We start from the raw sequence: 72,089 nt of genomic DNA on the forward strand, positions 1-72,089 counted from the left end.
GGTTTAGATGAATTTTAAAAGTTCATAAATATTATTATTATTTCCATTTGACTGCTGTCAGAATCCCAGCAATTAAGTACTGTTCTTTTTCCAGCTGTATTCCCTAGATAGAGAAATTCAACCAGGAACAAACCTTCCCTCGTGAAGTTCCTTGTAGCCAGATAACGTTGTACAGTAGGCTATTAAAAATACGAAAGGGGGCTGTGATACTTTTCAAAGTCTTCTACGCTTGCACTTTTTAATCTGAAAATTCTAGTCCCTTTCTATTTGCTTTATCGATGGCTTTCCCCAGCAGCCAACACTGCACCAGACCCTACACTGGAGAAATTGTCAAGCAGCCCTTTGTTTTTCTTTGAATGGCTCAGCAGAAGCATCACAAAACAATTTTACAAACTTCTCTTTTAAGTGGTCTTTTACAGAAAACTTCTATATACATATGCTTAAACACACAAAGCCATGAGAAAATTCCTCTTCATACAGTAATCAACAACTGATATCCCATTTTATACAGCTTGAAAATTTTAAATAATAAAATTTCATTTTCCACTGCAAACAGAGACACAGAAACACCTAAACCTTCCTGCTACGTATCAGTCTGCTGTTGACCCAACCACAGCAGTAGGAAGACATCTGGATCTCTATGTGTGTTCTCAGTCTCCTCCAGCTCTCCTCTTTAAACCTGCCTAAATGCATTTGCTCGCTTGTGTAAGCTTTTACTTTTAAGCTAATGTTTGTTCTGCAGTATAAGTAATTTTCTCCCACAATACTTTAAGTAAAGATGGAAGTAATTCTCTTCCAGACACCGTAACTAATTTTTAATAAACTTTAGTACAAAATTTGGAATTCTTAAGAATTAGTATATGAAGTCAGTTACCCTCATTTTCCTGTGCACAGGATACATTTCATTACTCAACAGATTCTATTTTGTAAGCAATTAAGTTATTAAGTTATTGAGCTCACTCAAGACAGTATGTATGTATAGAGGTAGAGTAGGCTTCAGGGAAGTAATTCTTACCACTGAAGAATTCGCTCAGATAACCATAAAGCATCTCTGTAGTGTGAGGCTCTCAACTTCACCGAAATCCACTGAAACACTCATTGAGAAAATGAGTATTTGAAGTGTATTTCCCTTCTGCAAGTACTGATTCCACAAATCAACTACAAAAACAGAACTTGACCTACCATTCCCCTGTAGGATTTCTGAAAGTGGTATTTACTAACCATTTGATGAAAATGTAATGTCATAAAAAAGGGAAACTTGCATTCCTACATACAGCCTTACCACTAGAAATAGTCTCTCCCATGATCATCAAGCTGATTTTATGTCACCTCGTACTGAAGAACGGAAAAGAAAAAAAAATTAAGATAGCTGAACATTTTTACAAGATTAAGTCCTTCCATTTGATATGTCCACAGCAAAGACACCTCGTGACATGCCAAGAGTCTGCTTTTATAATGCATCTGTGAAAAATATAAGTTTTAAGCCACTAATAAGATATTACATTCAAAAGCAATTGTTACAATGCTACTTATCATGCATTTACTTCTCTTGCATAAGGAAGACACAAGCTTGCAACACTGAATTTCATCAATATTTCACCACATTTTTCAAATTAATAAAGTGCAATTAAAAAATGGGTGCCACAGCTATCTAATTTGCTGTATTATGAGCTTTTAATAGTAGGCAAAAAGTGCCCGGTACTACTGTATTCAGTACATCACAACTTTGGAGCCTGTTTACTAAAGTCCTTGCCAAAATCACAGGTCTTAATAGTTTTTTTCAAAGAAAATTGTCTTCTGATGCACAGTGGACACATCAGGACATAACTGTAATATTGTTTAAAAAAATTAGAAAATTCAAACCTAATGCATTGTAAAATAGAGTTGTAATTACACTAAATTTGTACAGCAATGCAAAGTACTAGCTGTTTTTAAAAAGAATTATTCCACTGCCCTTCAATTCTGAATTGTTGCCCAAAGTGTATTATGCCAAGTTTGGGATTTTTTTTTCTTTTAAATCAAGTTTTAGCATTAATTTTATTTTAGCTTGACTTACTTCACACCGCCCCCGCCCCCCATCAGACACAAGTCTATCTATAAATGGAAGAAACAGACCATTTTAATGAATGGTCTCCACAAAGAACAAAATATTTTAAATACTGAAATATTAAAGATTAATGCTGAATTACAAATTTCAGAATGTTTTCATGAGTTATCACCTTGAAAGTTGCTCCAAATCATCTTATTGATTTTTTCATCCTACTTCCCAAATAACAAAATAACAAAAGCAGACTTCTACTTTCAAACATATTCTCCAAAATGCTTCAATTTACTCAACTTATTTTAGAAAGGAACAAGCTATTACAAAACGATTCCCTGATCTAAGGATGTTAAAAGCACAAGAAAAAAGTACTTCATATATACCTTTAAATCATAAAGGTGATAGAAACACAGAGCCTTTTTCGCAGCCTAGGTTTTGCATTAGATTGACTGAAATCACATTTTAAAAGATACCAGGTTCTGCAAATCAGCATAAAAGGGAGTCGGTTTCTTTCTGCAAAGGATCAGCTCTCAAAGACTATGGATTTAGCGGTGCCCAAATGAGGTACTGCGCTCACACAAATCATACAGCTCAGCAGATTAATTGCCAACTCTCCCAAGGCATAAACAGATCTTTTGTCTGCGGGCTTGTGAAGTATTAATAACCATAGAATCCAAAAACCAGAAGTACTAACAATTCTTGCTTTCTCTGTTAACAAGGCAGGATTGGGAAGCAATTTTAGAAAAAAGCCTGCCCAGCTAAACAGTGAAATTAGGCTTTTAAAAGTGTGTCTTACACTTGTCCAAACAATACTCCCTGACAGCATTTTAACTAGGGTACTAAAGTCACTGCAGCTGCTTTGATTATAAGGCATTTCAGCCTGCGCAGTCCTCCTGGGGTCTTACAGACCTCTGACTCCTGGAAGACAGGAATGCCGAGACCCTCAGCAGAGCACACAGCACAGGGCACTCACACCTCCGATGGCAGAGGGGAGAGCTCACGTCATCCAGCTTTGTCAGAGGGAACAGGACTTATCATCCTACACAGGGTAAATGCTTTATCTTTTTCTTTAAAAATAAACAGACTGCCACAATAATTGGGAGTGCGCTAAAGTCTCTGGGAAAATGGATACTTTTAGACCTTACCAGAAGTTACAAGAAATAACAAGTAATGTGAAAAAAAACCAACCAAACAAACAAAACCACAAAACAAAGCAAAACTACACCAAGGAAAAAAATTAGAGGTTAATCAGTCCCGATTCCAATATGGTTAAAAGTAAGCAAAACAAAACCAATTTACAGACAAGTATAGCTCTCAAAATCATTTTAAAATAAAACAAAACTCAGAATTTCCTCAAATTGTATTGTAAGTTATATTTAAGACTATTCCTAGATGATAAGGTTCCTCTCCAATGATCTCCAAACCTTCAAGTTCAGAGAAGGAGGAACTGAGTACCTATTGACAAATGTGTGGTTAAAAAAAAAAATAAGATTTTGTGTCTACAGAGGTGAACTGTTCCTTCTACAGAATGACCGTACAGCTTTACAGAAGTTTGGCACAGTTAATTCAAGAATGTTTTTAGTCAACACCTCGGACTTCTGACTGAATTTACATGGAAAATGTGACAAAAAACCTCAAGACTTCATATCAAATATGCCATTTCTGTGAGAAAAAAAACCAAACATTACTGGAAGTTATACATCATGTATACAGAAGAATTCTATCCCTTTGCAATTAAACTTTGAATCCAAATAGCCAATGGTTAAAAATACTCCAAGGAGAGTTGCAGCACTTCTCAAAGGTAGTAGCAGCAAAGGAAAAAGCACTCCAGTAAAAATTACGTTGTTTCCACACATTATTTATCATATTAATTTACAAAAAAAATTCCATGGGCAACCTAGAAGATGTACTATTGCATCTAATCTAGCACAGCAAGTGTGAATCCTTCCCATCAGAATGTGAATTTTGCACAGCAAGTGTGACTCCTTCCCATCCAAATGTGAATTTTAACAATTTTTAAGATATTATGTAGTCTTATAATACAGCATTTTAGATAAAATTATTTCATAAATTTCCAAAAATCATTTGCATTCGTATAAGGCAGAACAAAAAGCAGTAAAAGACCTCACAGAATCAGAGCCAAACTTTTAGCTTTTCTTGCAAAAATTAAAAAGTTGTCAAGAATCTTGATTGTTATTCCTAGAAGAAAACATAGAAACGTGACTGGAAAATTGCACCATATCGGGAGTTTGGGGAATTTTTCATTTTCTAAAAAAAAGAGATATGTCAGTATTCACTAGATTTATAAAACACATTAATCTGAGAAACCTGAGTGAAACATTTCGAATGCACTGGTGGACGACAAGCAAGTAACCAGTCTACTCCTTTCTAATTTCTGTAGCTTGTAACTGCTTAGAACAGACACGTGGAACTCATCTGTGTGAGCTTTTGCTTTTATTCCTCACGGGACAGGATCCATAAAGCGTGGCCCTGGGTGTGCAGGCAGTGTGGCTAGGGAAGGAGTAAGGTCAGTACAGAGGTAATACCTTGTTTCCTCAATAGGAGCATTCCATGGCAGAAATGTGCACTGTTTCAGTGAACCCAAATTATTTTCATAGCAGAAATTTCATTTTATGTATGATTTCTAGGCAGATTTTCCATTTCTGTGAGTTTTGGCTTCCTCCCGTCCAATAAGACAAATGACTTTGTAGCATCCTTTTGCTATTTTGACCATCCACATCACGTTCATAATATCCAAGACAACACTTGAGATAATCCAGGCGCTCTGGGCTGCAAATCCTAATCTGTGGAAAGCTTCTGTTCCAAAGGAAGCAATTACGTGGCTGTAATATATAGGCATGACGGCAATCCTCACCACGAAGAACACAACTGTCATCAGCACACCATTCATGATGTTGGCCTTTGAAGATTTGGGATATCCCAGTACTTCAAAAAACCACCTGCAAAAGAAGTGTTCACAGATACCAGGCAGACTTGAAGCCATCTATTTAAAAAATATTTAACTTTATGGTTATTTTTAATTAATAATTTATTAATTGCTTCTACCCTTCTAATTTCTCAATTATTGCACTGTGTCTTGGCTCAGCTGCAAATTCTTCTGCTTGGCTGCACTTTCTCCCTGCCACTTAAGCAGTGTGTCATAGCCTGTACATTGCAGAATAACACGTAGAAAATCCTAATGTAAACTGTAACCAACTGACAACCAGTGTGCATTTCAGTGACTACTGTGTAATAAACAATAATAAAATTATCTTTTAAAATGATGAAGATAAATTTATTACTTACTATTACAATTTGTACCAATGGGCAACTAAAATCCTCTTTGTTTCTCTGAAAGCAATTCTAGAATTGTCTTTGGGTATGGTAATCTAGACAGAGCTATAATTTATCATAATTGCGATTTTCTGACTGCTGCTCTTCAGCCTAAAACTGGAACTTCAAAAACAGACATTGTAAATGGCTCTCAACCAAGTCTCAGCTTGGAATGTGATGCAATGAACAAGATAACTCTAAATAAACTGCCTCTCCATCTACTACTGGGTCACAAGTGGTCTTTAAACAAGAATTCTTGCATATTAATTCCTTAGTAGACAGGGCATAACTTATCTATTGCCTGGCATACAGAGCCTGAAGATTGAATGCCTAGAAAAAGGAATAATGAACTCCTAATTCTTTGCCACTCATACTTAAACCAGAATAAACATATGTAAAATTTGTGCAGCAATGGCAGACGGGACCAGAGGAAAATAATTTAAATCACTGTATTCATGATGGGGAAAGGAATGAAATAATCAGTTTATTTAATTTCCAATTAATTAATTAATTAACTAATTTCCAATAAAATACAAGACTAAAAGTATTTAACAAAAAAAACCCCACAGTTCTAAAACTGATTTTAAAAGTAATTTTTAATTTAATTACCTACAGATTGCAACTTAAGTAATTATAGATATACTAAAAAGATTTGCCAGACATCCAGCTCTAACAGAAATACTCCAGAAATTCATTAAGCATGCAACTAGGGCAATTAAAATCCAGGCACTTGAGGTGCCAGTCCAGCCTGGAAGCAGGACGCTTCACCACAGAACACCTACTGGGATGATGAAGAGAAAGATCTGATATGTTTGGTCAGACTAACAGTCAAAGCCTGTACTTTCAATGGTACATACAATGCAGAATCAAAAAGTAATATAAAAAATGGTTTTCAAATATATTGCAATGTGCCAATAGCCAACTGGACATTGGCTTAGCAACTTCCCTCTCCCAGCAAATTTAAAAAAAAAAAAAAAACAGAAGTCTGTAAATCACAGTTACCATTACAATTTTACCCATTACAGTTCAGAATTAATTATATAAATACTGATACTAACACTAAAATATCTAAATGCTTGGCAGAGAGACAAAATCTCCAATTAGAGATCCCTAACAACACAGACAGGAAATACACAGACAGTTCTGAGATTAGAATATCTTTTTATATTTTAATAATAGCTCTCTTGGTAATACTACAAATGCAAACAAGAAACATACTGTCATTATCATTATCTGCTACTTACTGTCTTAAGGGTCTGATTCTCTTCAAATTTAATGGGGGAAAAAAATCATGCACTAATGAGATGACATCCCTTAGTGCAAGACACTTTATCTCCTGCAGTGATTTCTGCTATTCTGAGAAAGGCCTGAATGTCAGTATTCAAAGACTCATGATCTCACCATAGGCATTTTTAAAGTGTAACATAAATTACTTTTAATAGCCAGATGTATCATGATGCTTCCTAATGCCACAGTCTGAAAGGTAAGCATCAGTACAGGTACCCACTGAAACCCAGGATGAATTCCTGTCCTGGTAGAAGTCAGCTGAGAGAACAGCCATTCACTAGAACATGAATATCATTGTAAAACCTAGAATATAGTATCACCCTTTTAAGTTTTAAGAAGGGTTTATTTACTCTTTAGTTTCTCTGCACACACAGAGCACAAGCTACATTAAACTATAACCTCCTACTCAACTGCACTGGCGTAAATAAAAGCACCCTCTGGAGAGCTCCATTATCCCACCCATTTGTGAACTTTTTTGTTTGGTATTTTCATAAATTTTGGCATTTCATATGAAGTCTGGTCTAATCTAAAAAGGAACTATGGCTTAAATACATCAGTTATAGTGTTGCAGCTATAGCAGCAAAACATCTTCACAGCAAAAAAGACTTCCATATAGTACTCCTTAGTTCAATATATATATAAATTCCCTTTCAGTAGACATTCAAAAACTACAAAAAAACTTCCTGACAGAAATATAAATGCAGATTAGATTTTAAAAGAACTGTGGAAACATTCCCTAACCACTTACCGTTGATTGACAAAAGGAGTGGAGAACTCTGCAAGTAGACGGAAGTTTCCAAAATAAGCCAGCAGACCTTTGCTCTGGTTAGCAAAACAAAACAGACATACAAAAATCAACAATGTAGACGTGAAATTGTCATTAAAGTCTTCAAGTATACACAGAACTATACAACATCTCAATTTCTTTGAGAAATTCAGACTGATAGTGAGTTTGCCAGCTGTGGCCACCTTCCTTGCAATTTCAAAATGAGTTTTACCATAAAAGCTGCAATTTCCCTTCAGATATCTCCTATCAGTAGCTTCTTACTTCAAATAAATCTTTAAAAGACTTACAGCTAAGTGGCCACAGAAAGGTACCTAGAGAAGACTTGTACAAGTAGTCATAGGTTATAATTATCATGATACTATTACCGTCTAAAAGAATTATAAATATTTTTGATTTCTCAATGTTTAAACAAGCCCAAACAGGCACAGTGTATACTAAAGAAAAATCTCACTGCATTGCTTTAGGAACATAATTTGCCAAAGCAAAGATGAATTCTCAGCTCTGATTTGACAGCAGAAAGAGCCCTTTCATCCAAGGGCAGAGCTATATCCACATAATAATAACTATTGCTTTAAAAGTTCACGCTAACACTACATTTTCTGTTTACTCTAGCAACAACTAATGAATTTTCTGCATCACGGATTAGCTTTGGTAATGGTATTTTCATTTATCTAATATTCAGCTCTAATTCACTTTCATCCATGATAATATTAGTAGATGTAATTATCTTCAACCTGAAACAGAGTATTTACTTGTCAGCATACTTCAGCCCCTTTAAACTGTTACATGGGAAATCTGACACTAATCTGACATCTGGACACTTTTAATATTTTAAGCCTGGGATTCACACAGTGGGCAGGGAAAGAAGTGGGGTAAATGAAGTAAATTGTATTTTGTACGACTGCTTTACAGAATGAGCTTTTCAGAAGAAATTCAAGAGCATTATTCTATTCTGGACACCAAAGGGATTTCTACCAAGTGACCTGGACATCTTTGAGAAATTCCAGTAGCAGCAGCAGCAGCAGCAATGAGTGTCTTAGTCTTTATCCTATAATACAACCTTCCCCCTTTTCCCCTCACTGTATGTGCACCACAGATCTTTATAGATATAAAACAGTTAATGGTCTTTTGTTTCCCCACCAAAGCAACCTTAAACAAGAAGTCTCAGAGGATCACTTTGTCATAACTGATTAAAAAAGAAAAAAGTCATGAAACAGAAGAGAAAAAAAACCTACCCCAGAAAAAACACATCCACCTGACTATAGTACATTCACCACAGTTAGGGATCACTGACCTATGGCCTTGCAAATAGAATCACAGAAACGTTAAGGTAATAAAAGACCTTTAAGATCAAGTCCAATTTTTAACTCTGGACTGCCGTGTTCACCACTAAACCATATCCCCAACTGCCACACCCACACACCTTCTGAACACTTCCACAGACGGCGATTTCATCACTTCCCTGGGCAGCCTACTCTGATGCCTGACCACCCTTTCAGTGTAAAAATTCTTCCTAATACCCAGTCTAAACCTCCCCTGGCACAACTTGAGGCTATTTCCTCTCATCCTGTCACTTGTTACCTGGGAGACAGAAACAGAACATAACGACTTGAAACCATTTCCTTCTAATTTTCCGACTAAATATTCAAGTTTGTGCTTTTATTTGAAACCCTTTTCTATAACCATATGAAAAGCCCCTCTGTCAATGCCTCTTTACAGCAAAAACTGAGAAGAGTTTTAACTTCAGTCATTACACATTTTTGTTGAAGGAGCATAACTCTGAAAAGGCATGTGCTTACCACAAATAACAGATAAAAACATTTAGAAAGAATGATCATTGAAAGTATAAATATGTTTTTCATTAGCAAGTGAAAACTTTTTCAACATTAAGCAAATGAGATATATAAAAGCATTGTCTTCAATCTCATCTGCTTGTTATGTTACTAGAAAATACAGCACTTACCAGTACAAAATAGTAAGCATACAGAGCTGCCAAGTGATGTATTACAAAAAATTTGTCACCAATTGCCTTCCAGTAGTAAATAATAAGCAACAGATCTACAAAAGAACAGAAATAACTATAAAGAACATTTTATTATACAACCATTGACCTCAGAATAGTTTCTCTAAGTTTTAGAGATATGCCAAGATAGGGCATCAGTAGAAACCTTCTGAATTAATTATCTCTGAAGACAGCATCTTTATCCTAAACACTTCACTTCAGTCAAAACATTAAACAACAGTATTCTCCCAACAACTGCGATAAATTATTACTTTCCCCATCAATGGAAGGACAAAAGCAGTAACTTTAGCTGAAATATTTTGGAAGAAAAAGTGGATCCTGAATCTCATAGTGACTTCACACTTCTGACCCCAAAAATCTGGAACAACTGACAAAAAAAAAAAAAAAAGGCAGGGGGTCTACAGGGGGCATAGTAAATACACAAATACATGCAATAAATGCAGGGATCTATTATGGGGAACTTCTGAATCAAAAATAGGGAACAACTTACCAAAATATTTTGCAAAAGGACTTGGAATGAGAAGCATATTTATTTAATCCAAATTTTCCAATTACTGCAAAAATGACATAGTGGACCTGAGTTAACGCTACAGGGAAAGCTTTAACAGAAAAGTTCTTTCTTCTCTCATGATGGCCTGAGATTTCAGATTTTCTCTTCTGTACCGGAACAAGCAATTTCTGACCCTGCTTTCTCCAAGTGAGTACTTTGGACTGGAATATTAGTGACCAAGGTTCCAAATCAAAAACTTTACCCCTGTGTCTTTTTTATGTCAAGTGTCTGCCTTGACCTCTTTTATATTAGCTATCCTCAGGCAGGGCTCTATATCATCTGACATAGCCATTCCACTTCCTATTAATAATTAAACATTAACTATATAAGGAAGTGAGAGAGAATGAGTGGCCAGGTTGAGATCCCTGTTCAAAGGCATTCATTAATTCATAATTAAAATCTAATGCATAATTATTCAAAAATAGATACTGATTAATTTAAACATGGGAGAAGAAGTTATGGAAAAAACAGACTTAAACTAATCCACAGTTTAATTGAATGTGCTGATCACTAGATTATCAATTCCACTGGGGTAAGTAATCTAATCTGAGAGATAAACAAGTCCATGGCCCAGTCTCTGGCCAGAGACTTCATCCTAACACAAGAAGTTTTCCCTGAAAGTAGTTCAAGTCATAAGTTTTTATTTAGATAAGTCATTATTTTCCCCACATAACATAAAAGAAAGCTCCAAAGCATTTTGTAGCAAAATTTCCATGACAATTTTAGTAGACAGCAAAATTAAGAACATAAAACATACGTAGGAGTAAAGACCATAGCAAGAAAATAATTTAAAACTTCCCTGTTTTATACATGACTAACTTTTGGCTTAAAGTGAGACTAAAAGACGGGCAGGCAAGATCCAATGGCATCATTTGCCTCGGCTTGTATTGAGGGTTACTAAGATTCTTCTGCCAGCATTCTGAGGTCACAGGAAGAAATACACGATAAAAAAGCTACAAGTTGTAGACACTGTGAAGGGAGTGAAGGGCATTGCTCTAACACCTCCTCAATTGGCCAAAGGACAAAACTGAGCTGGAGTTTGTGGTTACATATCAAACCATCACAAAGCCACACTGTGGCATTTCCTCAGTGCTTGGGGAGATATTCCATCTTTCACATCTGCTAGCAAGATCCCGTGATTTCACCACAACCCACAACTCCATTAGCAATTATAAAGCCACAGCAGAAATTGTATTGTATGCACATATCACATCTTCAGCATAGCAGCTTAGTACGAATATATAGGTGTAGTCACTCAATATAAATATACAGGTTGCGTGTGTTATATACACATTTCATAATTACCAGAAATGAGGTAGCCTGTGGTAATAGCAATATTCAGCTTCACAATTGAAGGGTCACCCCTGTAAACATACCAAAAATACATAGTTACAGCCTTTATAACAAGGTAATTTGCAAAGGACATACACATATCAAACAGAATGTCCATCAGGTCACCTTATTGTTGGTAGTATCAGTAAGATACTACACAATCTGGTTAAGAAAGGTTCTAGTCATGAAAATTGATTCCTTTTCTACCCAGATAAAAGACGTCCACTAACTACCCTAATGAGGATCAAGCCCTGCCTTGCTAGAGGTTAGAACTCAAACACAACAAGTACTCCAAGCTGGCTTCTCTGGAAACTAAGGATGAAAGAGAACAGCCCAGTCAGTGTCTTTTAGCTTTAACTGTCACTCTGTGTCTCCATTTTTGTCTTCTGCCTGTGTCAAAACCTTCCTAAGGATGACAACAATGTCTTGCTCAGCTGGTGCTTTTCATATTCATAATCAGATGGATGCTTATAGGGATAAACAGAATAGAAGCAGACATAAAAGGAATTATTTGCCAGTTCTTTGAAGCCAAGGAACCTTCGAGGAGAAATGCTTTTCAGAGAAGTTTCACACCTTTTTGGTGCCAAACATGCAGCAGGCAAATCTCTCCGTAGCACACACACAACTTCGGTTCCTCCACAATGTTCAACAAACCCAAACTTGTGATTACAAATGAAAAAAGGGAAGCATCCACATTACAGCAAGCAACATTTGTACTTTCCTCTACTGTCCTCTGTGCATTCCTACTTTGAGGAGTTTGGTAAGCAAATCTCTTTTCCCTTGACATAAAGATCATAACTTATTTTTTTTTAAGTAAGTTGTGCAACTAATCTAGCTATGTTTTGTGTAAGTATGAATCGAATTTCAAGTGACAGATCAACCCATTCATAAAGTGTGGACTGCCCAAGACAAGCTGTGAAAGCAACCTTTGTTGTAAACTTTCCAAGAAAAAAAGGAACCTAACTGTGCTTACAGCCACCTCCAGTACAAAGTCTACCTCAGCCACAACACAGTAAAATGCTATTGTTTAGCTTTAATTTCCTAATCCTATTAAAATGGAGCAGTGAAAGAGATTTCCTGTATTATTAAAATCTGTTCACTAAATTTTAAGGCTTTCTTAGTGTCTGAAACTAACTGCTTCCCTCGGTGAGAGGGTAGCTAACAGGAAAGTAGGACTCCCAAAATCAGAACTGTGCTGTTAGGCAAAGAAAAAACACTATCAGGAGAGTCTGGAGCTCACTCCATCTCTTAAGGTTGGCCATAGGGTGCTCTTGAAAACAATTTGAGATAGGAACATTTTTCCATGGCTTCAAAACCTGCTTTCATGCACTACCTAGGTTGTGGGTTGAGTGCATCTTTAGGTTTAGACATAGAGCATAGACAGATGTGTTCTCACAACTTTAGCAGAAACTCTTTAGTTACAGTCCTCCTGTTAGAGCTCCCAGATGCAGCAGCAGCTTCACAACCCAACTTCTGTGTGATCCCAACACACTTCAACGCATCAGCACAAAGATTGAGCCTTCATATTCTTCTCCAGAGAAGACTGAGTATATGAAACTTATTCCTTGATATTGGTAAACATGACTTAACTGGATGAGACAGGGAATGGTTCACTTCCCTTCTTTTTTCCCCAGAGAATGGTCACTTTGCAACAAACTTCTCTAGACTTTCTAAACCAACACTTCAACAACATATATGGCTGCACTGTCCGTCTGTCTCTTCCCTTCAAGTAAAGTCCATGTTAGAATCCCAAATTAATCTCAATTAATGGAAAACTTAGAGTTTAGTCTAAAATATTCTAGATTTCCTCATCTACCTCCTTGAATGGAAAGTGCAATGGAGTTAATGAGCCCTGATATTTGCAGCCTAGTTTTGATGCAAGCAAGAACCAGGAATGACAAACAGGGAGTGACTTGAATAAGCAAATGGGAAGAGCTATCTCTTTGGTGATTGCTAAGGAGGAATGTGTGGCAAATGAATTACACGTGAACATGCACAGGCAGACAGAACAAACAAAAGTATGCAACTGACTTTCTTCAAAGTTCTTTGCAGATACAGTCATATAAAAGGCTAATCAAACATCAGACTTTGAAAACTGTAATGACTTTAAAGTGAACAGTCATAGGAAAGAGTCTACAACTTAATTCATTTATTTCACTTATTTACATCTTCTCCCTCTCCTTATCTGATCTCTACCACCTCCACATTTCCTACTGTGTGATTCTCACCACCTCAAAAACAATTTCTACATAGTTTATGTTAACTAGTCTGTAGTACATATAGAAAAGAAGGAAAAGTGCGAGGAGAAGTTCCAGACCATAAAAAAATGTATATATACACAACACTGATGCTTCCCTGTAACTTACCAATGCTCCAGTCTTTGTTATGAGCTATCCTGTCTAGTTTCAGTAATACCACAATTCTCTCTCCATTGAACCCAAACCCTTGGCAGGGGTTCTGATCCCTCCCAAGACATTGGGGTATCACTATCACCATGTATTTAAGCTTTGCATGAACCCAGAAGTTAGGCTGGCATATGTAGAGGTTCAGAACTGGTGATTTTTCATTATAGATAATAGATTTTTCATTATAGATTTCTTTAAATTCTACAGAAAAAAAATGATTGGATACTGTCATACAGTCAATGACTACAAGAAGATGGTGAAAATAACTAAAGGAAAAGATTGTCTGTATTGAAACCTCCCCAGTAGTCAAAAATCTGAGCATTTTCAGACTACCTGGGCTAGAGCTGTGCAACCAACCTGCATGAAGGATTCCTAGATATTACTCACAAACTATTGAAACTAGATTCACAAATATTTCTTGTATTATTAATAAGAGATTCCTACAGGAAGGCTTATGCATCCTTCATGTCTGTAAATGACCAAGTCCCACATCTTATAAGGGCATTACATTCCCAGACTGAGCAGCCCTATAACAGTCCCATATAATTTGTTTTTTTCCTCTTCAGTCTTACTAAGGCTTCATAAGCAACATTAAGTTTTCAATATATTATACAAAAATATCTATTTATGTATATTGCAACAAAAAATTTCTCAAACTTACTAAGAGCAAAAATAGTTTGATTCCTATTTAATTTGAATTTTTCTTGGAATTGCTTCTGAAAATTTAGGAAATGTAAAGATCCAATTTATTTGTCATAACCAAGAGGCTTTTATTTCTTCCATTCATGACTTCTTTTGTACTGTTTAGAACATCTCCTCAGACAAACTAGGATAAAAGCTTCTATCTGATAGAGCCTACAACACTCACCAAGAGAGCCATAATAACATGCTGCTTTTCAACATGGTTAACAGATCTCATAAGATATTCAGACTGTATTTGATCTCTCTAAAGATATCAGGACGCAACAAAAAAAAACCAGCCAACTTAATCATATATCACTACATACAGAAGAGGCCAATGTTGCCTAAATATGTGTTAGGCATTAGTGTTACATTTATTAAAGTCAAATAACAGGTCCATGGCAGAATGCTTCAAGAACCCAATCCTGTCTAGTCCATGCTACATTGTCATTAACTTACAATAATGTAAGAGGAGAACAAGCATCAGATACTGTATTTATGTGAGTTTAAACTGACTCTCAGTGTGGTCCTTTGACAAGGTGACACGCAACAGTCTATGACAGAAGCATGAAATGAAACTTAAAATAATTAGTTATTCCTCAGGAAAAATATGGTCTCCTCCTCCTATAGGGAAAGAGTTCCAGAGAGTAATGAGTGAAGTATCAAAACACTGGTACCAATCTATAATTAACTCAAACAAAATGAAGCCATATTGTTCCTCCTCCCTCAAAAAAGTGAAACAAAACAATATCATTAAAAAAATCAAGAAAATATAAGCTTACTATATTTTGTTAACTAGATAAAATATTAGAAGCTGATTTATTAAATATTCCTATTGCTTGTGAAGTGTTTAGCTCTTGAAACTTTCATACTTTTGCTAAAATGAAAATTGAAGGAGCTTTATGGGAGGCAGAAATATAAACATCTTCATTTATCAATTTAGACATATATATTTTAGACATATAATAGGCCACTCCAACTTTCACAGAGACATACACTCTGCAGATCTGTAACAGCTTTTCAATTTCACTTTAAAATTATTAAAGAGCATAGTATGAGTCATGCTGACTTAGTTACAGTTTACTCTTTAGTAATTTAATATGCTATTGCAAATCAATTGCTTGTATTTTATCTATTCTGCTTCACAGAAACACACTGAACTAAGACACTAATACTGACAAAATAATTATCAGATTTTCAAATAGCACAGACATAAAAACAGACACATCACAACTGCATATTTTAAAAGGAAATGAAATAATTATTTCAGTAATTAATACAGTGCAGGATTTTTTTTCTCCTCAATTATGTTATTTTATTATGTAAACACAATATATATGTAATGTGCCTTACCAGAGACGGTCAGTATTAACAGCATCATCGTACAACAAAATATATAGGCAAAACCCTCCAACCACCAAGGCGTGGAATGTGGACACTGTCCTGAAAAAGAGACCACAGTCACAATGGCATACTGCCATTCACAACTTCTTATACTGTGCTTAAGGTAGGATGTTTCAAAAGACATTCTCAACTGTATCCAGATATTTCTGTGGAAGACAGTCATCTGCTCTTTACGCTATATCCAGCCACTTACCCAATGACAGGCGGGAAAAAAAGTCAAAAAGAAAGAATCTATTAGATTGGAGCGGGACTGGCGATACTAGATAGAAAGTAGAGCCTCAAAAGTAACACAGATCTAAATTTTCCTCCAATTATTCCATATATTAATGAATCCTTAAAGACAATATGATATTTAGTTCTCTAAGAAATGCTTTCTGGATTGTCCCATTTGCTGGAAAATTTGTGTGCATTTCATATTCGGATTGGCTCGTGAGTCCTGCAGCAGCAGGTTTCTCTTTTCAGGCACCAAATTAATAGAAGACCCATAACAAGTCTGCTAAGTTCAGGTTTGGAAAGTGGCATTAAATGAAAAATCTTAAGTTTCAGACAGAACTTCTAGTGCATTTGAAGTAGTCTGGTTTTCAAAGATAAAACTACTATAACAAAGTGTTGTAGCTGAGTACCCAAGGTATAATAGCTAGAGGTTCATATGAACTAGCAGCTTGTAGCTTTATTTTATACTTCTCTCGTTCAATATGCCACAGTAATCAGAGTTGCCTTGTCCCTGCTTCAGTACTCAACACTTTTTTTTTCCAAAGACAATAGTCTCCAGTATACAGGCTGCATGCACACTGCAGATAAACTCTGCATGTTAACAAGCACTTAATGAGAAATACCTATTTACAGAGGCCCCAGCAGGGTTTCTGCCAGCACACAGGCCAGCACCACTCTTGCCCTTTTGAGTCCACATGTATTCTTGGAAGGTAGAACAATGCAATGGGCATGGGTCCAAACTGTGTAACCTTCTTCCTCTAGCCATGGGTTTAACACTACTATAAACTGCATCTAATATTGTGTAGCTACTGTCCACTTTCCCACTTCTCAAGTGTGACTAGGAATACAGAAAAATTATGTGACAAAACAGCTGTACTGAATCATGGATACTGTTTGAAAGATGAGAACTAGGTTCAATGATGTGTGATTGGAAACATCTTCACACCATATTCACAGCATTAACAATATGCACACAAATGTACAAATGCTGTTAGTTACTAGACTAGTCTCTGTACACATTGAATACATGTATTTGGAGGTCAGTAATATTTTAAATGTCCTTAAGGCACTCTCAGGAGTCTAAACTCTTACCATTCAAGATTTGAAGAAAACATCTTCCTTCCTGTGGAAGACTTTGCAAAGAAAGAGCAGGTTATAATCCCTATTCTGTTTCCAGAAGTTATATTATTATCTATTGGCAATAGAAAATTCTGTAACTTTTCATAAAAGAATTCTCTATTTACAATTTGTTTAAAGAGTGTCATCATGCTATTTTCAGCACCTTTTCAATAGTGTTCCAGCAAATTAAAGGAGATTAATATAATATGAATAGTCAAATGGAAGAGAAGCTAGATGAGAACAATTAATAGCCATTATAGCACAGGTTACATTTCCCCCCCACCCCTTTTTTTTAACAAAGAAAGAAAATTTAATTATTGAAATTTTAATGAAATTATTTAATTAAAAGGTCTACTCTTACAACACAGAATTAACAAAGATAGGAACTTTGCTTCCTTTTTTAAAACAAAGTAAGGCACGCAGTATTAGTGTTCAAGAAATAACCTGGAATTTTTGAACTTGAGGAGAGGATAATGCTGCAAGAAGGAAAATTTGTCCTAGAACATACTCATGAGTTTACAGTTGCATTTGTCTCTGGAGTGGTTGTTTCTCCAAACCTAAGTGTTTAGAACACAAGCTAGACACAAGCATAGCACTTGAAGGGGGAGAAATAAAAGAAAAAAAAAAGGCAGCAGAAGCAGATTTCCTCCTTAACTCTGAAGTTTCTCCATAGAAGACGGGACAGAAGAAGGGAAATAGTACAACACTGCATTTTAATATGGAATCTAGGTCAAGCTACCAAGCTCTGTACATTTCCTTGAAATTCCTGTCAAAGCTTGCATCCTTTAACTCCTCGTTGAACTGCAAACAAAAATGTTGCAACTCAGCAGTGCATACTTGTTCCTTCATTAATATATATATTTTTTTCACAACTACTTAATAGCAGTACAAATGCATTATAGGAGAGGTGACAGGAATTTATGCACAACAACTTGAGGAGTTATACTAAATCTGTGTCAAAATATAGTTTTTAACTCATTTTGAGCGTCTGCATACTTAAGATGCCAGAACCACTTACTTTATTGGTTCTTACTTCTTGGAAGGTCAGAATGAACAGATTGACAGTATGGAAAGAGCTGCAGCTCAAATTCTTAATTACAAAGCCCTCCAAACTGTAACAATATATTTTCAATGCTACAGCCCATTTCAGGCAGATGCACTCTTCCAGACCCAGCTAAGCTGATAAAAATGCATAACCATCCTCTGTGCCAGTTTCCTTCAGGACTGCCAACAGAATCATTTGTGTGTGCACTCCCTACACCAGTTCAATACAGGACAAAATAACAACCATCTACTTTTAAATCATTGAAGTTAACCCAACTCATTTAATTGGGAGACAGTAACTTTACCTGCAGAGCTGTCTGCAGAATAAATATATATCCATCTACCCTCTCTGAACTTACAAGATTGAGGTGTCTCTTTGGTGAAATACTGGAGTGATGAGGCAGTTTGACCAAACACTGTGTTTGGTTAGCAGAGCTGAAGCAGCACAAGCACAGTTAACCTTTCTTTCACTTCATGCCCTCCTCAGGTATAACATCAATAAACTGTTGATGAACCATGTTTTGTGTTTCATGCCTTCTAACTCCAGAAACGGATGAAGTCCTGGATCACAGCTCATCTCTGTGCCAAAATCTACATCCTGCTATCAAGCCCAAGAAAAAATGTAGAAAGAGGTAAAAAAGGACATAGCCTGGGATGCTGTATCAACTTGAGCAGTTAAACATCTTACTACAAAGTAGCCCAGAGATTATGGAGCAGCTTATTTCCAGCACACTTGTTATGTTCAAAACAATTCATATGTTATTATGCAAAGCACTACACCAGTACATGGGGTAAGTTCTCACAAAGCTTATTATGCAATTCAAGGGCCACTTGATATGGCTTAGAGACAGAAGTTCAGCTCAAACGCTAACAGTTTAGTTTCCCTGTCTGCCTCTATTATCAATTGTAACAGAGAGATAAACCTAAGATGCACTGATATTACAAACTGCCATCCTAAAATGTTGTTCTGGCAATAGGTAATTATTCAAAGATGGAACTGAAATTAAGATGATGCCTTTAAGAACAATGCAAGCGGACATTTGCCAAATGGAAGGGCAAGACTATTTGAGTTGCTAATGCTGCCTAGAACAATAGAAACAACTTTAAAAGTATCCACCTGATACTACCTCTGAACATCACTGAGGAGGAACAGTGATGCAACTAATGCATTTTGAGTGCAGTGACAGCCATACAGTACCTATTTTTGAGCTTCAAATTTGATAAAGGTCTGAAAAAATATTTTAAAGTTGTAACAGGCTACTCAAACTAAGTTGTACTGTACCAACTGGAGAACCCTGTGTACTACAAATACCCTCTCAGAGTAGTATATTGCAAATAAAACCTCACTGATCATCCCATTTGCAATTAGTACCCTGTACTTCCTTTATGGCTTAAGAGAGAGGGAAGTGCCCAGGAAACAATCACAGGGTTGAAGAAGTTTCTAACAGTGCTCTATCTGAGGAAACAAGTGTAATGCAGGTGGGTCCATCTCTGTGATGGAATGCAGAAACACAAAAGGAGTGAGGAAGGTTTTTAGATTGAGTTTCCACAACTCTTTCCTGAATGTATATCCTGTGTCTACCATAGCTTCCTCTTATTGTAGTCTCCTTTCCAATCAACACATAGATGTACCTGTCAAACCTGACTCTCTTAAACACTATACCAAATATTAAATTTCCTGGAAAACCATAACTTACATAAAACAGTTTGTAGTGTAGTAGCACCAGAAAACAGAGAGCAAACTGCTCTGCACCCAAAAGCATACCCATAGATACACTAGCATTTAGATCATGCAATAAATTGCAATAGTTTTGATTTTCATATCAGTTTGAAATGGAATTTTGTATCTCTTCTCTTTACTAGAAGTGTCACAGAGCGTCACTTCAGCATGTTACCTCTCACCAGGTACTGTTTTCTTTTTTTACTGACTTTCACTTCAGCACCACTGTTTAACAAAGTGTTTAATGTTCAAGTGTTTGTAATGCTGTGTGTTCATGAAGCGGTCTCAACGTTTCATATGCATAATTTGTCGAGTGCTTGAAGCCAGCCCTCAGATCTTTACATACATTTAACTAGTAATTAACTGCTAAGGTTTTCTGCAGTCTTATATATACACACACAAGTGGTTCAGGTGTTGATGATTTCAGGTAGGTCATTAGCTGTAGTTGTTTTGAACACTCTACCTTGAATTCCATTCAATCTTCCTTTTTTGGCTGAGATTTTTAAAACCAGGTGTTATTCGTGTTGACACCCAGGAACTTAAAACGTGGAACAGGAGCTGAAATACAGTAAAACTGGCAACAACAATGCCGATAGTCAGGTTGCTGAAGGAAGCCATTGTTCTTCAGCCTGTGAAGAGAAGCAGAAGGTAATTTCACTCCATTCTCTATTTAACTATTTTAAACAGACACAGAAAGTGGTTTTGACAGGTAACTTAACAGAAATATTATTCACTAAGAGTTTCAACCTGTTCAATGTTTCTACTTAAGCCTTAGTAGTATAAAATTATGCCCAGAGTTTTATATCTAGAAGTTGCATTTGGTTTTGTTTTTAACATTTGCACACTATATACAATTTTGTGACCCAAAGTTGCATGTATTTTATCTTTACAGAAAGGTCAGGGAGGACCAATGACCAGTGCAACTGCCAGCTCTAAAGTCTCCACTCCTGTCCCAAGAAGCTCCAGAGTTAAAACTTGTCTCTTTCTTACCAGATTGACTGCTGCCAATGGGATTCTAAAACACAACAATGAAATCAGATGAGCATAGTAGCGAGGTTTTCGGGTCAGCCTCGGGGAGCAAAAGCCTCACTGCAGCTTTCTTGTTGTGTACTTTACAGAGATAATAGTTCTCAATTTGCACTGTGTTCACACTTGAGGGCTCATCTGTATTTTAGATCTTTTCTTCATCACTGAAGTCTAAACTTCGCACAATTTCACAGCATACTGAAAAGCTTCCTATCATCAGAGTTAGTGGACTTTTCAGTTGCTGCATGTTTAGCTGTTTCATGAGGTCTAAATAAATAGTTCAACAATTCTAAACATAAGTGACGGTCTCTCAATGATTCAGTCATTTCGCCCGAGTCACCAGTATTTGCAAAACAGAATGATATTCTTCCAGAAGCCACAAACTTCTGACATACATCTCCAATTTGACGGTGATGTGTTTTTTACTCCAAGACTGGCAGAGGTTACAAACTCATAAAACGTCAAGTTACATTAAGTCAAACAGAAAAGGGGAAAAGAAAGGCAAAAAGCCTCCTTTAAAATATTTAAATAATGATTTTAGTATCTATTCAAATAACTGCTGTCACTTTGGTTTTACTTATGAAAATATATAAAAATAAAATTAAGACTTATACAATAGCATAACTTAATGTTACTAAAGCAATTGAATGGTCAGCAAAAACTGATACAATTATATAATACACCCATGTCTACCTTTATTTCACATGCATTACAGAATGAGTGAACATGCTTTAGATTTTTGAAACTGTGTCTGCATTGCAGGTGGTAAGAAACTTGAATTTCAGCAGGAAAAAGAAATAGAGAAGTCCACCAATGAAAATAATAACTTTTTTAAAATTAAGTACAATATTCTTACTTTGCAGGGTAAATGGTGAGTATATTGAAACAGGTAAATCAGGAAAAAAATACTTTTGTCTTCAAAGATGTAGAAGCAAATTTTTTCCCCTCCATCTCCTTTTCTATTTATTCTCCCCAGAACTGAAGAGCAATAAACATCCTCTGACTGGTACCCACAGAGCTACAGCTATATAAACAGAATGCAGGACAAATAAGAGTAGATTTGCTGAGTTAAACCTGCACCTATATCATATGGATTTCATGTGTTTACTTCAGACCACCTTTAATCCTGTCCTAGGGACTCCACGGTTCTTAGAACATATTTGATGTGCTCCTAGGGCCTATCTAGGCCTTGCATGCTCCCGGATAGCTACTCAACACAAATCAAAGGGCAGCAAGTGGGGGTGATCAGAAGATTTAGTTCCTAAACACATTTTTAATCCAAACTATAATTTTAATGTACACATGCTGCAGTGCATTGCATCAATCTAGTTGATTCCAGTTGTTTTCTGGTTACCTGTTCTAGTTCAGCAGCATACTAATCCTGCATAGTTTTTAATGTTACTCTATTAAAACTTCCAATTTCAATTACTACCCTGAATATTCAGTATCCTCAATTCTCCACATACTTCTCCATCTGCCTCCACTGACCAAGAAGATACAAAACACAAATCAAACTTTACACAGTTTTTACACAGTTTAAAGTACCTGAGCCAATGGGTGTTAAACTTAATTTTCTAAAACTTTACCATTTGAAGAAACAATCAGTTTAGTATCTTCCATTTTAAACCCATTGAGAAGCACTGTATGTTACAGATTCTAGTCCCAGGGCCAAAAACTTTGTTATTACATCACCTCATTTATAGTAACCAAATCTCCTCTTGGACAATGTAAGGAAAAAAAAAAACCAGTTGATTTAATTCCTAAAGTGAAGGAAGCCAAAATCCAGGTGAAGGACAATTCTCTTCAGAAAAACAGCAAAATCACTGAATATCAATCACACCTATCTCATCCTTTTGACTAAAATATAGCAATTCTCATGATGCTACAGATTTTATTCATCTGCAATGACTACACTAGTACCTCTGAGTTTCAAAGACACTGACATAATCTCTTGGACAAGAGAAAGTCATGTTTTGTTTTGCTTCCTTAGTACCAGAAGATTTTATTACATAAATAATGTTTCAGTGTTTAACAGGTGTTCATTTTAGTACAAATTATGGAATTAAACAAAAAAACCTTCCAACCAACCCTTGCAAGAAACGCATTAGAAGACTAATCTTTCTCCTAAGAAACTTGTACTGCTTCTTATTTTAAGAAAAGCGACTTTCACTGAAAGTGCCTGATCTGACTTTCTGAAGTTTTAGAAGCAAATACTGAACAATGATGCCCACAAAGGAGAAAGGTATGATGGTTTAGAGAAGAAAAGAGAGGCAGAGAAGACACTATAGTCAGTTAGCCTCTGTGGTTGGTCTCATAGATACCCAAGTTTTGCAAGCCTGATTTCATACAAGCTCATCACAATAGATGCTGTTTAAGTAAATGAACTACCAAGTCCAGGAACAATTTCATGTTTTAATTCAGCAAATTAATACTGTTGTATTTTAATTCAATTCAAGGATCAGGTGTAAACACAGTGTTTCATGTGAGATCGAAAAAAACAGTTCAGCCATAAACATTTTTTCATATCTCTTAGTCATTTTCAACTATATCTTGTTTAACATGAAAATTAACTGTTGTTTAGCAGACTCCCTTTTAATTTACAAGAAAAACACTCATGTTGTCAAACAAAAGCTTATGACTTAAAAGAAACAGAACAAGCTTCTGATTACATACAATTTCTTTGCCCTGAGGACAGTGACCAAAATTAGTAGGTCAAAGGCAGCTTCAACTACACTGTGCTTTTTTTCCCCCCAAGTATAGCTGTCCAGCAAAGTCTGATCAAGTTACAGAATTTAGTGGATTATACATGAGCAGACACTTTATCACTCAAACTGCATAGTCATTGATTACCATTCAATCAGCTGATGCGGGTTTTGAGCTAGTGGAAGGTTGGGTGGGGAGGGAGGTTTAGTGTAACTACTTTGTAATTCAGGAGAAAAAAGTATTATATCCAGGTTGGTTCTTCACCACTAATTTTTTAGCAGTAGTATTTTCCTGGCTTAGCCAAAATTACTGTCTTAACCATTCAGTTAGACAATAATTACACATGGTTAGAACTTCACTCTTTCAGCTTTTCAATGAAGTCTTCAGGTAAATAAACGCTACCAAACACTTGAAAGTAACAATTTTCAGCAAGATACTGCTTACATACGTCTAGTGTGATTTCAAATTACTCTATTGAACCAGTAACTTCAAAAAACTTAATAACACAGCTTTTCCATCATACTCAGTAAGAGTTAAAAATATGTTGTTTTTCATCTGCTATTAACATGTAGTGGTTTTCCTGCAATTCTGTTTCTACTTGAAATTTAGAAGAAAAAGCACAACATTAAGACTCCACATTCATTCACCGCAAATACGAAAACATTAGGAACTTCTGACAGAAACAAGTCTGCACTCACTAGAAGAAGATAAAGGAGCAGAAGAGTTACCAAGCATTGTACCATCAAAGGCATTTAACGTTTATGTTCCCCTCATCTTACTGTTTCCACATCAATTCTTCACATCATAAAAATAAGAAATGCAATAGTATAGCCACAAGACATGGTAAGAAGGTGCAGATGAAGGTTTAAGGCCCACAGCCCTTACTTTCTTCAAGACTGGATTTCAAGATGAATTGGATCAATTTCCAAACAAGATTACAATCTAAAGCTGCTAGTGATACCAGGACATCCCATTCAGTCCTATGCTCTCCTGATCCGCTTGAAACTGAAAGCCAAATCCCATAGCTGTAAAACTTGTCACACCAATCTGCAGTGAGCAACTTTGGACTGTTTGCACATTTTCTAATAAGCCCAGTAATAAAACATCTGCAGTGCTGGAGCTTTGCTGTGCTGTTGGCTCTGAAGGGTAGTTTCTATTGCTCCAGCTAGATTAGATGTACTGCGTTTGATATCTTACTTAGCAGCATTAAGGAGAAACATGACAAAATTCAAGCTACTCGCAGCTTAAGCCATCCCCTTTTCTATTTAAGGCTATTCACCCCCCAAACTCCACTCTGCTTTCCGCTCTTAGAACACCAGAGCCACCGGCAGATTAGGCTCACTTTTTATAAAGGGTGAGGTGTCCGCTGCGATACCATTTACCGAATTTCCTCAAACCCTCCAAGGAACCGGGAGCCGCGAAGCCACAGCGAGGGAAACACCCCCACACAGCCAGGGACACACACACACACACACACACACACACACACACCCCGCTCCAGGCCGACCCCGCGGGGTCGGGGCGCTGCCCCCGTGCCGGGCGTTACCTCGCCTTCCCCGAGCGCCGTTCCCCCGGCAGCCCCGCACGGCTCGGGCGGGCAGCGCTCACCCGCCGCGCTCGCTCCGCCCGCGCCACCCGCTGCCGCTGCCGGGCGGCGGGAGGAGAGCGACAGCCGCGGTGCCGAGCGCTGTCAGGGTGCCCAGCGCCGCCGGCTGCGGCTTGCGGCCCTCGGCCCCCGGGGGCGGACCGACGCGGACGAAGGGAGGGAAGGAGCCGCTCCGCGCGGCCCCGCGGGGCGGAGGAAAAGGGCCGCACCGCCCCCGCCCCGCCCGGCCGGCCCCGGCCGCTCAGCGCCCCCCGCCCGCTCTTCCCCGCCCGTCGCACCTGGGAGCGGGGCTACGGGGGCTGCGGCGCTTCCTCCATCGGGGTCGGGACAGCCCTTCCCGGGCGCAGGATGCTCCGGCTGGGATCGAGTTACGGCAGCCGGAGCCTTAAAGGGGCCGAGCCGCCGCCGCCACCTGCCGCCGGGTCCGCTCGCCGCCTCCGGGGGGACGCGGCTTCCCCGGCGCCTCCCGCCCGCCCTCTCTGCGCTGCAGCCGCGCGGAGCGGGGCTCCACAACCCAGGATGTTTTACAGCCCGGGACCCTCCTGCCGCTCCTCAGCGCGGCCCAGTCGCAGCCGCGGTAACAGCGCCCGGCGGAGCTAAATGGACATGGCTGAGAACGGCGTATGCGTTGGGAGGGCAAAAACCCCAGTGAAGCATAGCATCTCACCTTCCAACAACATTTTAGTCACTATGCCTTTTACGTCTATATGGCCCCGTTGTCTCAAACATATCACGGGAAAATGCTGATGTGACCGTTCGTGCACTAGGAATCTATTTGTGCACAGGGTCACACGGAACACATCCATCATACAGAGAACAGGTATTGCCAATATTTGCTATTTTCTAAATTAAATGTGATTTATGACAAATTATTTTTTTATTTTACATTTTTTAACTGTTGTATTGAAAAATCAAACAGAAGCAAAATTATGTTGACAAATATGATGGATAGACTTAGTCTTTTACCAACTAATGGCCATGACTCTCTTCCTCTTGATATAATCCACATCCTAAACCCCCTCAATTTTACATTTCCGTTAAGCATTGCTGATCTTTCAGATCAATAATTTAAAAATTCTCCTCTCTCAGACAAAATAATGTTAAAGGCATTCATGTATGTCTCACCCTATAGATTAAGCTTCAGCTGAGAAAGAAATCATCTACCCCTCTGTGTACAGTGAGCGCTCATGCAAGACATCTCCCACACCAGGAATGCTATGGCTTAAGCCCGAACAGAAACTGATGTTGGCTTGCCTTAATAGGCTGATCTGGGAAATGCAGAAACCCAGGTGCTGATTAACAAGGCATTGAGCCATTCCTGCTGCAGAAGTGGTAACCTGTAGGAGGTGGGCAGGGCACACTGCCAGTATCCGTAACTGTTTCCAGCCAGTTTGGCTTAATCCACTGCTGAACATGAATCAACCACCAGGTAAGTGTGTGTGTAAACATCAGAACTACTGAGGTTTGACTTCCTGTGGACTTGAGTCTTACAATTGACCAGCTTTTAAAATTATTTTTGTTAACAAAATTCCACAAGATGTCCTCAGACAAGTGCAGGAGGAGACCCTGGTCCTGCTTCCAGTCTTCTTCCATTCCAGAAACAGATGGATAAATAAAGACAGCAATATCATATCAACACCATTTCTTAGTGAAATTAAGATTAAAACCTCATCTTTTACTCTGATGTGATATAATTTTATTCCTCATATAAATGAAGATTTCAACCTATTTTTCTACTATGTCTGCAGTTTTTAATGAATCAGAACAGCCACTAAAACCTAAGAACTCCATGGTGGGATCATCAACCACTTTAAAGATGACATAAACTATAAAAATTCCAAGAGAATTTTTTCTTCAATAATTCACCTTCCAAAGAACAACCCTCACTTTTTCTTAATACAGTATCATTGACTTTCAAGTGCCTTTATACATACTCCGTGCCCTTTTAAGTTGTAATGACACCAGTACTCCATACAACCAAGCAGGGGACCTCTGGGTGACAGAGGATCTCAGTGGCAGTAAAAGCAAGAATGGTTGTCCTGAGGCCTGCAGGCATTAGCAAGGACTCCTTCCATTCATGGTTTAGAACCAAAGACTCTGAACAACAAGTTCTGGCAGATTTAGCTCCTATGTTTTAAAATATTATTTCTCTCTACTGCCTGAGGTCATGACCATTCTAGGAGAGCAATGAAAGTGGGTAGCTTTTTAACATGCCAGCCTATGACCTGGAATCTCCCATCATAAAAGTGTGGTAATACCTAGCTAGCAGTTGGGTAAAACAGACAGCTGAGAATGGTAATGTCTTAAACTGAACAGATAACTCTGCCAGAGACCACCTATCAGAGCTCTAAGCCTCAAAACTACCCACACTTAACAGGTTAGGAAGCATCTGGGAGAAGACAAACCTGACTCTCCCCAAACCTTCGTAATCAGGCCTGTGTAGCTCACAGCCTACCAAACAATTCCTTCGGCCCAGTGCTGTGTGGGTGAAAGAAACAAGTTTGACCTGCCTCACTGCTCTCTCCTTGGCCTGCCATCAGCACGTTGTTGAGCATGCAGCAGATCATGACCAGAGGCAATGCCCTCTTTCAACAGCCCAACAACATGTGCTGGGTTGAAAGCTGCCAACTGTAAAGCTGAGAACGGTGGTGCACTGAGGATTCCAGAGCTGACTGCTCTTCCACATAAGCGTACAGCAGAGTATCTCTCAGACTTTTGATAAACAAAATTTGCAGATCAAAGAGAACTGGCTAGGGGGGCATGAAGGCATTGTAGTAGCAGGAAGGCCTGTAGACATGGTTAGATATAACTACCATAAATCCAGGTTGCCTTAGATTGGTTGTCTGCCCTCTTTTTCAATGAGAAGTGCTCTTCAGGAAGATTTTGAGAGTTGTCTGTATATCTGGGATTCTTGGTATCTACTAATCTCATATCATGTTATTGCATACATGCAGCAGCCTCACCTTGGAGGTCCCAAGCAGTCTCAGAGCAAACACACTAGGCCCGTATTGCACATGCAATGTAATTCCAGCAAAACCAAAAGAGTACTCTACCACTCCTACAAAGTGTTGCATGAACATACCACACAATTACTTTGAGCATTTCCAGCAAGTTCTAAAAGTATCAGGCTTACTGTACTTGCATGATGCAACTGGTGCACCTTTTTCTGCATCAGAAAGAGAGTAGCCAAAGAGTGGGACAAAAAGTCACCAGAGCAGTACCACAGCCACGTGGCTGCTATACAGTGACCACAGTTTGGCTTTCACAACTAATACACGTCTTCCTCCCTCCCTTGTGATGTGCAGCCACCACTTTCCAGCTGCTGCAAACCAAAGTCACCACTGCCAAATGACTACTGTCAAGAACTTCCTCAGTAACAACTGCAACTTCTGAAGACAAGCTTCAGCCTCAGCATGAAAGGAAAGTATGAGCAATGGGCTTGCTAAGGTGAGTTGCAAAACAGAGATTTAGCAACATAGGGCAAAAAACAACATTATATTCCATGTCAACAGGGGGCATATAAGCTGAAAGACCATAGAAAAAGTAGGAAGGACAGGGAGGCATCACAGTAGCACTTGTGGGTAGCAGCATAATTCTATTGGCTTCAGCTGAATCATCTTATTTACACTATGTAAGAGAAAAACTGGGCTCTGCTTTTCATCTACACTTTTATTACAATTAAACATCTTGGTTAGATTGATGATTTTCAGCTTCATGTCAATTAGACCAGTAAATCCATAAACGAGGAACAAATTTGGATAAAATGGATGGGGTTTGCTATCACAGGGTGGTAAAGAGAAGGCAGCCCAACATAAGTAAGTCAAAGTCTGCGGTAATCCATCCTCAGCCAAGTTGTACACACCTGTTCCATACCCTTTTCCTTCTGGAATTACTTCCAGAGTGGCACTTCAGGTATGGTAAAAACTTATTGTCAGATGACTGCTCCCACTAAAGTCTGCAAGGGGGATGTGACCATGAATAGAAAAATACACAGTAACCTTTCCAAAGCATGCCTGCAAGTTCAGAGCCGTGCTTTCTCAGAGCTGAGCCTCCTTTTGCCAAGAATGAAGCCTTTATCGTGGTTGCTGTACTGAAAAGTGAGACATATGTGAGAAAGGAAAATACTTTTAGAGCATTTGAAAATTATTTCAGTTGTGGTTTTAAACTTACACAGGACATAACTAACCTTTATGTCTGAACTTACCCATTGTAGGAAGAACAGAGTCTTAATGAATGTTTAAAACCTGAGCAGTTTATGAAAGAAATTATATAACACAGTGTTGTAGAAGCAGTGGATTAAGAAATGCTTTCATTTATTTCTGTCTTAGGAAGTTCCTAGGTCTACCTGTCAGCAGCAGGAGATATTCCCAGAAAATCAATTATACATGTAAGCAAAAATATCGTGGAGATTAAAGAACATATGAAAGAACAAGCACAATTCTTCTTTCACAACATTGTGAATCAAGAGCAACTTCACTGAAACCAATGAGTTACACTGATGTGAGTAAGAAAAGAACCAGCTCCATTGTCTGAAAATTACTCAGGCCACCCATGGAGTCCAATCACAGGAACTGCAGGCAGCTAATATTGCAGCATTTAATTCCGAAAGCCCAAAACTGAAAAGAGGAGACTGAAAAGAAAGGATCTGCATTTGGTTTTAATCAAAAAAAGCTGAAAAATAGAAGGAAAATGGTGAATGGAAAGAAAAAAAAATTAACTCCATTTCTAATACAAAAAACTTCTCAAAAAAAAAAAAATTGCATAGAAAAAAAAAAACCTAAATCTGTGTGCCTTGTCCTTTTTTTTTTTTTTTTTTAAACACCCTGCAGGTACCCAGTTAACAGTTGCTGACCTGTATGCTTCCTCGGAGGAAAAACATTATCTTCATTTTCCGAACAGCAGACACGTTTTGTGAGTTTTGTGTGTTACACCTACTCGGATCTAGTGCTACAGAATGTGTGTCTTACCTTTCCGGCACAGGTCACTGTAACACATGCTATCACATTTTTAGGTAGTAATGTACCTTCACTTTTCCCTGCTTTATATACTTCCTCTAAGTATGATTTATACTTCGACCCTCAGTTTTTCACCTGAGGTCAGTGAGTTTAGCTTTCCTAGCTCCTGTCACCTCCCCACTGGAGATAGCATTTCTGCAGGTAGTACTTACTGTCCGTAATAGAACAAAGGCTTGTTTCCGGAAAGCTGTCTGTTCACGAACCTCCTCCTGTCCCTTCTTCAGTTTTCTTTCAGTTTTTCTGTCTTCTCCATTTATCTCTCTCATCACATGCTGTCTCTTTCATCTATTTACACCTCACCTGCAGCATTACCCTCTCTATTGGTATTATTATCCTGATTATAACCCTCCAGAAGCTATTGAGGACCTGTAAAACAGCACATTGTGAGTTTAATCTGCTGCATTACAAACCACTACACTGATGCACCATGTCAGCATTATGACAAAACATCAAACCACATTAAGACAGATGTGCCAAGTATGATCCACAGAACTCACAGGAACACCATCTCTTCTTTTCTTTTCCAGGTCATTCTGTCTCCTCTTTTTCCTGTCTTCCACTTTATAGCTTCTTTCTTCTTTCTTATCACCTTTTCCTTTTCTGTCACTTTATTTTCTTCCTTCCCTAGCTTCCTTTACTGTCCACCTCACATTCCTCCACGCATTTTCTTTCCTCTGATGTTCCTGCACACAGGAGTATAAAGGAGGCAGTACTGCAGCTTTGTTAAATGTGTCCTTGGCTCTTTAGTAAACAAAGTTGCACCTGGCTGCATCTTTGGGATCTACAAACTGAGGGTCTAGAAAGCATTTCATTCCCAAAAGCTTAAACCAGAGAGCAACTTCTTGGTTCCCTAACCTCTAACATGGAGCACACCAGGACCAGCAGGAAGAAGCCTGAAATAATACCAGATTCTTTTCTTCACATGCACATATTTCCTTTTGCCTTGTGAGCTGAAGCTCTTAGCAACAAGAGCACTGTAGAACTGGGTAGTGACTTGATGATGTCAGAACAGCAGAAAATGGAAGAAGATGTACTTTGTAATGGCATACAATTGAAAAGCATGAAATTGGTGCCAAGCAGTGCAAAAACCAAACAAATTATTTCCCAACAATTCAACATGCAAAGGGTCAAAAAGCAATCTGGTTTTTAATGTTCTGACTGATAATTAAAATCAGCATAATTCCAGTAGAGAACAAAACAGTGCTTGCTGATACTTGCTATTTTATGTGATAGCATCAGATTTTCAGGTAAAAAGACAGAGTGCATGGTTGGGATAGTATCACTCATCTGTATGCTAAAGAAGCTTCTAAGCATCACTTAGCTCAGTCTAAACTTTGGCACATGCCATAGCAGCTGCACACCATTTAACTGTGCCTCTTTCAGCACACACCACAGTGTGGAAAGAATGGTTTATAAGGATATTTTAATGGCAGATATACTAGCCTGAAAAGGTAAAGTACCTTCTTCAGACAACATAATTTCCTCTGAGTGTTTTGTCAATTTTTAAGATTTTGGAAAAAAAACTTCTATCATTTTTAGTGATTTTTGATTCTTCTGTTGATCCGTGAAAGCCTTGAGGAAAAAAGGAAGGAAAATTACTTGGCAGCACAAGGAAACAATAAAACCTGGTGCACACTCACTTTATATATGTCTAAGTGCTGTTGAAATCCATAAAAAAAACCTGACTAAAGAAACAAGAAATTGTCTTCCATATAGTTCTCAAATACAGTACTCAATAATAAGAAGATCATGCTCTATAGAGTCAACTTTCAAACCTAAGATTTAAGACAACAATCCTGGTAAGAAACATACAAAAAGAGAAGAATCTACATTAAATACATCGGTGCTAAAATGCAGAAATAAAGCTTGCCTTTCAAGTGGGGAATTTTGTTTAGGTTTCTACTTCCAATTACACTATTCAACACCATACATTTTTGCTGATGAGTAACACTCGCTCTGATTGACTTACTCAGCTATCTACAAATACTAGAAAAATACTGAATATAAAACCAAGAATAACTAAAAATAAGGAAAATACAAAAATAATCCTACTTGTATTTATGATATATATGATATCCTAATTGTATATATATGAAAAAAATGCTAAGGTGAAAGAATTCCACCATAAAAATGCAAATGTTGTAAGTGGGTTTGAAAAGTCACCTTGTAAATTGCATCAAACATACTGTCTAACTAAACAAATTGGAGAAAAATTGCTTTGTGATATACACGAATTAGAATATCTTGGTTGTGGTTAGGGGGTTTTTTTCAGTGTTTCCCACTTACTTTTATTTTGTTGTAAACATACACATTTTTCTGTAATAACTCTACTGGGATTGCATGAAGAGCCAACATTTCAGCACCTGTTCATTTGATTTGCTGAATAAGGGACATTACACATCTGGAGTGCCTCTGGCAATGTCCTCTTTTTCTATGTGGAAATTTCACCCCAGTGGAAACAGGAATCTCACTGCTGGAAGTGGAAAGTTTATGATTCAAGGTATCTTGGGCAGCAGTACCTGCACATATGCAGACCAAGATGTTCTAGTCTAATGCCATGTTCTGCAGTGCATAAGTCAGGTGTGTTCTGGACACACTGTACCCCACACATATGCACTAAGTGTTGGACTGGACTTCTCTGACTCACTGGGTGTGCCAGACACATCATGCAGCAAGTCCATGATGTTCAGAATTCAACAAATTTGATGCTCATGTATACAGGCCAAATGGGCACCAAACAAACTCTTCTATGTCAAGTTATCCTAGGGAAAAATACTGGAAGCCAGGTGCTGGAGCAGGTAATGCTCTAAACCTTGTGTAATTATTCTTTCTTTTAAAAAAAAGCATATTCCAATAGATCTTCTTAAAACAGGGACAGTCATTTCATCTGACTTTTGCATACCATCTGTCCTAAAGAACTCCTTTATGTGGTAACAAAAAATAAATAATCTGGATGAGAACACTGTACTTCTTCCCCCCATCACCACTGTGGAAGTTAGAGGAATCGAGGCTTCTCATTATCTGATTCCTAACTACAAAAATATATCACAAAAGGAGAAGATAACGAATACAAGGCAGTAACTCTTCAGTTTCACTTTGAACAAACTTTTTTTTCTCTTTGCATGTACAGTACTCTTTAAAGGTGATCGCAGTATACCTTACAAACAGTTCACCAATTGAATTAAAAAAAAATATAAAAAAATCAAGACTTATAAAAGCTCTTGGCTTGACTATTAGCTACTTAAGAATTGCTTGTGTTTACAATTGTACCAGTCCTCAAATACAAAGGTACAATCAAGAAAACAACATATTTTTTCTTCAAAGTGTTCTAAAAAGAGTACAAAATCACTTTTAAGATACCTCTTTGGAAGTCATTTCTATTATTTATTTGACTTGGTCAGTGTTAGTAAATTGGAAGCTGTCATAAAAACTCGTGTTTCCACATATGTAATATTTTTTTTCTTTTCAGTAATATATTAATCACAACTCAGCAAAATAATTAATATCATAACTAATTGTCTCATTATCACTGTTTAATTCACAGCCATGGGGAATCAACCAGCTAACTCTCTTGACACCTTAACAATGCATTAAATTCACAGTAACTAATGCAAATGATTTATAATTTCCTGACATTCATTAAAACTGTAATATAGGCAGGGACATTCTTTTCTTGTACTGTCAAACACAGAGAGAACAGTGTTACACATCACCTGTGGTTGATGAAAAAAATGTAAGTGAGGGATATCTGGTTTTAAATTTTATGTTATCACATAATTAAAGACTGTTAAAGTACAGTGCAGAAGGCAAGTTATATTGGCCATAGCTGGACTTTTAACTGTGTCAGCTTTTTCTTAACAGGGTTTGCTGTGCTTGACATCTTACATATTTTAAACTAAGAAATGGAAGCAATAGAAGGACCTTCACATTTCAAAATTTTAATATTTTGTGTTGCAAGAATTATACACAAACATACAGAAATTAAAATAAATAAATGAGAAACCTTTGGCAGCACTTGCAAACTCTACGAAGAATTCAATTTATCTTCGTTGAGAGCTAGTAGAGTCATTACATTCAATTGACTTTTATAGAACTTGGTCAAATCCCCAAACCTACCGCCATATCCGGCAGCATTCGCAAAACAATGGTCAATAAAAGACATATTTTTAAACACAACTGCATACAGAAAAGACAGAAGAAAAATGGGAGGAAAAGAAAATGAAAGACAGTGAGGAACAAAACCAGAACACATCTCCTCTTCTCTTTTAATATGACCAGCCCTTTTTGGCTCCAGCATGTCATTAATTCAATGCTAGACCTTTAGAAACCTAAACAGCTCAGAGAACTATCCTCACTTTTAACTCAAGAACCTGTCCTTACATTGGAGGGTGTCAGTTCTGCTGCATTTTGTATGCTCATAAAGAGAGGATGCAGAGAGCACAGAAAGGCGAGACACCCTTTTCTCAAACCTAAGAATGCTGAGGGCTGAGCACTGAAATCCAGAACATGGCCTGTGACAGCAGCACCAGCCTCACAACTACCTGGTTTTCAATCTGAGAGGAGGAGCTGTGCACAGAAACAAGCTGATAGATGAGACCAGGCTATCTCCCTGCAAAAGCAATGGTCAGTTTTCTGACGGCAGGAATCCAGGAAAGGCTAAACAAATGTCCATTTCTCCTCATCCTCCTTACAAATGCTTATGTGGAAAGCTCAGGAAAACCGCAGTCAAAAAGCATCAGTGAATATGTAGATGACTTCTACATTCTAACCTCTGAGTACCCTGCAAGTTTCATTTAACACTACAGATCTGAAGATATATTTCCAGGAGATTAATATTAGACTTCAAGTCTATTTTTAGGAATATTTTTAAAAAAGGCCTTATTTTTACAGGCTGAGTGGCCTGAGGCACCCAAAGGACCTCTACGACACTCAGTATTTTTAAGTAAAACAGCAGTCTCTTTCTCCTGGCCTTTTGAATAGACAGAAGAGCATTATTTTATATTATGTTACAGGAACTGCTCCCTGAACATGCTACCCAGTAATTACAACAAGTTGCATTATGTAATTTTGGTTCTGTCTACTGCTAAAATTCTTGCTTCATAAAAGCACACTCAGAATGCACCCAAACTGTTACCAAACCTTGTGTCATCAAAGCCACACTCACCAGCCCTCCAGACATGCTCTCAGATGTAGCAGGTTAAAGAAACATCTGCTAGCACCGTGGCTCATGCCTATTAGAGAAAACATTTTCCCTAAGAATTGGTACTTTGATTCTAAATTCGTACATGGTATTTAGACCCAAACAAATTTTTAAAAACAACCTCCTCCCCCACTTCCAAAGACTATATGCAGAAAACAACATTGCCAACAAGAGGGAAATGTTTAAATAGTAGGAGGGAAGGATACCTTATGTATTGAATTATTGTAAACTCACAACCACTTTGCTGTCTGTCACTGAAAATTAAAGTGTAAAAAACAGCATATGTGACTGGGGAAAAAAAAAAATTTTTTTAGGATTTTTAGTATGGAGTAAGCCTCATGATTTGGAGAATTTGGTTCCACTTTTTTGACTATTTAGCAAAAGCACTGGTTTAAGTGTTTGCAAGTGCTGTATCTTTGTGTCTAAACAAGACATAATTTACAATTTATATACAAGTGCCATTATACCAAGAAGCACAGCACTAACTCCAACATTAACATAAATATTACAGCTGTTATTGATTACAAATACAAATCAGGACTTCTAAGATTACATTCGTATAATTCTGATGACTCATATGAAAGTGAAACTGCATTGGGCCCAAAGTAATTGAAAGTACCTGCTGCTAAAAGGGACAAATTTTGCCAGACTGGCTCTGATAACATCCTAATTCTGCCTTCAAGTGAGATCAGCCAGTAGCTTATATATTTATCAGCTGCCCGCTTCATCACGTCACCCAGCTAATTCCAAATGGTCTAGTCCACTGATTTAATTAGAAATCCCTTTCCTTCCCAAACACAAAAGTTTTTACAACACTCTTTTAGAGTCTTCGAGATGCAGCTTGTACTTCTAATACTAAAAAGGGTAGCAGCAGGTTTTTCTTTGGAACATTGTCTCACAAGCAGTACATGGAAAAAATACTACACCTATTTTTTCCTATTTAAGAGCTTCAGAGTTGAACAACAGTGATCAAGTATTTAGAGTAAGCGTAGTTTATTTCTCCTTCAGTAAAGCAGTTCAAAGCTGACTTCATGCAACAGTAGCAGAGGTACCAGAGGCAGCCCCTGTAATTACTGCACTTGCATCACCTTCTGACAAATGACTTTTCAGACCAAGTGCACTGCTTCCTCCCAAACATGCAGGTCACACACTCACTTGTAGTACTGTTGATTTGCAGACTGGAGAGCAGGATCCAGCACTAGTCACTGCCTTCCTCACAGTAGTCCTGTACTTCACCTGCTTCACATTACTTAGCTAAACTTTGGGAGAGTCACTGCTTTTCACATTAACTTTCACATGGATGTCTGATGCTGAGATGAAGAATTCTCAAGGCACTTCATGGGTCAGGATCAATCACGGAGAACACAGCACAGCTGAAGGAGTAGGAGCAACTGCTTGATTCGTGACTGTTACATCTTCAGACTCAAGTCTCCCAGGTCCAAGAATATCATATCAAGTGAGAAGGGAGTTGCCAGGATGAAAAAACACAAATACACCTAAGTCCTACTGAGAAAAGGCATAATTAGCAGTGTTATGCTGCAAGTGGGATCTTCATGAGCTCTGCTCAATTTTCACCAAGGAAAAAAAAAAATCCACAAACCTTTATTCCAACTAGGTTGCAGATTCTTGCTTCAGTCTTTAGTTATTTTAACCTGTCTTACCAAACTCTGACTCTCCCCTCAAGCCTTGCAGTCTTCTCTGTTTACCACTTGAAAGCTAAATCACTTACTCTAGCAGTATTAACAATGAGTTAGATGACTTCAAGCACTTGTTGTAGGAGTTTATGAGGCAAACTCACTGATTAGCTTTTTAGACTCCTTGAATGTCAGCAACTTTGCTTTACATCCAAGAAATTCTCAGATCCTCAATTTTCTACTCCAAGGAACAGGTATTTCCCTGTATGTATCATTCTTATTTTTTCCTCTTGTTTTTAAATAACTTACCAAAAAAAAAAAAAAAAAAAAAACAAAAACCAATCAAACAAAAACTTCCAACTTTACTGGTTTTAGGTCAGTTTCTCATTAATTTCACCAAATAGCTTTACAGACGAATTTTGCATTGGAAGGAGAAGTATGTACATACAGAAGAAGTAACATGAAAAGGAGATAAGAAGTTGAAGGTTTTTATATCACTCCTTGCCACTGAGTTCCCAGAATTGTTTCTTGGAATAAAATGCCTAATAAAAAGCAGTTCTTTAACATTTATGGTAGGGAAAAAATAAGAGCAAAGGAAAGATCTTGAAAAATCTTGAAAAACCAACTTAAATAAAACAATTGCTAGCTACACCCAGTGTGGCAACCTGGGCTAAATTCTACATCAGTGACATTATTTTCACTGAAGAAAGTACAAGCAGGGAAAAGATCACCAGAGTCAAAATTAATACTTAAATTGTCTATAGAACTTACTGGCTTATTTTAACATAGTAGTTTATGTCCTGAAAGGGACTGTAGTACTTTCTTCCTCTTCTGTCATTGAGAGACATCCATCTCTGTTGTCCCTACTTATTAGTTTTATGTAGCTAATTAAGTGGAAATCAAAATGAATTTTTGAAATTCATGCATCATCAACAGAACTATTAATTAAAACCTTGTTGCTTCCAAATGTCAACAACGATTAGGCAGTGAAATATTGTTTGTGAGGTTACTCATTTGGGTGGAAGACAAGCTTACCATGGTAATATTGTTTTTAATAGTCTCTGCTTAAAACAACTGCAAAATTATATGTTACACTGATGTAAAGAAAAAAAAAACATCATCTGTAGAACTACAAGGCGTGAATCAGAAAGATTCATTTCAGATCCTAAGATGACAAAGGATAGCTAGAACATGTATAATTTAATTGTATGTTAACAATAACCACTGGAACCCACAACTGGCACATTTTTGTTAAAAATGAGAAACAATCAGCTTCCAAGGCCAGAAGGGATACAAAAAGTCCAATTTGTTTAGAACGAACAAGAGGGGAAAAAACAGCCATCGAAACCATGGCAGGCAGATGCAGAATTGCAATGTGTTTGATCTATTGTGTTTGTGCATTTGAGGTACAAGTGCACAGCTGTCACGCTTCATATGTGTGATAAATCAGCCTATAAAGCACTGGTGTCAAACCGCTCCATAAAGTTCCAGAGTTCATTACTCCTGATTCATCAGCCAAAAGGATGGCCTTGCTCCCTGGCAATAATTTAAGAACAGTGATGAACAAACTCTTTCCTAATCATAAAATGCAATATCTTACTCTTTCTAGCAAACAGATATCTCATCTGAGATTAGTCCTGTGGCTGAATCACCACTATCACCCAACAAAGAGCGGATGCTGACAGGGACAAAAAGAGTGCTGATCTGTTGCTCCACGCTTCTTACTGAAATAAAAAGCTAAAGTATTGGAATGATGAAAACAAGAGTCACGACAGGCACTGAAGTGTTAATATCCTTCATTTTATACATTATAGAAAATTACAACTGCATGCAAGCGTACGTACCTGGGTCGGTGTTATGCCTGCTCATGCTGGTAAATCGATGCAGGAATCTGTACGTGCCAGAGGAGCCACATGACAGACACATGCTGCAGCACGCACGTCTCGGTTTACAGGTGAATTAGGGCAGTTCGACCTCCTCTAGCAGACCGCAGCCCTTGCAGGGCCCTGGGAGCGGCAGCTCTTGCTCACACTCGCGGTCGCTCTCCCGCACGCAGGAGTTCGGAGCTCCGGGACCGCGCTCGCAGGAGCGCGGAGCACACCCGGCGCACGGCAGGAGCTCAGACCGGCACACAGGTTCATGCTGTATTTTTCAGGCACACGGTGGACAGAGACCCCGCACAGTCGGGGAACACAGACCCCGCATAAGGGAGCCCCTCATACTTTATTGCCGCCCTCAGCCCCGCACCGCTCCCGGCACCCCCACCGCGTTCACCGCGCGAGGAGGTTTGAACCGCGCCGGCCGCCGTACGGGGGAGGTGCCACCGCCATTTCCGCGCGGAGCGGCCCCGGCCGCGCCATGGAGCTCCTGCAGCCGGCCGCCCTCCTCCTCCTCCTCCTCCTCCTCCTCCCCTTACTGCTCGTCCCGCTGGCGCTCGTGGCCAGGAGGCGCAGCGGCCGGCGGACACCTCCGCTCAGCCTCCTGGTGGTGGCTGGCTCCGGTGAGTGGGCGTTGCCGCCAGCGGGCGTGGATGGCGCCGTAGAGCGGCCACGCAGTACTCCTGGAACTGCGAGTCCCGGCATGCAGCGCGGTGCGGCGCCCGCCTGTAGGCGCCGGTGCATGCCGGGAGCTGTAGTCGCGATGCCATGGTCCCTCCACGGCAGCTCTCGCAGCCCACCCTGGCCGGGCCGGGCCCCCTCCGCGCTGCCGCCTGTCTTTGGGTTTTTTAGTGCTCGATTTGAGAAATTGTTAGGCTACGTCTTCATGTGGGGCGTTTTCCTCCGTGTTTCGGAACCTTTCCCTCCGGCAGCACGTGCATTTCTCCAGTCACTCCCGAGTGTATCGATAAACTGATGCAGGACTGACCTGTGCAGCTGCTTAGTCTGCTGACGAAAAATTATTGATGGTAGTGCAGGGCATGGCTTTCCAACGATCGGCACACCCCTGACATACGTGGCGTTTTGTAATTCATCCAAACCACGTTCCTGTGATTTACTCACAAGAGCCTCGTGTGGGTCCGTCAGAGGCAGGACAGCTGTGCAAGTGTGTCACCCCATGCTAAGGGGGGCACACACATCTACGACTCCTTGTTACCTCCTCCCCAAAGTTGCAGGGCAATTAATTTGCCCCAAAAACCTAATTTGAAAAGTTGCAATTGACAAATCCAGGCCAGCTTGGATTTCATCACATCAGTATCCCTTTGGTTTCTGTGCACCAACTAATTGAGTTGGGGTCTAATTGGAGATGTCTCAGGATCTTCCTGCAATCTGAGTTTCACTGGCAGTTTTATAATTCTTCAAGTCATCTTTACTTCCACTAGGGCTGGTAATGTGCTTGTTTTCCTTCGGTCCTTTGGACTCTAGTTTGTCTGTATTAAAAGAATACTTCCCTATATATAAGCTTACCAGGTGAAATGATTCATGTCAGTTAATATTCATATAATGTTCAAGGCTATTTGAGACTTTAAGTAGGAGTCTCGTACTCTTATGTGAATGCTCAGATGATTGCATTAAAATTTGTGAAACCTTCAACAAACATTGCTCACAAGAAAATACCTCCAAACATATTTGAAAAATACAGCATGACATTGTGTGGAAAGGTGGCAAACTCTCATTTGTAAAAGGGCACACCTGCCTTGCTTGTCAATCATTCAGCAGTCATGAGTGCTTCACCTGTGGAACAGGTCTCTTAGGAGCCTGGTGACCCTGGTCAGCCGGAGGTAGTAGGAAAACAGTTTGCTGTTTTGGTCTGTAGCTGCCAGCAGAGTGAAAAGTAACACGTCCAGTAAATGCTTATGCACATAGCATAAGTGCAGTTTGATGTTAAGCTGATCCAGTCCAACAGATAAAAGGTGAGCCCGTTCCACTTCACCCGTGTACGCAGTCTTCTTTCTCTCCCTTTCCCTGTTGCAGTATCCCTGTAGCTGCAGTTCAGGAAGCTCAAGTGACAAAACCAAAAATTAACCCTGCCCCCTAAAAAGCACAATTAGTACTTCCTCTCCAGTTTGGTGCCAGTTTAGCTCCCTGAATCAAGTGACCTTGCAGTTAGCAGGTTGTGAACACCCGCTCAAGGGCAGTGGTCAGAGCGCCCCGCAGGAGCAGGACTGTTTGTTCTGTCGGCACCAGGCTGTTACACTGGAGCAGCTGCGAGTGAAACTGCTGCTGCTGCCCAGTTGATTTCGGTATTATGAGAGGGATAGTACAGTCCCTGCTGAAAAACATCCATCAATACAGCTTCAGTGCATTATCTCCACATTACTTAAACATTTAGTCTTAGTCATCCTCTGATTGAATCCTCTACTCTCAGAACTGCATCACTGAAAGCAGTAGTACTAACACATTTTAAAAGGAAAAGTGACCTATTCAGCTGAAAAAATGGGAAGTTACAAAATTTCCCATATACTAACTGCAGTTTGTTTTGTTTTTACAGGTGGGCACACAACAGAAATCCTGAGGTTACTTAGCTGTTTGTCAGAGTCCTACTCTCCTAGACATTATGTTTTTGCAGACTCAGATAAGATGAGTGAAGCTAAAATACGTTCTTTTGAACAAAAAAGGGCTGAAACATTCCCCAAATCCCAGGTAACTTGTTAAATGTATTCATGTAAGGTAAAATGATCTTAACATGACATTCTAATTCAAGGCAATTTGGAAGTGATTCTTTAAAAGGATATTTATACAAACAGCAGTGCTTTTGATTTTCTAGGTATTGATGATCACTTACACTAAAGTTCAGCTTAGGGTGACATTCTATAGATACTGGGGTTTATGTTTCTAAAAGTGAGCTAAATAACCACCATTGATTATTGGTGTACTAGAGGGACACTGAAAATGAAAAGTAAATCTACCTAAAAATAGGAAATGTTGTTCTTGCTACCAGTTTTCACAACCACCTTTCTTACTTTCTCTTAGAACAGTCTTTACCTCCTGTTTATATGTTAATCCATTTAAACTAATGAGGGAACATAATTGTAGTGAAAGTGACTGTACAAAAAAGGCTGTCTCTTGCTCAAGAAAAACATGTTGAAAATAAATCTCTTTTAATTTTGTAAATCAGCCAGCCATTGAAATGTTATTTGTAGCTATAAATATACTGGGTCAGAAATATAGTGAGGCAGATTCTTTTCTTTTTTAATTTGACGTTTCCCTCGATGACACAATGTATTTTTTTAAAAGAAATCATATATAAAAATGTTTTATGTCAGTAAACCTTAATTGAAATTGTATTGGTTTTGTGCTTTCTAGACTGTGTTTTGGTTGTATTTTAAAATAAAATATTAAATGTGTTTAAAAGACATGCAAGGCCTCTGAATGTCAGAGTTTTGTGGCTGATGATCTGAGCAAATGCTGAACTCCTAAAAATAATGAAAAAAATAATTAAAATATCTTGTTTATCTTTTTATCAAACATTTCCTTGCTTTGAGCTAGTTTGCTGTATGATTAACAGACAGCAGCATGACTGCTGACTTAAAGTGTGATCTGACATCCAGTGAAATTGGTAGAAAGATGGTATTTTTTTATTTAGAAATTAGAGTAAGTACAATGGAAGTGAGTGTTCTAACTATAAAATCATAAGTCCTTTTGAGCAAACAGTACAATACACAGTAAAATAATTATTTACATGGTGTCGATTTCATACGGTGCACTTGCATTGTCTTCAGCAGTGCTACTGGGACGAAAGGATGTAGAACTTGGTACCAATGATTTTTAGAATAAACCCTTTTACTGTAAAGGAACTGCTGCTAAGGTGAGCAACGGGCTCACTTGGCAATGACATTTTTAAGTTTGCTTACCCCACTTCCACTTTGGAAGTTGTTGTGCACTGAGGATGAAAGTTTAGTAAAGCAACCAGAGGTTCTTCCTGTTCTGAGAAATCTTGTTTGCTAAATAGCCATTCACACAGTCATATTCACTTACCTGAAAAATGTCCAACCCTAAATTATTGAATTTCTTAAAAATACATATTTTGAGTATTAAAAGATAATTTTCCATTAGTTCACTTGTTTTTGCTAAGCAACTTCGCTTTTATATCCCCTCCAACTACTAACAGATCATGTAGTTATATTTTCCTTTAACATTGAAAGCCAGAGGAATATTTTTGGCTGCATGTGAGTTTGATGTCTGGATAACAGATGCTCATTTTCCTTTGATCATTCTTTTTCCACTGAGCAAAAGTATTTAGAGAGAAAATGGAAGATAAATTTTGGAAAGTAAAGATCACATGCCTATAACATGTATTTGCTAACTTTCAGAGTATGCTTTCAGATACTGGCACATAGTATGTGTTTTCTTACTGGGGATGCTGGAGATCATCAAGCATTTAAAAATAATGTGCTTGTAGCTTCTTACAGCTTTGAATAGAAAAAGTCTGAATGCTTCCACACATGGTTATTCCCTTCCTCATCTTGTCAAGGAAGTAAATTTTTCCAGATATAAGGACCAGATGGAAGACAAATTAGAGAAATGACCTAACAGAAAATCAGTGATGTAAGAGAAAATTACGATGTAAAAAAACCCCACAAATACTTTTCTTTTTGATCTGTGGTCTAGCCCAGTTCTAACAGCTGCAGTATTCAGGGAGAAGGAAAAGAATCCAGAATGAGCATCTTACTTACAAGAAGAAAAATGCTGCACCTCAACCTACTAAGTCACTTGAAAAAAAGAAATCCAAAATGCCTCCTATGAAAGGTCTCTGGTCCTGCTATCACTCTGTTGCCCCCAGCCTGTAACCTCAACTGTTCCATGCGGATGCCCCCAGAGCTGTTACTTAGGGAACCTTCTATGCTCAGCATAGAGAACCTGCTTCAGTTGCTGTCAGCATACTCTAGCAGCAGAAAGACAACTTAGATTTGTTGGCTGAAGAACATGAATTCTTCCCAGGATCTTATATTCCCCTTTGTCATGTCTGAGATGAGCAACCAGATTAACTAACCTTTGCATAAACCTCTTCTGGCCATACATTTCCATTTTTTGTTTCACGAGAGAGACTATGCTAAGAAATCTTGTTTCTCAGCATGAAAAAGAGCTGTATAAACCCAGTTTCTGTGAAAGCATTGCAGTGTGTTCAGTTGACCATATTATAATAATTCACAGCAGTTGCAGTTTTCCACCAGCTTTTCCTTGCATGCTTGCATACACCAATATTAACTAGGTAAAGGATTAAAGTTTCCAGAATGCTTTTTGAAAAGAATAGATAAAATCAGCATGATCCTTACTTGAATTCTACAAGTAAATTTCTTCTTTGATACTGTTTGGGGTCCCTGCCAAGTTTTACTGTAATTACTTAGGGTTTTTAATGATGAAGAAAATCACATGCAGGGTTTTTTGTCAAATACTCTTTAAAACCGTTCTTACAGTGAAGGTTTATCTGAATAGTTCCACTGAAACCTAATCTGCCTAAAACTGTCTTATCATACACATATTTCTTCCAGGACTGAGTACTACGCAAGGGTCTAAACTCTCTTTACAGCATTTCTTTTTATCACCTGAACTCTTCCAAAGCTTTAAGAAACAGAGAGGCAGTGATAACCAGAAACTGTTGAATAGGGAGCAGGGGGCATGTTTATTTTTCCATATTCTGTTGTCAGAGTAATGCAGTCAGAGTTTCAACACCTGCAAATAAAACATAAGAAAAACAGTTTATAACATCTGTTAATGTCTCTTGGTATCACAGCTATTAAAGAAACATATCACAACAAAACAAGTTAATTTTGGCTAAGAAAATTAACAGTCTGTATTTATAAACATTGGGGTTTTTTTATTCTTTCCACCTTATATTTTAGAAAAGTTGCAGTTAGTGCTATTAAAGACTGATTTGTAGTTTGTGTTTACTGTACAGCCACTGTTAACATGATCTTTCCTGAGCACAAATCACCAGGACTAAGCTATAATAATTAGCAATGTGTATTTGAAGTAACTGGACAACTTTCAGTATTTATATTTAGTGTTTCTCACTCCCAGTGGAAGTTCTTCTGAAGTGGTAGTGATCTGCTGTCCCCGATAAAGTGAGATAAGGACCGCTGTCCACATGAGCAGTGTGTCAGTGTCACTGAGCAGTGCACTGCAGCCTTTATATTTGTCTTTCGTTTAAACAGACAAAAATTTCATTAGCATAAGGACTGCCTTCTGACATAGCACTAGTTCTTATGTGTAGTTTTTATGTGTAGCTCCTCTGCATCATGGTAAAAGCCACCTAAGAAGAGTGCATGCAGCCTAACTGCTGTTACCTGCTCACAGTGTTTTGAGACAAGAAGAAAACATCCTTGTTTTATTAATTTGATACCTTTTACACAGTAAATAATCTTTACTTTTTCCTAGGGAAAGAACAAAGAAAATTATTTCTTTATTTTTAATTTAATAAGATGTTCTTTTCTCTTTCTTTATGCAAATATTTTACATTTTGAATATGCATCTTGCATATCTCTTGAATACTCACTGAGTACTCATTTAAAGGATAGCGATATTTGCTTTTACATTTTTTAATAGCATGCGCCGGCCATTAACTGAGAAAAGCTGCTGCATTTTCTGCACTGTAAATGCACAAAGGGTTTAAGCAGGCGAGAGGCAGCAGAGTCCCCGTGCGCGGGTTGTGCGGTCGGACGGGCTGGCGGCGCGGTGCCCACGAGGTGCCGCACTCGGCTCACACACCGCGGGGCAGCTCCTCCGCCCGGCTGGCTGTGACGCTGGCAGTGTTTTAAAGTAACCTGAGCAGGGATTAGACAATAGGTATATAGTTCTAGTATTTGTGTTTACTTTATTACCAGGAGCGCTGAGCATCACACCACAGGCATCTATGCAAAGCTCTTATACCCGAATATTTCCAAAGTAGATTTAAAAAAAAAAAAAAAGATTGGCACAGACAGAAGTAGTAACACTATAGAAGTAACAAAAACATTCTTAGAAAAGTAACAGCTCCAATTATCGTGCTCTCTTCCAGTTCACCCTTCATCGCATTCCCAGAAGCCGCGAGGTTAGACAGTCTTGGATCTCCTCTGTGGTAACAACCCTATACTCCATACTCTACTCTCTTCCTTTGACCAACAAACTGAAACCAGATTTGGTAGGTAAATTTCAACTCGTTGAGAATCAGCATCAGAAAAGCATTTGGAATATCAACACATTGCAGACTCGGTCTCATATGCTCTAGATTTACAGTTCACAGGAAAAGTATTTTGTAATATTAAATTAAATGTAGCAGCAATACATCAAGAGAGAACAGGTTGTGCTGCTGGTGAATTAGAGCAACAAATACCAGTTTTCCCTCTCAAAGTTTGCAAGTAACATCAGTGTGTGTCATTTCCTTGTTAATGCTGGTAGAACTAGCAAAAACAAAGTTGCTATTCTTGATAATATCTCTTTAGGATTGCAACAGCACAAACTATGCTTGAAAGCCCGGTTATCCTGTTGGCTGGACTCGCTTCTAAAATGGTATGACCAGTCTGGCACAGACAGGTTCAGACCAGCACAAATATATACAGATTCAGTTCTTGTGCTTACATGGACTTTTGAGCTACAATGCATATTTATTTAGGTTTTGGCTGACTGACATTAATTGTCTCATCTAATGGCAAAAAACATCACTGCTGAATAGCAACTCCTTAGCACTTTGGTAACTTTTCAAGCTGTTCACAAAACTGCACTCTCATGCTAATTACAGCATTCATTTAAAAATATTCCACAGAGTTAAACAAGTCAGAAGCATTCAGGGCTGTCAAACTGTAGAACTAAAATGAAGATACCCAATCAATAAAATTTTGTGTTAGTGCAAAAGGTACACACTGGACTCTTAGTTTTAAGTCTTACAATTCTGTAAGAGAAAATTTGGTTACAGCTAGAAAATTTGGTTTTTTGCTAGACCTGAAAGACTCTGAAGGCATCAGTAATGTAAACTTGAATTTTTTTAAAAAGCATTTTTTTAGCAGAATTTCAAATTAATATTTTATGAGGTTTAAAATATTTTATGAAATGTGTAAAGACTAATGCAGTTACAAGGTATTTTTCATAATTTCATAGCAGCATCTGACACCTACAGAGGTTATTTGTAAGGAGACTTTTTTTAACTCCCACTGTGAACTGTATAGCTAATTCTAAAAAGGCTTTTGTATATTTGTGGTATTCTGAATGTTTAGAGAGGCTGCTGAGAATAATTTGATCTCATTGGCTTCAATAGTACTGGTCAGTTCCTCTCAGATCAAAAACTACTTGCTTGCTGGAATTTTCCAAGCAATTTACTGTGCAGAACAACAGAAGTAGCTTTTTTGCATTTATTGTTTTTCAAGCCTATTCTGAAAAGATAAAGTTGGGAGAGAGGAGAAAATGCCATATTCTTTTTACTGAGGTTTTAGTTGGGGCAGGGGAAATAGTCAAGTTTGTTTACATGAAGCAGACAGAGCAAATGTGAGTAATATTTAGTAATCATTTTGCTATACCACTGTGTTAATGTATATGTATCTTCTTACTTCTTGCAAAAGAAACTGACTGAAAAAATCTCACTATGTAGCTTGTAGGAAGCAGGAAGTTACTAATGTAATTCCATGTGCTCTCTGTTTACAAAAGGAATTTAAGGTGACAGTGAGGTTTACACATAAAATTATTAGAAATAGTTTTGGAGTTAATAAACTACGGTAAGCTATCAAAAGACTAGTGTTTTCAAAAAACACTTAACCTTGTAAAATTGAGGATACATTTTAGCAAGGCCTTTAAGCCCTTTGTAGTGTTCAAGGGAACCACTGACTCAAAATGATATCCAAAGAATCTTTATCCATGATTAGAGAAGGGCTGAAGGGGAGGTTGTCCCCAGTTACTTTTTCTCAGGTACAATTATCAACCACAATAGTAGCTGGCAGAAGCATCTCTGGCATTATGCCAAATCTTACAGCACTTGAAAGCTGCTTACATACTGCTACTTGTATGGATATCTTAGTTTCAGAATTCTGTAAAATACATAAACTCAGAGAGCTCCAAACACTTATCCAAGGAGAGTGATTCAGGGATTAAAATGCCTCACGTTGCCAGTGAAAAGACTGTGTGGTATGTCAAGCAACTGGTAGTGTTTAATTGCCTTTAGACAAAGAGGTTTACAGGGAATTGCAACCCACCCTACCCTTGGCAAAATGCAATGTTTAAAGAACTAGAAAGGCTGGGACAAATGCTTGAGTTCACAGTACTCATCTGTAACTTTTGGCATGGAAATCAAGACCTGAGTTTAGAAACAAGGACAGTATTCCATCATGCTGAGAGTTTCATATTTTTAAACACTAGAGCTTATGGGTACTGTACGTTTTCAGTCTAGACACTGGTTCTGTTTAACTGCAGGAGGGAAAGACAACTTTGAATTGCTTCTAAATCATTTGATCCTCAAATCCTTACATTTGCTTTTAGGCTTGTCAGAAATATGTGTATGTATGAAGGAATGACTAAAGTCTCCAGGCACCCAAAAGCCAGAGAAATGCAGAAGTGTTGCAGTTTTCAAGAAATGTAGGACAAGAGAAGTACTGCAAAGGGAACCTGAAACCATTAGGTGCATGAAGGCAAGGTTTGGAACAGATAAGCTTAGTTTGGCATAACTTGCATGTCTGCAGAATGAAAATAGCTGCAAAGGGGAAACAGCAAACCAAGCTACACAGGAGTTACTTGCTATGTGCTTATTTACATGAGCACTGTGTCCCTTTTTGTATCTCACACTGATCTTCTGGCAAAGCTTCTTGGTTTACTTTGCATGACAAAGCAGTTCCATCCAACCCTTCTTCAAGATAGTGAGTTCAGAAAGAACTGAACAACTTCCAGGAGACCTTTGCTGTCTTGCAGGACTTGACCCACACTTGAAATGGGCCCCCAGAGAGTTTAAGAAATGTAGAAGTTAGCTTAGTTGTTCAGTTTGAGATCATCTTCAGGAGGCCCATTTCTGAGTTATGAACATCTGCACTCTGCAAAGTCAAGTCCCTTTAGAGATATTAAACCAAGTAACAATTAAGATGTCAGAAGTGATGATCAGCTTGTGTTTCTATAGCCAAGAATTATAGAAATATAAGTGTCAGGGTGTTTTGCAAGCAAATGTATAGTGGGCAGTTTTTACAACATTGATCTGCCTTAGGTAGGCTTTCTATACAATGGCCTAAAATTCCAGGGAAGCAAGGCTTGTGCCAGCACACTCTGCCTACACCTACCTTCCCCCAGAAAAGCTTTTAAAACCATTCATCAGTTGCAGCCAGATTTAGCATGCAGTTGTAGCTCAAAGACTGCAAATTTCTACCATGAAAACAGGCAGCTGGTCAGAGAAGAGAGATTTATTGTCTTCATTGAGAGAAAGGCTAAGAAGATGCATAAAACCAGAACAAGATGTTATAAGATCTATTATCTATGAAAAGATGCAAATCCTTCTTAGTTACAGAAATTAGAAAAGCTGCACAAAGATTTTTTCCCCGAAGACAGAGAAAATTGCTGGATTAGTTGATGTACAAGAAGGAATAAATTTAAGTTATAAGATATGCTAAGTCAGTCAGTAGATACAAGTTCAAAGGAAACTGATCTTCAGTTCTCTTGCTGCTTACAGAACCATTGTTCTTGGGCTGGTTTGCCAGCCCTGCAACCAGGTTTTCAGGTGATCTAGCCCTTTGTCTGGGTCATGATTATTCTGGTCATTCTGGTATACCTGGAATTCAAACTGGAAACAAAGGATGTGCACCCACCACAGCAGAAAACTGCAAAATACTATATCCAGGCCTCTTTTTCAGCCATAGAGGGGTTATGTAATTGGACCAGTGATTTGTTGTCCTTTAATATAATTAAATTTCACCTAGAACTGTGCAGAAATGCTGTATAAAGCCTTATTCATTAGTAGATTGCACATCCTGGACCCTTAGGACCAGACTTTATTCCTTTTTTGGGGACACTTCTCAGCAGTTCCTACTGCTTAAGGGCCCTACAGAGTCTGAAATAAGCAGATGTTTTCGGATCGCTGCTATTTGGAAAAACCTGGGTTAAATCAGGCAAAGAAGGCGGTCCTCCCACATTAGGGCCTCCTTCCTGTGGGAAGCCTGTAGTAAGAAGTTTGCATTTGCACAGCAAAAACAAGCTCTGCTGTCTCCCTCCCCACCAGCTGTCAATTGAATAAGTTTCTCCTTGTTAAAACTTCTTTCTAGAAGCCTGAAACCTGCACAGCTCATCATGCATGTAGCCATCTACCTATTCTTTTATGACTGCACATCCCATCACACATGCCTGGTCCCCTGACGGCTTAAACTGACTACAGGCAGCTTCTAGTTACAGAAGTGTTCATACAATAAGCTAATTGAAAAGAGACCATTATTTCATTTAGCTAAGATTTTCCATCCTTTGTGCCCTGCCCAAAAGCTCACTTTAAGAAATTACTGTGACAAATAGCAAGTTATTGTCCCTATCATGGTTCTTATTGGAACTTTGTGGAAAGCTACAAAATCTGGGTGGTAGCATTTTTTCTCTTCATAACAAGTGAACTTTGTATAATACCATGTTAAGACTATCTGCTGCATTCTTTTACACACTTAATCTTTCACCACTAATTTATAATTCTTTTGGACCAGACTGACAGTGTGTTTGACCTACTGTTGTTATTCTAGGATCAAAAGAGTCAAAATAAGCAAGAGTAAGAATATTGGATTAAGACCTTCAGTGACACAAATTGCTTAGTCAAAAAAACTCAAAGTTAAGCTATTAATATTTGTGTTTAACTTCTCGGTGTTGATGAAAATTAGTTTTATTCACAGGTCCTCTGCCCTGTGTGCTGTGTACTGCTACACTGCACTCACAATGTAGAATTACCCTCTGCTGAGCACAGATAAACATCTAAAGCTATTCCAATTGGTTGGTTTAAAGCTGTAGCTCTGGTCTTTCTGTGACTGCTGATTAGACATGCCTATAGACACTACTTTTCAGAGGAAGGACAGAAGCGTTAGTAAAGATGAACTGAGTTCTTAGCTTAGATTTAAGCAGACTTTAGACGTAAAAGAGTCTTAACTCATCATGAACATCCTGGTCACATTTCCATGTATGTTATAAAGCGTAACAGTCTTGCTCAGTCTAACCACTGGTATGAGATACAGATTGCCAACACCTCTAGGGTTTGCATTGCAAAGATATTTCAGGCAGGAATTTGATGCGCATTCTTGCTATGCCAACTTCAGTGTTTAGGCAGTAGCCTGAGATATGTTTTATGTACATATAAAATGTCATGTTTAGCTAACCTAAAATACTGCTTTCAAGTTCTAGTTAAATGAATGCTTGACTAATGTAAGACACATTGAGATTTGCAATTAAAGGCTCATTTTAGGCCACTGTTACTAACATATATGAGTATATTTAACAGTCCTTGGATTTAATTTCTCCTTTTGAGTAGAAGCAGGCTACTAGAATAAGTAGTACTTTTTATATCAGCAGATATAAAAATTATTTGTAAATAGGCTCTAAAAGGTTGGATAGTATTTCTCATGGTGACCAAAACTGTAGTCAGGTTCAGATTCAGCCAAGGTGACATTGCTGAAAGACAGGTAGTACCTAGTATTTGTAGCTACAGATGTAGTTCAGTGACTACCATTTCATTTACTTGGCAAAGGCCTTTTACAGAATTGTTTTATGACCAACTTTTTCATCTACACAAAGTCAAATTTCCTTTACTTTATACAATTTTTGAGCAGCAATAAACCACAGACCCACTCCATAGTAATGTAGGTAGGGAGTTAGTTTATTCTCCACCCTGTATCTACTTTTTAACCAACCTTCTATCCATCTCCCCCAGTTTCTCAAAAGACTCACTGGTTGTTTTGTTGGTCCTACTGACAGTCTGGGTCTTAATATGATGTTTTAATAGCCAACACTAACATTCCCATAGACTTGAACATTACTACTGGTTTCACACCTGTCATTTATCATTTCTTTTAATTGATTTGTTTTATGTTTCTCATTTTACACTTGGCAACTAGGCTTGGAAGTATCCTAATGGAAACTACCACTCCAAAATCCTTTTAATCCAAATGACAGACCTGCCACCTGTCATACAGGGGCAGTTAAGCAGGGTGCCTAAGGTTGGGTTAATTAAAAAAAATTAATAAATTAAAGCCTGCATGTTTCTTTATGCATGCAAATCTAGATTCTCAACCTTTGCTCACTAAGCTATTGCCTAACTTCTGAGGCTCTTAATGACCCCAGTTATCTTTCCTCTTCATCAGTAAAGCCCTGGGCATACCCAGAAACAGACTTGAGCTGGTTTAAGTCTCTACAGTGTCATATAGCCACATACATAGCTGAGCTCCTGTGCTCTGCTGAAATCCAGAAACAAGGAGCTTCCCTCACTACTTTGTATGTGGATGCTGATGCAAATCACAGTAAGCTGGGCTTGTTCCCTTGTCTCTTGCCCTGAGGACAATGGGCTGGTAACTCTAGTCAGGCCACTAAGTGCCTAAAAGGCAGAAGTGACAATGCCTAGTGCTGTTACAATTAAATTCTGTTGTTACATCAAGTTCCTAGTGGTTTTGTGAAAGTTCTCCTTTTCTCCCATAGAAAAATCCACTAGGTAGGATTTTTGTCTCCCTCTCCCCAAACCTTTATAAAGTACGAGCTGCAAAAGAGAAGGAGTTACTGATGCTTCCCAATGTATTTCATTCCATGATGCAAGTAATACTCATTAAAAAAAAAAAAAAACACATTAGAAACCCAGCTGCATAGTGTGCTAATTTAAGTCCTTGCTCTTCCACTTCTCTCTTCCCCACTCTGGCATTCACCGATCTTATTTATCCTGCTTAGGTAATCTGCCTGTAGGACCACACATGTCTCTGCTTGTTTTGAAGAGCACCTCACTTACTGTGTAAATGTATGATAATAACAACAGCAACTGTACCAACAAATACAGAGGTGGACAAGGAAGGCTTTCATGTGATTGCTACAAGCTGCTGACCAGCCCGAACACAAGCTGTTGATGCAGAACATTATAACTATCTTTTTGCACCCCTGATGATTCAAGTGACTTAGACAGTAGAAGATAAAAGTGTACCTAGGTATAATTCAGTTCTACCTTAATTACCTGATTTCTACCTTAATTACCTGATTTCTACCTTAATTACCTGATTTAATCAGACTACACAGCTAGTTTTTGGGGGTTTTTTTGTCCTATCTTGCATTCTGCAGGTAAGTTCAAACAGAAAATAGGGCGTGAATTTTACCTAGTTTTATGTGCAGGTTGTGGAGGGAACTAGATAAGATCTTCACTCTTCAAAAAATAATAAACCAGTAGGTAGTTTAGTTCTATTGTTCAAACAGAACCTGAAATTCTTCTTTTCCCCCATCAATAGCAATAATAAGGAATTGTTGAAAAAGGTTCCTGCTTTTTTTTTTAAACCTTAAAAAATAACAATTCTAAGCTAGTTTCTCGCAAGGTTCAAAACTTGAATTTTCAGATATGCTAAATAGCAAGACTAGCAAAAGCTTTAACAAGAACACTCCCTCTCAACATGCTTCAGTATTTGGGGTAAGGAGAAATCCCTTTCTCTCAAATTCTCAGGTTTCTCTTGTTTTTCTGATTACTAAAGTTATCTTCTCTGAAAGAGCTATTTCTATAACTGCAGTATCTCTGTGTGGATGAGCAATATATCTCTTGAAACCTTTTAGGGTTACTAATTTATGAAAAAAGTAACAATTTTTCCTCTGTTTACCATCCAGGCTTTAGTTGCCATCAAAGTAACTACTGGAAATTGATTCTTAATGGATAGGGTCTGCTATATTTTAACATACTAAAAAAATCTATTCAAGAGAAAATAGCATGTACATTTTATCTTATTCTTAAGGTATGCTACTGAATCAAAACACATACTAATGAAAGCAATACTCTCCATACCTGGAGATCATTATTGAGAAGGATTTACAGGAATTTTGATGTGAGGAATAAGTTATTGTTTTCCAGGTGTTAAAACAGAAAATACTGATGTGAGAGAAAGCAAGTGCTGTGCCCTAAATCCCATGGTGAGTCCACAGCAGAGCTGTGAGTACAACCCATGCTTCTTGACTCTCCAGGCTTGCTTCTTGTTCATGAGCTCATAAGGGAAATATAGTTATAATTGAAATTTGAGATTTGTTTACTGATGCTTTTGTGAGCTTAATTTTACCTTTAGAGAATCTCCAACATTGAAAAAGCATGCCCCACAACTGCAGGGGTATAATGCTTGCCCTGGTGTTTCCCACAGATTTGAGGATTGTTAAGGATACACTGAGAAGTCAGGGAAGACTTTGCGAATTACGGGACAAGAAATGGGCACAGCTGAAACCAAGAAGCCAGATTACAGCAGCTTCTGTAGTGAAGGAAAAATTGTTCAGCTGGATACATCACCTTACAGGGCATTAGTGTGAAGTTTTTAAAATAGTAATATAGTACTAAAAAGAAGCTGATGAGCTCATGAGAATCTGTAATTTACGTAGCAGAATACAAATTGACTCATTGCAGATTCTTCTGGTGCCACAGAAACGGCCACCTCTCCCCATCAAAACAAGAAACACACAAACAAAAACATTCATTGTTCCTAAAACATAGGAATATCTAATGGGTTTTTTCCCTACATCATGCAGTTAACCCAGCTTGGGTCCACTTTGTGTCACTCAACTTACCTTTACCCTTTTTAGTAGTTCTCTGTCACCACCACCTCCTGTTCCCTTAGTCATATCTCCCGTTGTTTTGCACTGTAGAGTAGGCAGCATTACCAGAACTAAGGAGGCCTGAGCAATATCCTGAATATGCTCCAGGAGGTAGCTCCATGTCTGGTAAAGTAGTCTTCAGTTCACATGTGCACATCCTACCACAAGCCTCTTCAGCCCCATGAAGCTGGGCAGTTTTTCTGCTCTTGCCCAGGTAACAAAGGCCAATCTCTGCAGAAGTCATTAAGGAGAACAGCAGGTGTTGACAAGTTCTTATGCAAAACAAATCACACATGTTTTCCACTTTCTACTAAGTTTAGGGGGACTTATGTTGTCCTCCCTTTGATTGGTGTAATTTGGGAATATCAGTAGTACTTAAACACTTGCTCATTGAAGATATACAGCAAATGTATGTTTACATATTTATGAGAAAAACTGCAAGTTTTCTGCTTTAGTCATTTTTGCTTTAATCAGTGGCCTGACATTTAATCCCAGTGAAGCTGTGAGCTCTGCTTTCAGTGTTTTCGCTGGTAAATGTCACTCTACCACAGTGCTGCATTCACCAACTCTGAAGTAGCTTTTATCAGCAGTGGTGCCATGTGCCATTGTTCTCAGTGTGCCAGACTGCTGGCTTAGCTTATTTTCTTTCAACAGCTGTGGAAAATATCGGAAACATTCGATTTTTATATGAAAGTGATTAAAATGAAATTAGATTTATAGAGTAGCTAAAGATAAATTTTGTATTCTGATCCTTTACTTTTAAACCTCCATTAATATACAGCTTGGTTAGTTTATTGTACTGTTTAAACTCTGGTTAGATGGAATTGGTAGAGGTTTTTAGTATGTACAACTTAGTTTACAGACCTAGCTGTGACCCCAGGCAGCCAGTGAGCCAATTCAGCAGTGAGCTGGGCATTTCTTTGCATTAGAGGTGCATGTAAGTGGTGTAAAGAGACCTGGGACAATCCCTTACCACTTGTTGGTAACAAAGTCAGATAGCTCAGTGACCAAGAAAGTCTTTGGGCAGTTGCAGCTCAAAGGTGACACAAAAATTGTCTTTGGCCCCTTCTTTCCCCCTTTCTGCTGCCTCCTTAAGGGAGGCTGAACCAAATAAACCAGAGATTTTTGAGACATATCTCATGCAACACAAATATTCTACAGGCAGCCTTGTAGCTAAAGTAAATAGATATTGGGAAACACCCTGAAAAGCTGATTGACCTTGTAGAGGCCCTGGTCCCTTCTTGCCCAATAGGTACCTGTCTCTTCCCTACGTACTAATGATTGCCATTGGATTCACTGAGAGATACTTGTATTCTGCTGGAGAGGAAAAACAAAAGTTGGTCTTTTCAAGGTGTAAGACATCGATCATTCTCCAAAAGTTAGTTTTGAATAGTGTTTTGAAATGGTTCCTCTTCTTTATGATGTACATATTTATTTTCTCAGAAGTTTCCCCTGTATCCCTTGAAGAGTGTATGATGTTGGATTCCAGGCAGAAGGAACACTGGTCTCCCTTCCTGCTGACAGTGTGAGAGGGAGTAAGTAGGACTGGTCAGACCAGATTTTTGGAGGGGAATTGCCACTGCAATTGCAACTGCACCAGTTCTAGGTAGGACATGTCTCTAGACACGCACTGAAGGTTAACTGAAGGTTAATTTTTAGTGTTCAGAGAGATTGATTACTAGTTTTGATTTACAGATCATGACCCCCAATTCAGATAGGGACCTATCTGTCTGTGGGCTTTAGCCAGGTTTATATCAGAGTCTTTCAGGGGCCAATTCCTAAATCCAAGCATTTTGGAATAGCAACATCTATCATAAGAGTATTTTATGAGCATTTGGCATACATAAAGCCTATAAAGCCACGTCTGCTTTATCTTGTTTGAACTGGTATGTGTGGAAGAGGAAAGAGCAGAGGACATGAGTTATGATCATATCATGGTTTTTTAGAGATGCCAAGTCCATAATTTTCCTGATCCTTTTTCCTGCATGCAAGTGCTTTTCCATGAATCAAAGGGCATTTGAGAAGCACCCTACAAGTTAGTCAGTAGAAAGTATAAATTGAGTGCATTATATCAAAACCTGGATATAGGAGAGGTATTTTATTATGATTTTAATTTTGATTATTGCTTTTCTGTTTTGCACCTCAGCAAAATAAGAGCAGCTCAGTGTGGCCTTTAGAGCTACATAGAGGTTTGCAAATAGACCCGTTTACCGTTATTTCATTACATGATCTTTTGTGAGTACACTTAGTTTGGAATTCATTGTGGCATTTACCTTTGTGTGTGCATTTAGACACAAGAATACCAAATACCAAAAGGACTGGAGCTGCTAGCCAAGTTTAATAAGGGGGAAAGTAGGATGAAGTGTATGGCACAGTGCTTGAAAAAGATCATGATTGTAATAATTCAGCTTTTTGTAAAACCTGTTCTACAATTATCACCTTATGGGCTGAGAAGAATGTTAGGATGTCTACCTGACCTAAATCATATCCACAATTGGTATTTTTTTTTATGTCAGACTGTAGAAAGTCAGAGACCAATGTGAAACTCCTTGTTTAGACAACTGTATTGAGTTCTTTAGCCTCTCAGGAGGCTAAAAGAGTGCAGAACCTTTCCAAAAGGAGGATAGGTGGAAGGGCACCTGAGAATAGGTAGGGATGCAGAGGGAGATGAATCACAAAGAAAAGCAGGGAAGAGAAGATGGATGGGAGAAATCTCAGAGGCTTGGGTAGAGTACAGAAAAACATGGAAATTGATGACACTGAGGAAAGAACAGGGGAGAGAACAGTAATACAATAGAGAAAGAGCTTGGGGAGCAATGAATATGAGGCAATATGTGTACTCCAGGTAGCTCTATTAAAGGAAAGTGTTCAGCAGTGGTGCCCATTTTTACCGGTTCACTTAAAGCTGAATTTTGAATATGAAATCAGTAGTTAGACTGTATATTCAACTCACAAAAATAAGTAGTAAATAATTTATTGGGACAGTTTTGGTGCTTCTTATGCACTTGTCTGAAATAGTCCAGCTCTGGCAGACAAAGGAGAACAGTCCACATTGTTTCCTATTCCTTTATTTACAGTACAGTAACAGATGTTATTAAAAATAGAAATACCTAAACATGCCTTAATTTTTTACATATCAGTAGCCAGGTACCAGTATCACAATCAACATCCATGCAAATTAATCCAACTTGTCAAGAAATAGGGCAAAATGCATGGTTTAGTTCACAGGTATGGAAAAGTTTCTAGGGAATGCTAAAAGGCAGCGTGTGTGGTTGGTTTATGCCCTTCCTCACCAAGCCAGATGTATAAAATACAGCTTCTTCATTCTCAGCAGATTGTAGAGTTTAAAGTCCCATGGATTTTCTTGAAGTCAGGCTCAGCAGGAGGTTTGAAACCACAGTATATTCCTCTAGTTTCAAAATAGTATGCAAAGTTGATGTGTTCAGCTGCTTTGCTTCTTAGCTATATAATTGCTATTATAAAATCAGTGCACCGCTTCACGTTCCAAATACAAGAATGTGTGGACCTTGATACCCTAAAATTCCAAGATTAAAAATGTGTGCAGCATGTTGCTTGTAAGGGACTTTGAGAAAACATCAGCAAGTCTTGCATGAACAAATAGTTCAATTAAGATCAACAATAAAATCTTGCAAATAGTATTACATTCTGTTGATTCTGATAAGAAACCAACAGCAGTATGGCCATCACATCCCCAAGCTAGATTTCTGGGGCTATGATAAAGACACAGTATAGGTGAGAGAGTTTAGAACTCAGTAGCACCAAAGCTCTTACCCCTTTTAACTGAGGCAAGATGTTGCCAGCCAGTTTATCAGTGGGATCTTGCCCCGAAGCTGGGAAGGAAACATTCTGAGATGATTGCTACAGCCCTGAAAGAGAAACTCAGATTTTTTTTTTCCCCAACAGTATAATATCTTTCACAGGCTGGTGAACTTGGAACAAAAAAAAAAAAAAAAGTGAGTTTATAGGATATAGAGCCATGATTTTATAAAAGAACTCTTTATTTCCATGTAACCCCAGCTGTGCAGAAAAGTGCTGATTACATGGTAGTATTTAAGTTTAGTAAGAAATTCCTCGCCTGAAATCCATTTTGATACCAAGTAGAGTGCCTAATGTACCATGGTTTAAACCTTTTACTTTTAAGCAATCTGGTTTTCAGTTGAATAATGTCTAAAATTAAAAGAATACTTCCTTTTACTGTTAACATTTATAAGTGAATTTGAGATCCTCTGCTACAAGGATGTGACATGCTTTTACCAAAACACCTTCCTTCTGTATGCTTGTAACTATCTACTAATGTTTATTAAAAATAAAAAATAAAACCCAGTCATACTTACCAGCTAATAGAGTCTCGTGACGGTCCTAATTCATCAGCACATTTTTCGTGAACTCTTAAGTGTTTTGCTGATTTAAGCCAGAGTTCAAGAGGTTTATAACTGGATCTCAGGTTTAATAATCCTAATTAAACTTCTTTCAACTTATTAGGTGCATAGATTTCATGACTGATACAATACAAAGCTGTGACTGAGACTGGAAACTGTTTAAGTTATATACCCAAGGAATTCTAAACTTTTCCTTCATAGAAATGAACTGTGCCGTATTGAAGCTCCATGACATGTAAATAAATATTTTTTGACAGCTACTTTGAAATAATACCCCCCCCATTTTTTCATATTCACTTGCTTGTTCTGTTTTTTTCCAATATATTTGGAAATATATTTTCTGTGTAAACGTAACATTGAATGAATATACACATTTTTAATTCTTTACTGTATGGAAAAACTCATGGTTTACTTTTGTAATATGTTTCATCTCTTTTAGATATTATGCAATGGACCAGGAACATGTGTTCCTGTCTGTATATCTGCTCTTCTTCTTGGCCTTCTAGGAATAAAGAGATCAATCATTGTATATGTAGAGAGCATCTGCCGCGTGGAGACTTTATCCCTGTCTGGAAAGATTCTTTACTACTTTTCAGATTATTTCATCGTTCAGTGGCCTGATCTAAAGGAAAAATATCCCAAGTCAGTATATCTTGGTCGAATCGTGTAACAAAAGAAGACAAGCTTTACCTAAAATAAACTCTGCAAGCTCCTCACTGAAGAACTGCATTCCTGTAGCAATTTATTTTCAAGAATTCCTGTTAAGAAATGAGGCTGGTACTGGAAAATGAGGCAATAATAAAGATATATCTACATTTAGGTAAAATTTTTGTGTAGTTGTGTTTATTGCTGTCATTTAGGTCTGTTTACCAATACTCCATAATGGCTTTTAAGTCAATGCTGTCTCTGTTTTCATCTAGTTTTCCTGCTATATGAATGGTAATTTTTGTCTACAAATAAATATGGGAATTTGTATGAATGTAACATTTCCTTTAAGGAAACTTTGTCTTTTCTAAATTGTAAGCAACAAAGTCTTTTTCTAGCACAACAGACTTTATTTCCTGTATGCTAGCAGTGAAGTCCCTTGTGAATCCTTAGAGTATAAAGGAAACAGTTATATTAAGTTGGCTTCATGACAGTTTGTACTCTACAGTCTTCCAAAACCCCCAAAGCATTAAACCACTATCATTTTTCCTCTGGTCTTGTCAAAGCTGCCCTTATAATCTGTTGTGCACCTTTTGAAAATTGTTGCTCAGTTCTTAAGATAAATAAAAAGGTGACAAGTGTCATGCTACAGGCACAATACTTACCAATTTAAGAGGTACTTTCTTCAAAGCTCACGTGGAAAAAGCCTTACCAAGTCTACATCAAACAGAGCAAACTGTCAATTGGGAAAACAACAGGTTCAAGCCCTAAAATATAGAAAAAAATGTTAGTATCAGTAAAAAGGGAAGGAACAGAGTTTCCCTCTCTTTTCCTGATACAGTGAATCTGACTTTCAATATATCCTGTTTTCTTAATTTAAGCACCTTACTTTCAACAATACAACATGCTCTTAAGACTGCCATGGAAAATGATATTCTATACATTGGAACAACTTTTAAAAGGTATTTTGCTGGAGCTAAGTATGTGAAAGCATACTCTAGCATTTCACATTCATCTGGTGAAATGTAATTCTACACACTATCCCACCTATAAAGCAATATAAACACATCTGTCATCTGCACACACACAGAGCTATGTGGCTGGCTACAGAAACACATACAAAGAAGAAAAGCTCAAAGAAAAGTAGAAACGCCCAACAGAGTGCACAGCCTGGCTCTGGTGAAGCCAACAGCAGCTCCTCACGCTGCCGCAGGAGGAGACTCAACCTCAGAAGCCTTTTCCTCAGTGTCTGATACAAAACATTGCAGCAGCTGTTCTGGTAGGCAGTGGGGGGGGTGGAATTCAGCTGAACAGAAACAGTAGTTTCTTCTGTCAGGAAACAAGGATCCAGAGGAATAGTTCTGCTTTATACAGAAAATCATTAGAAATCATCAGAAAACATCATGCAGAAAACTACTGCCCGGATATTGCGAGGCCCTGTGGGGAAGGCAATCATTATAACCTGTCCAACAGGCTTAATAATCCTCATCATAAGTAGAGTCCCTTGATGTGGTCACATGTGAGTTCAGAACAGGGAGTTTTTGTGGTTTTTAACTGAGATTATGTCTGAAATTAAAGAGCAGTTAATAGGTTAAGGCTATGTGAGAAGGACTTTGTGCAGCACATACTGAGGTCCTTGAAAATGACTTGGCTGAAGTAAATCCAATGTGTGCAAGGGCTTTTTTTCCCTGAACTGGAGAGAGGACTATCTTATCGTGACTTTCTGCACAGTTGCAGATAGTTTAATAAATCGGAGATACACTGGACTTTATTATGTCTAATGGTAGTTTATTTTAGATTAGTGCTTTCTGTGCTGAATCTTGCTTTGAATCTTGCTTTCTGTTTTGCAAGGGAACTAGAGTAGAGGGGAATAGGACAGAGACAGCCTCTTCCTCTGCTCTGGATAAGGGGCAACAGCACAGGATCAATGCCCCGAGGCTTAGAGAAGCATGAGAAGAGAAAGGCAATGAATGCTTCCATTCATGCACCACATCCCGTGCCTGAATAGCCCACTGGCCTGACAGTGAGGCAGTCAGGGCTCAGACAGCACAGAGTTCACATGCTGCTTCTGCTTAGAGCAAAGCAGAAGGTAGCACATCCTCATCCTCCTCTGGATTTATACCTCAGTGAAAGCATCTCCAACTGCTCAGTTACTCCCTTAGTGCCCTGCCCAGGGCAGGATTTTGGGATTTGATGTGCTTTCAAACTGTGGGTTCATAAACTTTGTAAGTCTGCCTTTGAACACTGGGGAGTTCCAAGAATTTTCTTCCACCTGTCACCTGCATGGCAATGATAACTGCCAAAAGAAAGCCTGTTCAGACTTGTAACCTCCCATGTAAACACTCTGAAGGTAACATGGATTTCTTCACAAGAGGCTGTTCTGAAAAACTGAATTGCTCCAGGCTATCTGATGTGGAGGAATCTCGTTTTCAAGGACTTTTCCCCCTTTACTTCACTGCCAGCCTTTTGGGGGGGCAAAGTCAAGAGAATCTCTGCCTGTGTTCCCCAAACAGCATGTTTTTTACTCTGGTCAGCCTGGGAGACACATGTTAAAGTAGCACATAATGAAGTGTTTTTTAATCCAGATAGTTGGCTATGAGAGGGTGGGATGGTACCCCTTCCCTTGTATTGCTATTTTCCTTACTGGCTCAAGTGCCTACTTGAGTTAAGAACATTTACTTTTTGGCAGTTTATCATTAGTTCTAGCAAGAAACCTGGATTAGAAATGACTCAGAAGTCTGTAAAGTTGAAAGAGTTAGAACTCCTCTGGAGAGCTCAGAAACAGGAAGATCACAGCCTAACTCTGACCGAAGCCTTCAACACAACACCACATCTCAGCCATAGGGGACAGTACAGAGAGAAAGAGTTCTCAGCTTGAATTCTCTTAAAGGAAGTCTTCTTATCAACTCCATTGACTTTTCCTTGAAAAGATTATCTCAAATAACTGCTAGTTCTCTCCAAAAGCACAGTGGAGCCGAAGTAAACTAGCATTTTGTTATTGAGTATCTTTCTTATCTTTTGTTTTTAGTAGGTGGGTACAACCAAACAGTCAATTGTTCTAGGGGAAAACTGTATTCTTCCTGCTCCCAGCATGGAACAGAAGCCGGCCCTTCCAGGGTCTGTCCAAAGACTTGAAGGTTGCTGACTGAATTCCTGAAGTTTAGATTCTTGGGTTGTGATGTGTCTCATTTTTTCCCTTAAATATTAACATTGTGGCAAACACATTTACACAATGTACATGAGGGACATTTGGAGTGAAATACATTACTTTTTTTTTTTCTACATTTCCAAAAAAGGAAACCATAACATCTTACAGATTTAAAACAAAACAGAGAAGAAATATATTCTTAAAGAAAACAAATATGACTTTATGGAAATACCATCATGAATATTGGCAAAGATTCAAAAGAGAACAGAAGGCATCCAGAAATTCTTTCCCCGAGTCCTAGCCTGGAAGCCAAATTCTAAATGAGTTTTAGTTATCAAATTGTTTTATCTAGATATGCATTAATCGACAAATATTAAATATTCAGTTGTTTCTCTTTTGACTTGGTTGTCTTCTAATGGAGAGTATATAATGTATATTAGTATATATTAAAAACCAGTTAATTTTATTTTAGAAGAGAAGGAAGGGAAGGTAAATGAGGAGCATCAGTTAGACTGTAATAAAATAACTATGTAAGAGAAATGTTAACTCCTGATAAAAACAGCTTAAGAGATTACTTCCACATGAGCTTTCAGATCGTCTGTTTAGCTTTCTTTTGGTATAAACAGACTGATCTACTTTTAGCCAGTGATTCAAATTTCTTACAACTCAGCAGTGACCATTCCAATAAAGTTATGCTGTTCTGTAACATTTTGCAAGACATTAAGGATTTCTAGAGACAATAGTCAAAGTCCCAAAAACAACTTCCAAAGTTGTACTCAAACAATTCTTCAGACACCTGTTTTCCATGTAAAAACACCCTGTCATAACATAGGACAGTTAATGCCTTGAAACAAAAGATTGCTGTATACAATACATAGAGCATTTTAGACATACAAATCACGCTCATAAAGCAAAAAGATCCTCTTGTATCTGCACAAGGGGCCACAGAGTATACACAGATCTGGTGTGACCAACTTTTCCATCCTTTTCTCACTCCCAAATAAGTTTATCATTGTGCCTTAGCCAATAACCTCAAGATTAGCTCAGCTGGTTAAAGCCTGGTGCAATCTGAAATTGCATCCAGGCAGCAGCCAGTTTCCCTGAGAATGGAGAGAAAGTATGCTGTCTACATGGAAGAGTATCTCAGAGTTAGGGAGTGGCACTTGCACAAAAACCTTTACTTTGTTTAGTACCAAGTGGCACAATCCAATTGAACTCATTTTTACCCCACAATTCAGTCCTCAGCAAATAGCACAAAAGACTCACTGTCACCATTTCTAACAACTGTTCTCTTACATCTTCTTAATGGAAATGAAGGGTTTTAACAGACCCTTGCTAGCTGTCTTCACGTTTGCTCAAACACATTGCATACACAGTACTTGTGTTTCTCTTCAAATCACATTTGTGTTGCCTTTCCCCCTCCTGATTACACCTGAAACCAAGTCAGCACGATGTGCTGTGGAGTTACTGCAACAGATAGAAGCTGCTGATCTGACGATGCTTTTAGTTCTCTAAAGCAACTTCTCTCCCAACTGGAGGCACTGGAAATGAATGCAAGTGTACAAGGACTGTAGCCGTAGCAATCCCACTTTGCTTCTGGTAGCTGGTTTAGTAAAAGCCTGACACAGACTACCGCTAGGTCATGCATGTCATAAATGTTGAAGCTTTAAAAGGTCACTTTTTAAAACTTGATTTAGAACTTACTGTGCAAATCGAACACATTTTTGTCTAACACTGGCTGTTTTAAGAAGTATAGCAGGGACAAGCACTAAAATTCTCTTAATAAATATTTTCTACAACAGATTGCAATACCACTTTCAACTTCGTATAGATCAGAGGAAATTGAATTCACACTGTCCCTGCAATGCATTTTACATGTTAACTTGGACACAGGTAGAATCTTCCCTTCCAGTCAAGCAAGGGATATCAAAAACCATGGTAAAAGAGCTTTGATCACTGAGGTATGTATCAGAGACTTATCAGCATTAGGAATAAATCATACAACACTTAATCTACATTTTCAGACTGAGTTCAGGAAACTAATTTGTGTAAGTAATTATGAGTTGGTTGCTGACTTCAGTGTTTAAGAAAACCAGTCCCTAGGACATTAGTTTTTAATTTTCATTTCACCAAAAATAGTCTTCCATTCATTAATAATGCTATGTGAATGAAGGACTGCTTACATGAAGGACTGTGATGAACACACAAGAATCATTTAATTGAAGCTTATGTAATTGGTCATAGATTAATGTATTGGGATGATGGTGTTTATATTATGGTACAGAAAGACACAGTCCAGAAATTTTACAACGGAAAATGAGAGCTTTCAAAAAAATCTGCATTTGAAGAAAATCGAGTTGTATTTTTGTACTAGATCTGACAGTCATGGAAGTTGGAAAACTGCTAGTAGTGGTTACTGCTAGGCAGAGCACAAGCAAGCACTGTGTAAGGGTTTTGAAGAAGCTCCCTGGCCCTCAGTCAGTGCTTTGATACGCCTCTCCTTTTGCTGGCCCATGCTGGGATCACGTGCTGTGCCTATAAACTCCTGGTTGTTCTAGGAGGTGGGTGAGGGCCTAGGGAAGTAAGCATTGAGCCCTCAGGTTGTTTGCAGGACAAATTGGACCAAGACCTTCCTGAAACTTGGATTTGACTTTTTCCAATCACCCGTACTTCCTGATAGCATAATGGTAGTCTCATGACCAGTATTGTTGAAATCAATAGGAAGTACCAGAGGCAGAGGTCATCTTGCAGAAACCACTTTGTAAGGGACAGAATTTTGCAGAAGAACTTAAGAAAACCAGTAGCTTTCACTATAATAGCTTTGGATAGCATTTTTCCTCTGCATTGCTGTTTCATGCTGCAATGGCAATGGAGAAAGAAATTAAAGTGGCATGTGATACATGAAGATCAACCTTTGTTGACATGCTTATTCAAACTCAAGTGACTTCTGCACAGTGTAAAATTTAACATTTAGAGTTTTTTAGCTCTATCTTACTTCCTCACCCCAAAATTTTAGCATTTTTATAATCCAGGTAATGGACAGAATGGACAGAAATATGCATGCAATAGAAATAAGAAATCTCACATTTAGTCATGACAGTGACAGGCTTTAACCATGCATCTATAAAAAGATGTATCTGTTGACTGATAACATCAGTTTTACACATACCTTGTGTTATCTTTGCTCATACCTGAGGAACAAAGCTAAACAAGATGTTTGACATGTTTGTTTTTCTCTAACTAGAGACTAGGGGCAATAATAAAACTTAACAGACAAAATGAGGGAAGTGAGGGGTCTCTTCTAGGAATGTTGCATGTTTCAAACAACTTACAAGACTTTATCAATTAAGATATTATGCATATTAAACAAGTCTATCAAACTTTTGAATTAATTAATGGTAGCACAGACACAACATGGGGGGCTTAATACAAAAATCAGGTATTCATGACTATGAAATGAGCTGACCTTCTGGATGTACATGTGCTCAAAGAGATTTTATATAAATTTCAGGAGAAAGAGAATATTCTTAGATGGATTAAATTGTCCTTGCACTATGCAGCAGATAACTTTTAAAGGAGTCCATAACAGAAAGTTACAGTATGGTTTTTTAATGTTGAGGTTTAAGAAGTATTTTAGACCCTGTAGTGAAGTTGCTGTGCATAATCTTGCCCCTTCTATGCATTGATGCACAGTAGGTTCTTAAAAACAAAACAAACAACAAAAAAAAACCCCAAACCAAACAAGCCTCTATTTGGTTTAAGAACTAGTGGATATTTGTAATGTTATATCAACAGTCAGATCTGCTCAGTTAGCATTACTGTAAATTCCACTCTCAGCTGCCAGTAGTTTGGCAATTAGAGTTTCCTGCTTTATTGTTAAACACTGCAATTGAACTCTGCTGCTTTTCATTTATGATCCAGCTTGGGATGTCAGATGACACTAAAATGAATGTCCTAACCTCCAATTCAGTGGCTTAAAGGATATCTCCCCAATAAACACTGCCAAGATGAAATCCAGAAATTATTATTCAGCAGCAGTAAACAAGGCCTGTTTTTGCAGGCAACCATTTGTAAAAACACAAGTATGACAGCTGGGAATTATAGTTAAATGTTTTTTTATATCCACACTGAACAGCAGAATATTAACTGTAATGCTGCTGTATTTGCAAAGAAGCACATATGTGATATCTTAGCAGCTCTGCATTAATATTTGTAATAATTCCATAAAAACAGTAACCTTACAATAGGGTATATTAAATCAGATTTTACAGTGTAGTTAGATACAAAATAGATGCCTTCAAAAATTATTGGTGGAAGGATCTCCACTCTTCTGTTACTTAGGGACAGCAGATAATCACTGACAAGTAAAGGTAATTATGTCAGAGCACAATCACAATTCTAAGCATATTTTTCATTTAATTCCAGACTAGATATAATTAATGAAAATCTTAATCTAACTTTTTCCTTGAAAGCAAGAACGGGAGTAGAATAAGAAGGCTGAGAAAATACAGAGAGAGCTGCTTTCATGTAAAATACTACCTTGGAAAGACTGAACAGGTAATTCTGAGAGGAAAGAAATCATTACTGTTGCCTTGTTCCCCTAATACACCTCCCAAGCCCACCAAGTTCTTTCAGGTTTATTGAAGATTCAGAATATATAACACAGAGCAATTACAGTTTTATACTGTGTAGACTGAATTTGCAACTGGTGTTGAACTGTGCTAGCTGTGATGTAGTCAGTATTTCTACAATATGCTCATTTGATGAGCTTTCCCTCTGAAGAAAATTTATTATGGAATGCAGATACAAAATCAAGTTGTGTCTGTTTACTTACAGTTTTAACCTCCATGACCAGAATTTTTCTTTGTGTTTACAAGTAAACATTACCAATACTTTCAACTGGCATGCAGCTCTTGTTCCACCCCACACCCCCCTTTTGGAGACAGGTCAGTACACGTGGGAACTGCAGGTACAGATCTGAACCATCCCCAACTGCATTTACTACTGGGCAGGCAAACCTGGCATATACAAAGTTATCATACTAATATCACTAGAGTTTAAAACAATAGGTATCACTTGTCCTAACACTTAAGCACTTTAAGTATTAAATCTTTGTTCCTGTTTGGGAGGAAAAAAAAAAAAAAAAAAAAAGAGGGGAAAAAATATTTCTCTGTAGCACCAAAAAAATCCCAAATCAAAACAAACAAGAAAAAAAAATTCCCAAACCAAAACAACAACAACAAAAAAAAGCCTCAAAAAACCAGAACCCACACTCAACATCTTCTGGAAATTCTGAAGTTCTGTGGGATGCAATGCAAGCATAAAATGGACAAGATTAATGATCAAGGATAAAGTGGCTAAAAACCTCAGCATTCTGTATTCTGGTATAGTCTCAGTTATCTGAGCATCAGCTTTTCCTAATTCCCTTCTCTCCCCCCAAGTCTGAATCACATCCTCTGACATGTACTGAAGTACATTAACAGTGACACGGATTATTTGAAACCTCTCTTATTCAAACAGATTTGGGATATGAACTACTGTAATAACTGAGTCTCTCTGCCATGGTAGCCAAGCCTCTGGCTAAATGCCACTGTATCTCAGCTAGTCACTCATGTGCAACACTCAGCAGTCTTTGCTTCTTCGCACCATTTCAGTCCCAAATAACCCTATAAAGCACTCTGAGTGTCACTTGCTGCGTATTGTTTTGCTCTAGAAATTATATTAACTTCTAAATAAAGCTGTGCTGTGAAATTTCATAGAAGGATAATAAACTAAAGTTAACAAAAAGGCAAACCCCACCACATTTTCTTTAGCTTGTAAGAATACCATGTCAGAGATCAAAAATATTTCTGATGAGGAATTAGTCTCATTTAGAAAATACTGCATAGATAATTAAAATTTACATTTTTTTCTATATTCAGATTTTTATTATTAAGATATTAGTATTATTGGGTAATTAACCAACGTTTCACAATACCACCACTGCTCAAGCATAGTCTTGTTTCAATAAGTCAGCATGATGATTTGAACTATCAAAAAAACTGATCTGTTCATAGCTCAGTATATTTTAATTATTTTGTGTTTGACATCCAAATAAATACATTTGAACAATGCAACATGAAGTTGCATAAAAAAGTTACCACATACAATTTTAAATCAATTCTCTGCCGAGGTTATTATTGGAGAACACAAGGGAGGATGAAGAAAAAAAATCAGTGTAACACACCAGTCCTTGAAAGACATGAATTTGTCCAGACCCTGTTAAGACTTGCACTCAAACAGAAGCAAGGAGAACATGCTCAAGTGGCATAAAAATCAAGTTTGGGGATTTGGGAAGGGAGATAAAGTGTTGAAATCAACCTCAGATCATGCTGAGGAGGTATCAGCCAAATGGTAAATATAATAGCTTCTTCTGCATCCTGCAGAGACAGAAATTGCTTTTTCAAAATATATATGTGAAGATTTATATTTTGTATGTATATGTATAAAGTGAAGTGGTAGCTAAAAGCCAAGAATTCTGGAAGCACAAAATATCACAAAGGAGCAGTTCTGGTAACACACACTATCCCTGAAGGCATTTCCTTTGCATGTTTTGCTATATTGTTCTCGTAGGTAAACATCACTGTGAAATAAAACTGATGGCTGTTGTTATTTAGCTTGCTGACAAATGGAATCAAACACTTCAGTACCTGTATGCTGGCAACACAGACTGTCTGCAAGTGTTTTAGGTCCTACATGGAGAAGTGAAGCCATCAAATAAGAGGGAGAAATGGCACTCTGACCTACCTGCTGCAAGCCAACAGACTGCTGTTCCAGTGCTTGAGGAACATAACTGTAAAATATGTCAGGCATCTTGACTGCACAGCAAGCAATCTGAAGGCCTTTGTTACCTTCTGCTTGTGGTTTTGGCAAGTTAAAAACCTTTGCCAGCAGCAAGCCTATCACCCAGTCAGGCAGAAGGCAGGGAGGGGCACCTGACAACACAGGACCCCCAATGCTAATCAACACTAATCAGGTCACAGGTAAATTATATATGTTTAGTCTTTTTTTTTTCTATATTATCAAGGAGTATATTTCTGCATTCCACTATTCTTCTAGCTATAGTCCCACTGATAAGAATGCAGCCATCACATTTTAAGAGAAGGTCATGAACCTCAAATAAAAATGAAAAAAGGAGAACAGTCTGCCTTAAGCTTACTTATCAACAGCTAGTATAAATAGATAACAAAACCCCCACTATTTTCATAAAAGCATGGGGACAGAAAATGATATCAGCATTAGAATTAATGAAAAAGTGATGGATTAAAAAGAAAACATTTAGATATTTTAACAAACTGAATATATTGGTTTGTTTTAAATAAAGCTTAATCTCTAAAAATACAGACATGTAGATAAGTCTTTCCCTTCACCAAGTTATTTCACCATAAACATGATTAACATTTATGTCTTTAAAAATTTGACACAAAGGGGAACATTTCCCAAAATTAAGACTTGTCTCCCAGTATTACAACTGTAAGAACTGAAGCTTAAAATCCCTTCTCAAATGAGGGATTTGCACAACACCCTTTCAAGAGAAGTCTGGGTTTATAGTTATTTATATTTTTTTTTACTGTAGTATTTTAGGTTTGGTTCTATGCAATTCTCTGAGTATTTTGGCATCATGTGCATCTCTGAAGACATCTCCATATAAGGGAATTTACTCAAGCAACATAGGGAAAACACAGAACACAGATATCAGATAATAATTCCATCAAGGCTGAATTTGGCCCCATGATTCAGTTTGTGGTATTTGAAAGAAGTCCGCGTACTTAGTTTTTCCAGATGTTGATTTTAAGACACTTGCAAGCTGGCCTTTTAGGTAGAATTAATGACTGTCAAGAAAATGTTATCCTCTGTAGTTTGGTACAAAGGAAAGAGGAGTGGGCTACGAACACCTCATAGTGCCTGAAATTGTTCTACAAGGCAACAGGATCTCCCATGGGATGAGAATAATCTGTTAAAGTAATTGAGAAGCAATACAGCACACATACAGAATGGCAGGTTTAATTTAAAGTACCAAAGGCAATGCTGCATAACTCCGAAATCTTCCAAAGTAATTAGCAGTATCAGCACAGCAATGTTTTAAGTAGGTATTTGAGGAAACATATGAACAAACATTATATGCGCTTACCTAAGACATGCATTATTTTCAAAAGGAAAAATTAAGGACAGTTTTGCATAGTACTAAGGCTCTTCTGTGGAGTTCTTGTTTTGCAGTTTCAATGCTACTGAATATTGTACTAATGTTTGGTCTTAACAGGCATCAACCATCAGGAAGATGCAAGTCTTACTAGAGTCACAAGTTGTATTTATCCTACAGCAGTTTAATAACTTTAGTCACAGAAGTTAATTAGGCTAAATTATTGAGTGCTAGTGTCACTACCACCCTAGGACAGGCCATTTCACAACACCGGGAGTAGTTAACACACCGTCAGACAGGGCAGCCTGGGAAAGACACCCCCAAGTTCAAGAGAATTACAAAAGGGCTTAGTTAGCTCCTTGCTTCTTAGCTGAAGCACATCTAAGGGAAAGCGAGCAGTACAACCTTCTTTTTGCCTCACCAGATCAGTATACTCACTCACTAGTAGTTTTACTCCTTAATCCTTAGGAAATAACATAGTTGTAACTCCCCCATCAGTTACCTGCAGGCCAGTGAACTCCATTGATAGCAGTGCAGTGCAGGACCCCTCCTCACCAGTCCCCGCCTGTCCATACCAAGCTGGCACAACACCCTACTTTGACTTCTTCCTGTGCTCCAGTACTTTCAAGCACTGTAGTTCCCACCTCCCACCCAGGAACCTACTCCTCCGCTCCAGGCAAAATCACACCCATGACCACAAGCACACACCCAGTGGTCTGTTTCTTCATCTACTTCTACCCAGCACCATGGCTGGTACCATCATCCTCCCCAGTTCAGAACCCTACTCCCTTCCCTCAGATCCCACACCACTCACCAAAGCCTTCCTCCTTCCCATATATATCTCACCTTTTGGAGCTAGTCCTGGCAAATTCTTTTCCTCTACAGTTTAGCTCTTCCAAACAAACTGCCTCTATCCTTCAGGGAAATCATCCCACTCCTCGTC

At 38.2% G+C, this 72,089-nt stretch overlaps 2 protein-coding genes across 6 annotated transcripts; one reads left to right on the top strand and one right to left on the bottom strand.

The window, feature by feature from the left end:
- Positions 1-4,478: 4,478 nt before the first annotated feature.
- TMEM56 (transmembrane protein 56) lies at positions 4,479-39,250 on the bottom strand. 5 transcript variants are annotated; one of them, XM_027651810.1, is made up of 7 exons: positions 38,968-39,250; positions 20,403-20,568; positions 15,793-15,882; positions 11,327-11,385; positions 9,412-9,506; positions 7,410-7,483; positions 4,479-5,001 (listed from the first exon to the last, which is right to left on the bottom strand). In XM_027651810.1, exons 2-7 carry the CDS (start codon positions 20,555-20,557, stop codon positions 4,686-4,688), a joined length of 789 nt encoding a protein of 262 aa, XP_027507611.1. In that variant the 5' UTR covers positions 20,558-20,568; positions 38,968-39,250; the 3' UTR covers positions 4,479-4,685. The 5 variants fall into 5 exon arrangements, with proteins under 5 accessions (XP_027507611.1, XP_027507609.1, XP_027507608.1 ...); XM_027651808.1 differs by lacking the exon at positions 38,968-39,250 and adding an exon at positions 25,553-25,822; XM_027651807.1 differs by lacking the exon at positions 38,968-39,250 and adding an exon at positions 25,215-25,300.
- On the top strand, positions 39,244-60,423 carry ALG14 (ALG14, UDP-N-acetylglucosaminyltransferase subunit). Its single transcript, XM_027651804.1, has 4 exons — positions 39,244-39,623; positions 41,552-41,703; positions 46,058-46,180; positions 59,614-60,423. The coding sequence occupies exons 1-4, from the start codon at positions 39,263-39,265 to the stop codon at positions 59,842-59,844; spliced, it is 867 nt and encodes a 288-aa protein (XP_027507605.1). The 5' UTR covers positions 39,244-39,262; the 3' UTR covers positions 59,845-60,423.
- Positions 60,424-72,089: the final 11,666 nt, after the last annotated feature.

Source organism: Corapipo altera, unplaced genomic scaffold, assembly GCF_003945725.1.
Source record: "Corapipo altera isolate COAL_440 unplaced genomic scaffold, ASM394572v1 57, whole genome shotgun sequence".
NCBI lineage: Eukaryota > Metazoa > Chordata > Aves > Passeriformes > Pipridae > Corapipo > Corapipo altera.

Excerpts from the sequence above, each read along its gene's own strand:
- TMEM56 (XM_027651810.1), bottom strand. The coding sequence starts at position 20,557 with ATGGCTTCCTTCAGCAACCTGACTATCGGCATTGTTGTTGCCAGTTTT. Across the intron at positions 15,883-20,402 it reads AAGATTGAATGGAATTCAAG|GACAGTGTCCACATTCCACG; the intron begins GTAGAGTGTTCA and ends TCTCTTTTTCAG. Across the intron at positions 5,002-7,409 it reads ACTCCTTTTGTCAATCAACG|GTGGTTTTTTGAAGTACTGG; the intron begins GTAAGTGGTTAG and ends CTTCTTTTGCAG.
- ALG14 (XM_027651804.1), top strand. The coding sequence starts at position 39,263 with ATGCTGTATTTTTCAGGCACACGGTGGACAGAGACCCCGCACAGTCGG. Across the intron at positions 39,624-41,551 it reads CCTGGTGGTGGCTGGCTCCG|GTGGGCACACAACAGAAATC; the intron begins GTGAGTGGGCGT and ends TTGTTTTTACAG. Across the intron at positions 41,704-46,057 it reads AAACATTCCCCAAATCCCAG|TTCACCCTTCATCGCATTCC; the intron begins GTAACTTGTTAA and ends GCTCTCTTCCAG.